The 72,089-nt window shown below is 36.6% G+C and overlaps 1 protein-coding gene and 1 long non-coding RNA gene across 2 annotated transcripts; both read left to right on the top strand.

The window, feature by feature from the left end:
• The first annotated feature begins 27,944 nt into the window (after positions 1–27,944).
• Positions 27,945–56,741, top strand: LOC114652023 (TNFAIP3-interacting protein 1-like). Its single transcript, XM_051928557.1, has 9 exons — positions 27,945–28,077; positions 28,157–28,251; positions 38,314–38,394; positions 38,633–38,698; positions 39,006–39,137; positions 46,142–46,270; positions 51,757–51,828; positions 55,980–56,084; positions 56,460–56,741. Exons 2-9 carry the CDS (start codon positions 28,207–28,209, stop codon positions 56,739–56,741), a joined length of 912 nt encoding a protein of 303 aa, XP_051784517.1. The 5' UTR covers positions 27,945–28,077; positions 28,157–28,206.
• Positions 56,742–57,965: 1,224 nt separating this feature from the next.
• LOC127527804 (uncharacterized) lies at positions 57,966–70,931 on the top strand. Its single transcript, XR_007934944.1, has 3 exons — positions 57,966–58,134; positions 68,719–68,800; positions 70,760–70,931. It is a non-coding gene; the product is annotated as an uncharacterized LOC127527804 (long non-coding RNA).
• The last annotated feature ends 1,158 nt before the right edge of the window (positions 70,932–72,089 follow it).

Below are 72,089 nucleotides of genomic sequence, written 5' to 3'. Positions count from 1 at the left end.
TCATACAATAATCAATTCTCTTCTCTATAAACACAATAATCACTCTTCCTCTCCCAGACACTTTGCCACCCTACCTCCCAGCTCAGCTCAGTGTCTGGGCTTTCCCAGAGTCCTTTTATACCCCCTGACCTGGAGGTATTCCTGCCCAACAGTCCACAAGTCCTTATTACTTCCGGGTCAGGGTAAAAGTCCTTTTCTTCAACCTGGAAGTACGTCATTTCTCCTGTTCATGTGACGTACTTCTAGGTTATAGGGCACGTAAGAGTCCAACAGCCTCTCTACTGCGACTCCAGCAGGGTTGTGCATAGAAACTACAAAGTCCATGAGGCCCTGCTGGAATTCGGGGTACATCCATGCTGTCGGGGGAGCTCCTCCTGGCGGCCTGGGGGTGAGGGCCGGAAAGTTTCCATCCATTACAATATATATAAATATATATATACAGTAATCCCTCGCTATATCGCGCTTCGCCTTTCGCGGCTTCACTCCATCGCGGATTTTATATGTAAGCATATTTAAATATATATCGCGGATTTTTCGCTGCTTCGCGGGTTTCTGCGGACAATAGGTCTTTTAATTTCTGGTACATGCTTCCTCAGTTGGTTTGCCCAGTTGATTTCATACAAGGGACGCTATTGGCAGATGGCTGAAAAGCTATCCAGCTAACTTCTCTCTCTCTCTCTCTCTCTCTCTCTCTCTCTTGCGCTGACGTAGGGGGGTGTGAGCAGGGGGGCTGTGTGCAGCTGCTTCCTGAAGGACAGGCTGCACGGAGCTTCGCATACTTAAAAGCTCAAAGGGCACGTATTGATTTTTTTTATCTGTCTCTCGCTATCTCTCTCTCTCTCTCTCTCTCTCTCTTCCTGCTCCTGACAGAGGGGGTGTGAGCTGCCGCCTTCAACAGCTTTGTACCGGCGGTGCTTCACATACTTAAAAGCCGTATTGATTTTTTTTTTGACTGCTTGCTTTGCACTCCTTTGAAAAGGAAGATATGTTTGCATTCTTTTAATTGTGAGACAGAACTGTCATCTCTGTCTTGTCATGGAGCACAGTTTAAACTTTTGAAAAAGAGACAAATGTTTGTTTGCAGTGTTTGAATAACGTTACTGTCTCTCTACAACCTCCTGTGTTTCTGCGCAAATCTGTGACCCAAGCATGACATTCTAAAAATAACCATATAAACATATGGTTTCTACTTCGCGGATTTTCCTACTTCGCGGGTGGCTCTGGAACGCAACCCCCGCGATGGAGGAGGGATTACTGTATATATATATATATATATATATATATATATATATATATATATATATATATATTAGGGGGGCAAGCCCCCTGACGCCTTTGGCACCCAACCCTCAGTTATGGCCAGAATATTAGTAAAATCTGTAAATGTACAAAAGAAAAATGATTATTTATTGGAGTCAAAATCACGAAATTCTATAAATTTGTAAAAGAAAAATGTATTATTATTTAACAGGGTAAAAATCATGAAATGAGAATAAAATATTTACTCTCTTACCGATTGGAGTATTCTTGTTAAACAGAGGTCCACTATGTTTGATGAGTATTTGTAAGAGACTAAATAAATGATCCATTCATTTTAACTGACATTCTTATAAACCACGACTTTCTTGATATTTTAGTTTGTAATTGAAAAATGTAATAAGAATCTGAAAATCTAACAACATCACATTAAAGTTCGATAAATCCTGAAAAGAATGATACCAAACATATATATGTAGGTTTAAAAATAAGCCCGATTTAAAGCGTGACAAAAAACGTGACTTAAAAAATCACATAAAATCATTGCACAAAATATATATACACACACACACACACATTATATATCAAGTTCCCTCATGGAATGATAGAATGGTCCTTCTAAACCCTAGGCAGGGATAACTTCCAAATTTAGAGCCAGTCTTTGGAAACCCTGGAACCCTTCTAATTGACCTCCTTCTAGCAGCCGCAAGTGTCCCTGCAGTTCTGAGCCTCAGTTCTTAAATAAAAGGCTAGGTAAATCCTGAGTAACCTTTGCTTGTCTTTTGTTTCTGGAACACTGTGCCCAATGAACAGCCATAGCACCCCCATAATGATGGTGTCCCAGTACTGCATGCATTTTTATAAAATCAACTCTTGTCTTATTCTGCACATTATTACCATCACTCCTGGTTCCACCCAGGTTCCCCAGGCATCCCAAACATGTGTACATAAGATTGATTGATGTTTCTAAATTCTTGTGTAAATGATGCAGGTGTGGGTATAAATGTGCTATGAAACTGACTGGCACTCCAATGAGAGTTGATTACTATCATAAGGCCTGATAAGGAAGAAATGCTAGTGATTTAAGAAAATGGATTCATCAATTACTTTAATCTTTTTGTATAAGTGGGTTTCAGATCCAAGTGTGAAAATAAAATATCCTGAAAAGGAGCTGCTCTCGGCATTCTGATGTAAATGACTTTGATATGACAGGTGAAGAATAAAAATATGAAATAAATTGCCAAACTAATAATTGATGTAATTTTTCAAACAAAATGTAAACACATTTCGTATCAAGTCTGAATTCACTGAATATAGAAAGAGGAAATCAAGAGTGTTTTATTTATTAGGAGCTAACTAGCAAATAGAAATTAGCCTTTGATTAAGAGACTGAATATCAGCCCAGGCCTGAGGGCCTTTGTAGGGGTTGACTTATTTCTTCAGTCCTGTTGTTGACTTATTTCTTCAGTCCTGTTATGTTCAGTAGGATTTTAGCTCTTCATTCTCACCAGCTTTTCTCTAGTGTGATTTTTGCTTTTAGCATACCAATGTGGGATACAGTAATTTCATGTGTATGCTAATTTGTACATTTTTTTCAAGTACTGAAAATATTCTGTACGTCTTGCTGTTTGTAAAAAATGCCACATTTGTCCCACTGTGAATTCTGGGATACTGGAAATAAATCAATCAATAACCAAAATACTTATATATACATAGGAAGGAATATGCGGGTAAGCAATTCTGTTCCATAAAGGTAAGCTCTTTATTTGCACAGAAACTAGAATTTCACATTCTGATCTCCTTTATTTTCTTCTCTCAGTCAATCAAAATACCAAAGAATCACTCAATAAATCCATTTTTATTTTACATTGTACCCCTTGGAGAGCGCAGCATAGTCAGGAAGTTTCCAAAGAATACATGAATAATAGTCAAATACAGTAATCCCTCCTCCATCGTGGGGGTTGCGTTCCAGAGCCACCCGCGAAATAAGAAAATCCGCGAAATAGAAACCATATGTTTATATGGTTATTTTTATATTGTCATGCTTGGGTCACAGATTTGCGCAGAAACACAGGTGGTTGTAGAGAGACAGGAACGTTATTCAAACACTGCAAACAAACATTTGTCTCTTTTTCAAAAGTTTAAACTGTACTCCATGACAAGACAGAGATGACAGTTCTGTCTCACAATTAAAAGAATGCAAACATATCTCTTAAAAGGAGTGCGCGTCAGGAGCACTGAATGTCAGAAAATGAGAGAAAACCAAACAAATCAATAGGGCTGTTTGGCTATTAAGTATGCGAAGCACCGCCGGTACAAAGCTGTTGAAGGCGGCAGCTCACACCCCCTCCGTCAGGAGCAGGGAGAGAGAGATAGAGAGAGAGAGACATAGGAAAACAAACAGTGAAAAATCAATACGTGCCCTTTGAGCTTTTAAGTATGCCTTTTAAGTATGCGAAGCACCGTGCAGCTGCACACAGAAGGTAGCAACGTGAAGATAATCTTTCAGCATTTTTAGACGCTCTGTAGCGTCTAGGTGTGCGAACAGCCCCCCTGCTCAATCCCCCTGCGTCAGGATCAGAGAAAGTCAGCGCGAGAGAGAGAGAGAGAGAGAGAGAGAGAGAGAGAGAGAGAGAAACAAAAGTAAGTTGGGTAGCTTCTCAGACATCTGCCAATAGCGTCCCTTGTATGAAATGAACTGGGCAAACCAACTGAGGAAGCATGTACCAGAAATTAAAAGACCCATTGTCCGCAGAAACCCGCGAAGCAGCGAAAAATCCGCGATATATATTTAAATATGCTTACATATAAAATCCGCGATGGAGTGAAGCCGCGAAAGGTGAAGCGCGATATAGCGAGGGATCAGTGTAATCAAAACAATAAAGTGTAATAGCAGATAATTTAAAATTCATGATAAAAACATTAGGACATCAACCCTAGCAAGAATCTGTAAAATAATCTTCTTCTTCATCTTTTCCAACTTCTATGTGTGTTTGATGTGCTTGATCTACCTGCTCTGTACAGCTCAGACCTCCTCCCAAGTCAAGCTCTTTTCTTCAGATCTTCATTTATTTTCCCCATCCATCTCTGTTTTGGCCACCCTCACTTTCTCTTTCCCTGTACTTCTGTTCCCATCACTTTTTTGCACACTTATGCATTGCCTCTCCTCATCACATGTCTATACCACTTCAACCTACAGTACTTTCCTGGACTTTCTTAGGTATCTCTCCCATTTTTGTTGTACTTCTGATTGTCTCATTTCTTATTCTGTCCTTTTGTGTAACTCCACATATCCATCTCAACATTCTCATTTCTGTTACATTTAACTTATTTTCCTGTGTTCCATTTACTGCCCATGTCTAAGCTCCAAACATCATTGCTGGTCTTACAACTGTCTTAAAAACCTTACCTTTAACCTCTGTCTTGATTCTTCAAACACACAACACTCCTGATACCTTCTTCCAATTGTTCCATCCACACTATACCTTTTGGGTTATCTCTGCATCTAATTTTCCATCTTGGACTACCGCTGATCCTAGATAGTTAAATTTATCCCCTCTTTTCAATAGCTGTCCCTGCAGGATAACTTTTGAATCCCAATCATCATTAAACCTCATATATTCTGTCATCTTCCTATTTATCTTCAGTCCTCTATCTTCCAAAGCCCTTCTCCATTCTTCCAGCTTCCTCTCAACTTCCCCTTTTCTGATGCTACACAACACAATGTCATCAACAAAAAGCATGTACCAGTGATGTTTGGTCTTTTATCCCAAGACCCAATACACCCATAACCAGATCAAAGATGTAAGGACTTAAAGAAGATCCCTGCTGCAGACCTACTGTAACTGTAATCTTGTCTCTTACCTCAACACTACTTTTAACCCAGGACTTCACACCCTCATACTTATCTTACCTAGTCTCACATTCAACCAGTTTCGAGTTTAGATACATTACAGGATGATCAACTCTGTCAATGCATTAGCTCAGCATGGAAGCAAGCCAGTGTCAAACAAACACATCAGTCTAAATGAAAAAAGGCAAAGAAGTCAGTTGAGATTAAAACAGGTGTTGATGTAAGAGATTGCTTTAGGTTACTAAATGTCATCTCAGCCTAGGCATTCCATGCTTATGTTAACAACTTTGTGTCAAATTAGTCAAAGGCACAGTCCTCTAAGAGAACTGGGACACAAACTAGTGGTAATGCCCCACCAACCCCAATAAAGCTTAACTCTGCTGTTTTATAAGGGCCAATTCATTATGACAACAACTTTGGATTGTTGAAGCATGACTACCCCTCCACCCACTATGTAGCTTAAATATTTGGCTTCCTTCATTCCAGATTGATACACAGCCCTACTTCAAATAGCGTGCGGAAAAAAGCTGTCACATGCAGTATGTGTTCCTTCCAATAAATGACAGATAATACAGTTGTGTAGTTATTTTTAGTATAATATACTGTAAATACTGATTTAATATTTGATCACAGCATGATCATTAGTTTTAGGGTTCACTCACCTCAGGCAACAGGAGAAGTCAGTTGGTCTACCAAAGCTGTGGGAATCTCACATGTGCCTTTCTTGGTATTTGTCTAACTTGTATTGGGGATCCATTTTGCCATCAGAAGTGTCTCTCGGATGTGTAAAAAATAGAAAATTTACCAGTTGAAGTGACCTCTTCAAGGATAAATTTGAAATAATATACTAATCTGTAATTGAATCCACACAGAGTGTTTTTCTGTTTTAAGATAGATGAACTCACAAAATAGCCAATGCTGTCCAATGAAAGGTTTTGAAATTTTAGAACTTTATACCTTACACCGTATTTGAGATTTGAACAGCAGATATTCTTCAAGAATAAGGGGACCAAATTTAACCAAAACTAGTCAACTATCTGCTGAGTTCTTTCATGAGGACAGACAGATGGACAAACAGACAGAGAGGCAGGCATGCCGAACGCAGTAGGTGCTTTTCACATTACACATAATCGCACCTAAAAATTAAAACTGAAGCACTAATATTTATTTTTAAATCATGACAGCTGTATGGTGTTTTTATCTCTGCTCATTCCAATCCAGGATCACTGGAGTCAATGCTTGTCTCAACAGCATTAGAGGAAACACAGGAACCCAAACTGGACAGGGTGCCCATCCATCGCAGATCACATCCATGCACGTGTACTGACACACTCCCTTACACTTGGGCCGATTAAGAGCCACCAGTTCACCTAACATGTATGACATTTTGAAGTCTATCTGAAGAAAAATACACTCAAAAAAACTATGTTTTTGAAGTGGTCAGATAACATTTCATCCCTAACACTTACAAGAGATGCTGTAGCAAGTATCAGAGACTAAGTTACTCTAACTTGGTTATCTTTACAGAAATGTAGACCAAGCTTCACTTAGAAATGAATCACACACTTCTGGTTTACAGCAGTACTTCTGGTCTTGCTCATATGTATAATTCACTGAGATCCACTCACATTTATCAATCATAAAGATCATCAATGGCTCCCTGAATAAAATTAATTTTAGTTATTGTAAGTTTCAGCAATTTAAACCTTGTATTACCCTATACTGTACCTATGGATTTCTGTTGCTCCCAAAGATTTGAAAAGGCATCTTTAATGTATTCTTCTTGGCTGGTTATTAGTCATCTTGTTTTTTTTTCCTTTCTTTATGATATCTTTGTTTCCCAAAAGATTTAGTTTACTTCACCATAGTCCATATATCACATTTATCTTTAATGAGAAAAACAAGCTTGTTAGAAAACATTGCTGTCAAATTTCTATTTGTCTTTTGTGTGGAAATCCCCTGAATTATGTTCCATTGTTTTCTATCTTTTCAGACACTGAGCTACTCAGAGTTTTTACCACAAGGATCATCAGTGTCTTCCTCAAAAAATGAATCTCTGGTTATGGGAAGCTACAACAATAAAATATAATATTCCTATAAATTCATGATGTATTGAATAAATTAGGAGTGGCTGGGGGTTTTGGTGGTTAGTTTTTCTCTTGGCTCATTTTGTATCTCATTATTATTTGGCTGCTTATTAACGAAAAAGGAGCAGTTGAAGAGTCTGAGTCTTAAATAGAAAGTCAATTAAAATTTAGGCAAAAGAAGTTAATTAGCAACAAAAAGTGGTCACTAATTATGAAAATGGTTAGAATGAAAACCTGCAGCCACAGTAGCTCTCTAAGACTGGAGTTGGAGACCACTGGTGTAGAGACTGTGAAGAAAATGTCATTTTCATTTAATGTAATTGTTTATAAAGCACTTTTCAAGTGATATGCACAAAGTGCTTTACAATGACAAAACAAAAAGAATAGTAAAAGTAGAAAAAAAAACATTACAATGTTTCATATAAAATGGGATCATCAAAAAAATAGATCAAATTAGCAAGCCATCATAGCTAAAAACAAATAAATAGATAAAAGGCATAATACAAAAACAAAAAACAACTTAACAAGAAAGAAATACCTTTCTAAAATAATATGTAAATGTAATTACAGAATTAGATGCTCTGCTATCAAGGGGGGGACAGTTCTAGAGTTTGGGGGCCATAACAAAGAAGGCTTTATCCCCTTAGCACTAGTCAGATGATCTAAGAGATCTACATGTATGATAAAAATGCATCATGTCTTTAACATACATTGGATCCAGATCATTCAGAGCTTTACAGGTTACAAGTAAGATCTTAAACTGGATCCTGTTTCTAACTGGCAGGCAATGTAATGAGGCTATAATAGGGGCAATAAGAGCAGAGAACTTAGAGGAATCTTGCAGCAGTATTTGACACCAGTTGCATCCTAGACAGAATGGTTTTGCTAAGAGTTGACAAAAAGGAGTTACAATATCCAGCCGCTAACTAATAAAACATGAAGTATTTTCTCAGTTTTCCAAAAGCCCAGTATGGGTCTGACTTTAGCAATAATCCTTAAATGATAGAAACAAGACTGAACAAGTTTTTTGACACGAAACTTAAAGTTTTAACCCAGAGTAAAAAAAAAAAAACACCTAAGTTTCTGGCCACTAAAGTTGAAGGCTAGGTTTCCCATGGAAGCTTTAACCAGGTTAGCATTTTGTCAATCACCCCTAATTAGCACTTCTGCTTTATCTAAGTTCAGTTGAAAGAAGTTAAAAGATATCCAGTTCTTAATGTCGGAAATACAATCATGAAGCAAGTCAAAATTACTTGAATTTCTGTGATCCGAAGCTAAGTAAAGCTGTATATCTTCGGCATAGCATTGGAACTGAATGTCATGCTTTCTAATAATAAAGCCTAAGGGGAGCATAATAAGGGACCCAGGGTGGAACCTTGTGGTACACCATAATTTAAGGTGGAAGTAGAAGATACTGTGTTGTCTGCTGACTATAAATTTTGTATTTGACAAATAAGAAGAAAACCATTTTAACGTTGTTCTAGATAAACCAAACCAATGATTCAGTCTATATAGCAGTATAGAGTGATCAATGGTGTCAAAGGCTGCAAAGAGAGGTAAAACTGAGGTCTTTCTCGAGTCCTTATTGCTAATAAGGTCATTAGTGACCCTAAAGAGTGCACCCCCAGTGTTGCAGTTTTCACTGAATCCTGACTGAAATTTTTCACCAATATTGTGTGTATTTATGACCGTTTAAAGTTGACTGGCTACGACCTTTTCAAGCACTTTAGACATTAAAGGGAGCTTTGAGATAGGCCTATAATTATTTAATTTACACCAGTTTAGATCAGACTTTTTAAGTGGTGGATGGACTATTGCATTTTTAAAATTATCTGGTACATAGCCACTTAATAGGGAACTCTTAATAAAAGCCAAAATGGTGGGCCCAACAGAATTTCACTGTGCTCACCTATGCAAATTGAGAAAAATGCACGGTCAGTGTTTCAGCCTCAGAGTTTTAGGATCATGAGTTCATTGCTAGCCTGTGACACTTTCTACAAAGATTTTTCAGGATTTCCGTGTCTTTATGGAATTTATATATATATATAAAACCCGAAGCTTAAAAGTGCAACGATTTTATGCAATGATTTTATGTCACCTTTTTATGTCACGTTTATTTTCACGCTATAAATTGGGCTTATTTTAAAACCTACATACAGTATATATGTTTAGTATCATTCTTTTCAGAATTTATTGAACTTTAATGTGATGTTGTTAGATTTTCAGATTCTTATTCTGTTTTTAAATTATAAACAAAATATCAGCAACTCACGTCCCGCGAGACGAGACTTTGTGCCAAGACATTTAACCACACCCAGGGCAGGAAATAAAAGACAAAGATTAGATGACAAAAACAGCCTTTACATTCACAGTATGTTCTTTTGCTTATAGTTTCTAGCTAAACATCTGTTTATCTATTGGCATGGCAAAGTGGAGCCAAGAGACTGAAGGATATCCCAAAGATATAAAGTGAAAAGTAAGAATAAATCTTGGATGAGACGTCTCATCAGACATTCACTTGCCTTCATTTGGCCAAACTTGGATTCTTATGAGCCTGGCTTGCACATCTTTGGTGTGTGGGATGAAATCAGAGTAACCATGGAAATGGGAAGAAAACCTATTAACTTCACATGGGTACTGGGCTGGGAATCAAACCCATGTTCCAGGATCTTTGCAGCAGCAGAGCTAACCACTTCACCCTTAATGGTCATTCTTATACTACAGTATGTCCTGTATGAAATACACAAGCTGAGTAGTTAACATATAATTTCAATGCATAAAATTGTATTTCACAAGTAAATATTAAAATTTTAAATGGTATTGGAAAAAAATGAAGTTAATATTGTAACAGCCAAAATGTATATTTTATTAAAAATCAGTAGTACTTTAGAATAGTGGTTTTAAGTGTTTGCTGTACTTCATCTAGTGTTTGCTATAATTATAAATTATATATATATAAAACATAGGCAAAGCCTTTCTTAAGGGCTTCCTACAAGCAGTGAGTGACTAATAGATGCATGGTCGCCCTATTATGTAGCTGTCATTGCTACTTTGTAAGTCAAATTAACACCAAGCAAAGCATTTTTCAGGATCTTGTTACACATCAGTAACCGGGTAATCATGGCATGTAGGTGACCTCTGTTCTAAAGTAATACTGAAATATTAATATCCCTAACTGACTGTAATAGTATTTTAATTGAAGTAAAAGAAAAACAAAATTCATTCTATATCATGTATCAGTCTTCTTTCTTTACCTGCAGACTGTAAGTCTTTAAAATACAGTAGAACTGTTCAGCTGCTACATGTCTATCACTATAAATATGTAAGTATCACAAGCAGCATAAAATGTCTCTGAATACCTCAAAGTTTAACAGGTTCATTGTGCACTTTAACATTTTATAAAAGTATACCGTACTTATATGAATCATTTACAGTAAATTTCTACATTTACTGGTAATAATATAAGATTTGATGCTGCTTTTCCAGTTTTGAAGGTTGTGGCTAAAATGCTTCCTCCTTTGCGTGGGTGTAGATATGACTTTTCCGTGACAAGTAAAGGAATCCTCGAAGAAGCACGTGGAGGATATTTGTTTTTCTTTTTTTTTTTATTCTTGCAGAGAAATACGGGGGCATATTTACTGATAAGTTTGTAAGAAATTGTTTAATAGGAAATAAATATCTTGAATTAGGGGTTTCCCTTTGGGTGGGCTAGACTTTACTTAAATGTATAATCTGTCTTATAAAAGGTATATTTCTCTTTTTACACTTTGTGTAACCCACTAACACGATTCAAGGCATTTGTTTGAGTTGTGAAGAATGAAACAGTAGCTTCCTTACATCATCAAGTGGTAAGTTATATTCAATACAAATGCTGCATAGTCACTCATAATGAAAGAAATAGTTTAAGTTATATTTACAGTGTATATATTTGCATAGCTTAATGTATAGACATGGCTGTTAAAGTAACCTTTCCACCAACTGTTTTATCAAGATATGCTGAATTTTCAAAAAGAAAAGCTAACATTAGTTTAACCACATTGTTATGCCTGAAGTTCTAAAACAAAAATGAAGGAAGTGAATACATCCTGTATTGCGTCCGTCCATTTTTAAGCCTAATAATTTTATAAATCTCCTTGTACTTGCAAAGAGCTGGATCTTACCTGGCCACATCCTGATTCTTCCTTTCCCATTTGGCAGTTTGCCAGCAGTGTTAAACACTACACTACTGTGCAGCCTATTATAATAAAGTTACTTAAAAATAATGTGTAATAACGTAGTAAAAATAAATCAAACATTAACTTTGAATTAACTAAATAGAATAATGCCAAGCAATATACTTGTATGCTTCATTTATTGACTTTTTTATTAGGTTCTTACAGTTTAATATTTTAAACTACATTAATTACTTTATAGTTAATGCCATCTATTAATATAATTTAAAAGTAAGCTAACACCTTATAGCTTATTTATGTCTCTGTGTGATCTGCTATGTCTATATCTGTGTGGAGATCGTCCACAAACAAATACATTGCTTATCATTAATCTGATGCACTTTAAAGTAATTTTTACTTAATATTATTCATTTGCATTTAAGATACTGTAAATGTGTTGAATGTTATAGCTTTTTTAATCAGATATTATTGCAGTATTAGTTAAAGAATTGTTGTAAATTTATTTTGTAGTTTAATGCAGTACAGGACTGTATGATTTTTTTGTTTTTTAGTAAAGCTCTTTAAGAGAAATGTTTTAACACAGCTGCCCACTTTTACAAAAATATGTTTTTCTTTAAAAAAAAACAAATTAATGCACACATTTCCGATTATTCATTTATAATTAAAATTGTTTTATATGTATTGGTTTTATACACACTATCGGTTTGTTAAAAAGGTTAATTCCTATAGCCAGGATATTTTGAATAGTTCTAAATTATCATTTACATTAAGGTAGCTTAGAAGTGGATTAGAAGTGATGACAATCTCAGATTATTGGGAGTTCGAGCAAACCAAAGTCAGTGTTTGCCTGTGATTGTGCAATATTAAACTGGAGAACGTTAATTCCACAATGAGGAAAGTATTGCATATAACTTAGTGAAGGCTTAAAAGATTAAACGTTTTCCTTTCATTTTTCATCAATTGGTTTACTGTCACTTTTCTTCCTTTGAGCAAATTTCTGAAATTATTAAATGCCCCTAAAAATAACAAGAATAATTTAAAAAATAAGAACTCTATTTATTGTTAGAGTAGTTCATTTAAAAATGTTGCACCAGTATAATTTATTCTATTATGCAAATAGTCTTACTGTACCTTGTTTCAACACTCAATGTGTTTCCTCCTTGCCCTCAGTGTTAGCTGACACAGCCTACAGTGTGCAGTGACAATGGGTAATAAAAAGAGCTACAGTATTTTAACCAATGAACGAATGTGCAGTAATGAAAAAATAACATGATGTAATAATAGAAGGTAGGTGTTTCTTCTGCCACAAGTTGGAGATGCCATATATGTACAGTATATATATATATATATATATATATATATATATATATATATATATATATATATATATATATATATGCATTATACAACACTGATACATATTCCAAAAAGGTGCCTGCACTATAACTAGTTAAAATACTCTTCTGAAAATGCTTTCAAGATTACTGATTTTTATGTTAATTTTTTAACTAAAAATAACTTTCCTTTTTGTACATTTAGTTAAATGGATTTTGTTTCTAATAATTTTACTGATTTTGCATGTAATTTATTCACTTCAGTGATAACAATTAGACATTGACATATCAAGATATGATAATTTTAAAATATCTGTCCAGTATATAATAATTAGATATGCGTACTTTGTATACAACTTATAGCCTCAAAAACACATAGAATTTGGAAATAAAGTTGTAAACATGGCTTCTATACTTACAGTATGGAACCTCTAAAAGTAAAATTGAATAGTTTAAGAAAGAGAGTAGCATGGTAGCACAGTGGTTAGTGCTACACTGTCACAACTTACAGGTCTGGTTTTGATTTCTGTCTCTGTGGAGTTTTATTCTTTCTCTGCCTGTATTTCCTCTAAGATCACAGAGATGTTAGTATTAAATTTATTTCCATTCATCTGCAAAAATGCATGTAAGTTGTCACCCTGTGTCTGATGCTGCAGGGACAGGCCAACTATTGGATTCAGTGTTTTAAGAAAATAGATGGACTGACCATTGCAGGAGGATCTTTCTGTCCAGCATGTCTCTCTGTTAAATGTAGAGCATGATAAACTTTTTATGGCTTAACAGTGATTCCATTTCTGAGCTTTTTCTTCAACACAACAAATTATTATCATGTTAATAATCTCAAAATGTTTTACTTGACTTTGATTTTAACGTTGCAAACTTCTACATGTAATATCTGCATGTTTTTACATTTTCACAATAAATTAATGGTAGCAAATGCAATGGGCTAAAGCAGTGGGTCTCAAGCTAGGTCCTGTGTTGCAGGTTTTTATTCCAAACTGTTTCCCAATCATTGAGCTACTTTACCTGTAACTTACATTATTATTTAATTAGCAGCAGTGCTGAGAAACTGACATTTTTAAAAACATGTAGAAATGCTTGAATTTCTGACATAGATTCAGATGCTTCGTCTCTAATGTCACTTTTCTCTTCATTCGCTTTTTTCTATGAGGCTTGTTCTCTTAATCATACAATAATAATGACAGCTAATGATGAGAACCTGGGAAATAATACTAGCTTTACACTACCACTCTGATGTGACCTGATTCTGACTTGAACACAGAGCTGGTGTTAGCACCCAAAAGCCACATGGCATCTGATTTCTTGAGATCAGATACTGTCTGCTTTCATATTTGGTACTGAATTCCAATTTAAATCCAATTACCAATATCTGATCTGAGTTCAAACACTCTGACAGGATTTTCTCAAGGATGCGGCTTTGGGATTTTTAGGCATGTTACCTGGAGACAGAGTCATGGGAAGAGACTATTACACAGGTATCCATATGTTATTTGTTCTTTTCAAAAGCCCCCCAGCCTCAGGAGGTCATTAAGGCAGCTAACAATACTATCCCACCACAGCTAGCTCCTGTTGTGTATCTAGATTATTCTCTAAATAGAGGAAATCATGGTAGTAGGGATTGCTTCAACCTCTGTTGTGGCCACACTCTATCAGCTATGGGTTCTGGCTATGGGCAGTCAAAGCTGGCCAAACTGAGCAGTAGCTTGATGAGAAGAGCAGTTAGTTAGGAGGTGGTTGATGTTTTTAAAGGTCTTGTCATTGGCTTCTTGAGTGTACATAAGCCCATTATCTTGGTTGACCACTGGTGCAAAGTTCTGTCCATCAATGTTGCTCATCCTTGAGTTGTGGTCCTTTGTTCAGAATATGGGTCTCTAGCTCCTGCCTTCGGGAGACTTCCCTCCTGATGTTACAAGGTCTGGCATCAATAATTTTATCAGTTAAGGTGCAAAGCTGAGTTCTGGCAAGGGGTCTTGTCAGGTAAACTGAGACTTATTAGCTGGCAATAAGATTGTCTGGCAGCAGCTCACTAAGCCAGGATTTGGCAAAATGATGCCAGTCTGTCTTACAAATTTACAGCTGTAGCAAACTGAGAGCCAAGGCTTGGACAAACATATAGACTTACTGACTGATTTTCTTTTCATATCCTCCTTTGCAAGAGGCAGAAATTAGGTTTCTCCACTGAAGTGATGAATATATCTATATCATGATAAGTAGCCTGCCTCTCTAATAGGAACTTTTAGTAAAATAGCTACAGTACTTACCCATATTGAGGAGATGCCCCCTAGTCATCTCTTCTTTGACGTTTATTGGGCATGTCCCACGAGGAGGTGATCATGGGGATTAAGCTAACAAGTACTCTTGAAATTGTTAGAAAACCTCCTATAGGAGCTAAAATATGTTGCCAGGAAAAAGCAAGCCTGGTCTTCTCTCTTCAGCTTGTCTCCACAAAGTAGAATACAGGAGTGATAGTTTAGAGAGTTGAGGTTGGAAGCATGCACTGATACAGCACGTTGTTGCACCAACCACACAATGTTTAAAGAGTAGAAAGGCATACACATTCAGATTCACTTATGTACTCACTCACACTCTCACTCACACAGGGAAATATTATAACTGGAAGTTTAAAATGTGGGAACACGGTTTTAATTAAGGTGGATAATGAACTGGGATTGAGGCCAATATCAATAGTCTGACAGTGGTGCTGTGGTATTGAATCCAACCCTCTCAGAAAAAAATAAATAATATGTTAGCTGTCATTAAATATCTAATCAATATACATTTTACTTCAATTAAGGAAATCTATTGACTTTATGTTTTTGTTTACTGTAGACAAGACTGGAGGAATATCTTCACTCTCCCTTTTTCACTTTTCACTAATCAAAATAGCAGCTTCTTAGTTTATGTTAGATGAAGTAGAAGTAGTAGTACAGTATAGTGAAATTCTTTAATGCATTCTTATTGCACCACAGCTACCAAGAGAAATAGAAAAGGAAGGCACTGCTAAACAGACTTTAAGAATAATTACTTCATTGCACAGCTTTTGTCTTCTAACTTTAATAGCTCTTTAAAGCATACTCTACATGCTGCCATTTGCTTCTTTAGTAAGTCCCTTTGAATAGCCTAAACAATGATTCATATTACCAAGATCACATTCCACTGCGGTGATGTAAAAATGTGTTTCATCTGAAGAAATGAGAGCAAAGCCGTGAAAGTGCTGTACCACTTACTGAGTTTCCTTGACGCCAGTACTAAATGAAGGGTGGGGAGAGACCCCGGGTACACCATGTAGCACAGTCAGCACTTGACTTTAAGATCCACAGCATTTAACAAGTTAATCATTTTTGACCGGGTTAATGCTTGATTTGTTTAGAGAAGTGAGAATGAAATCATCTGGTGATACCTGGCAAAGATAAGACAAAACTGAAAGCAGAAATGAAAACTAGCTCTACTGTCACAGTCACTGTCCATAAAGAATGAAAGAATGATCTCAACCTCATTTGAATATAACTTTCCTCCACATTGGCAGTTTGTTAAATGTGATGATACGGTAAATACCACACAAATTAACAAACTTCAAAAGTGAAACAAAAAGTTCACTAGGGAATATAAAAAAGAAGGTTTTCACAATAAATATATCAAAGATAAAGCAGTAGGCAAGATCATTGGAGCATGGAAAATACAATCATTTAAATATGTATATATACAGTATATCTTACAAACAATGTACAAGAGTGTAGGTCTGTTTTAACTAAAAAGTGGGTGTTTCTTGGAAGCATGCATAATACATGGGGCCTTTAGAGTTGACTCGACAATCCATGATTAATAAAACGAATACTGCAAATTTAAAAGCTGACATTTAAGAATCTTTTGCTCTTAGGTGAGGTTCCTATATGCTAAAAAATGCTGCATTTGTTTGTTTTGATTGAGTAATGAAGCTGTTTCCACTACCTGTGTGATACATTTCTCAAAAACGTGAAAGCATTTTATCTTACAAAGGTGTCCACTGAGTCATATACATTTCACTGATGACATTTATTGTTTTAAAAAAGTAGGCCAAGTTACATGGGCTTTTTTTAAGAACTAAGATAGGATTAAAACATGAAGCAAATAATCATATTTTTCATTTTAAAATTCAAAGGTTAGTGGTTAAATCTTGAATGTATTACAAATCATAAAAAAATTGATGCAAAGTAGCTTGACACAAAGAGGTTTGAGAGAGTGTGGGTGTCTATGTCTTATGACAGACTATCATTCTGGCCAGTGCTTTTTCATGCTTCAGTTCTGCAGAAAAAAGTTTAACTTCCATAGTACTGACTCGGACTCTGTGGATTCATATAGATGGATGAAGGGTATGTAATTAATTATAGTGTCTGCTCAAAGGCAACTCAATGGCATGTCAACTGACTAAATTTGAGTTGGATTAGATAATGAACTGTTAACCTTTTTATACATCATCCTTACATTTTCACCTGTCATGGGTTAGTTCTTACCTTGAGTCCAATGTCACCAGGATACGCTACTCTGCACAAGATAAGCTACTGAAAAACCCAAACTGACAAGTTTAATTTACAATAATATTGGGTTCTCCAGTTTGTTGATGGATAAAATCTCTCTAATTGTTGTTTTAGTCCTCTACCTGGCATTGGTTTAGGCCAGTGATGTCTGCATGGCTTTCCAAGTGGGAATCGGTCAGTGAACTTGTACCTATATAATTATCTACTACTGACACTGTCTTTACTACTACTACTACAACTACTACTAGGATGGGAATCTCAGATTGACTTCATGGATGGCTGCATTAGCTGTAGTTTCTTGCTATTAATCTGTAAATATAAAATCCAACGTTTATCTGTATGTCTGTCCACTTTTCACAAGATAACTACTTAGTGGATTTAGATTGGGTTGCTTCTATAATTTGCTTGAACATTCCAGTTGATTTTGCAACTTCTCCCATTGCGCTAAGTATAGTTCGCTTGCAGTACCGATTTATTTGCACGCATCCGAGAGAGACGACGCAGACCGAGGAGAGGGTGGTGGGGCCCTCCTCACTCAAGCACCAGCCTCGGGGCATGTACCTTACCTCTGTTTAGCTAACGATCAAGAGATCTACTTAACGGATTTAAATCACGTTTTTTTCTATAATTTGCATGAACCTTGTGCTAAGAATCATAGTTCGCTTGCAGGAGCAATATATTCGTGCTAATCTGAGACAGAGGCTGTGGGCCAATGGGAGGGGGAAGCGTAACATCAGGAGTAGGGAACCGGGCAGGGCCCTCCTCACTCATGCTTAGCTAGCGATACCTGTTTGTTTTTTAATTTTTAAAGTCTGTCCTTTTTCACTATTACACAGGCGGAGCCTTGGGGGACGGCTAGTAATTCCCTAATTAGGAGTCATTTTTTTTGCTGTTATTAAAACCTGTTATTTAATTCTATGGCTTATTAGTGCTCTCATTCTACCGCACCAAACATTTCTATATTTTCATTTTCTTCTTCTAAAAAAATCTTGCCAATATTTTATGGATCAATACTGATCAGTACTGTGGTGGGTTGGCACCCTGCCCGGGATTGGTTCCTGCCTTGTGCCCTGTGTTGGCTGGGATTGGCTCCTGCAGACCCCTGTGACCCTGTGTTCAGATTCAGCGGGTTGGATAATGGATGGATACTGATCAGTATTTTTTGACTTCCAGGTCAAAAAATAGCAGGAAATGAAACCTTCAGCCATTATACTCTTCCATGATTCAAGTCTGAGACCGATTGGTATAGACATACACTGATCAGCCATAACTTTAAAACCACTGAGAGGCTAGAGGGCTAGTCTGTTTGGTCACATATAACAGAAGAGCTACTGTAGAACAAATTGATGAAAACTTAATGCTGCCCGCGACACAAAGGTGTAAGAACACAAGGTGCATTGTAGCTTGCTGTGTATGGGGCTGTGTAGGCACAGACTGTTCAGAGTGCCCATGCTGACCCCTGTCTACTGCCAAAAAACACCTACAATGGGTTTGTGAGTGTTAGAACTGGACCATAGAACAATGAAAAAGGTAGCCTGGTCTGATAAATCAAATTTTGTTTTAGATCATTTGGATGGCTGGGTCCAGGTGTATTGTTTACTTTGGGAAGAGATGGGAAGTAGGCAAGCTTGAAGAGGCAGTGTGATGCTCTGGGTAATGTTCTGCTGGAAAACCTTGGGCCCTGGCATTCATGTGGATATGAGTTGGAAAAACAAGTCCAATCCGTGGAGGCCCCACCTTACAACTTACAGAACTTGAAGGATCAACTGCTAACCAGATACCACAGGACACCTTCGGAGGTCTTGTGGAGTCTATGCCTTGATGTCTCAGAGCCGTTCTGCTGTCAAGAGGGTCCCTACACTATATTAGGTAGGTTTTTTGTGGCTGATTTGTGTATGGGATAGGTTATAGGATACTGAAAGGCTTAGTTTCCTTCAGTCTTTCTTTATCCTATCCTATCTCATAACTTTCTCATCAGGTTCTTGCAGGATTGTATAATGTCGGAAAACTCATTATTTCTTTCAGGCATTTTCCATCAGTTATTGCTGTATTTAATTCTTGTATTCTTTCCATACTGACAGATCCTATATCTTATTTAAATTCACTTTGCTTGCTTTTAATCCTTATGCCTTTCCTGTACCTTTTACAGACTCAGACTTATTTCTGTGTAACAAATCTTATATTTTGTAATCTATCAAGATTAAAACTAATGATGTTAGCAGTTTTTAGTTTTTGTATAAGTCAAGTTGAATCAAATGGCTTTATTGTTATACCAATCATTCAAAATATTGCAGCATACAGTGGCACAAAATAACATTCCCCAGGACACCGGTGCAACAAAATTGCAAGACAAGCAACAAACTATACTATACTATAGTATAAGTAAATCTGTTGGTATGTGGTGACCAGACAGGACTGCTATTTCCAGGCTCCATATCCAAAGCACCCAGGCATCCTGAATGGATTCTCATGTGAGGACCACTGCCACCTGGCATATGGGGATATAACGGCTCCCTATCCCCAGGACACAAAGTTATTTTCTCATCCTTCTTCCTGGCCGGGGTGCCTGTTCTTCTCTTATAATATGAAACATTTAAACGTGTGATGTGCAGCTTTTAGAGCATATCAATAAATTAGGCTCTCTGTTGTTGTTTATGGAATGCTTCAGTCTCATTGATCTAGTATGATTGGAGTAAATGCTTGATCATTGTCTTTTGAAATTTCTCATTTTTCAGTGCCTTTTTGAATTATTCTCTACATACTCTACTTTTTAACCCACATCCTTAGTTAGTTGATTATTATCTGTCACCAGAATCAGCATGGGCATGGATATTTTTAGGTCTTGCAAAGGACTGGTACCCCATCAAGACTGCTTTCTGCCTTATACCAGCTACTGCTTTGGTGGGCTCTGGCTCTTGTAGACTGAAATTATATTAAGTAAATTTAAGAATGTTATGTGGCTTTATTAGCATTATGTGAAAAGATGTTAAATGTTTTAGACCTTGATTTTTCTTGGTCAATCAAGCTAGTCTATTGCAGGGTGCACTCACACTGAATGAATTAGAATATTTTTGGATTGTGGAGAGAAATGCTCACGTAATTATGACTTGGAGCCTGTACTCAGTTTTCAGCCATGTCAGTTTTAATAAAATGTTTTTGCTTTTTTGGGGGGGGTTTTCTGCAGGGATCTTCAGTTTCCATCCACCTTCCAAAAATATACACTTGATGCTAAGTGATTACTATAAATCAGATTAGTGAGTGAGTATGGGGGTGTGTTTGAGTGGGCCCTGTGAAGAACTGCATGGTCCAAAGGTGGTTTCTGTCTTGTGCCCAGTACTTCTCGTAACTGGTTCTGGTGCCTAAAGTTCAAAAAATGGAAAAACAATTGATTAGGCTGTGGTGTTTGAAAGCAGATACATCATTAAAAAAACAGTTTTTCATACTAAAGGATTTAAGGCACTAAAATTTCCTACTTAAACTTCTGTAGAACTTAAAAATAAGTAACTGCATCTAAAAAGCAATCGCACATAAAAAAGTGGAAAGGAGGCAGAAATCTCTACTTCGTTCTGCTGCCCTGGATCTTCTTTCTAAACTAATTTAAAGTGAATCACAACTTGATACATTAGTATTATAGAAATGTACGATGATTTGGCAAACCTTTATTATTTGAATGGCTCACCATTGTCTTTATTTTTCTGTCTGCTGCTGGTTTGTGTCATAGCCATGCAGACAGTTATTGGATACTCATAATTTGTGGATTATATTTTTTTAAACTTGGCTATGATATCTTTTCTTGTGACTCACCACATAGCACTGCTGATTTATATCTTCATTGACCTAGGTTCTGTTCCTGTCTTGTCAATGTCTGTGTGGATATTCCATTTTTCTCCCAAATCCCAGAGACTTTGTGATTCTGAAAATGCCCAATCTGTGAATGTTTATTTCAATGGGAGTGACACCCCATCTAGAGCTGGTGTCTGTGCGGATGCCTGTTATTCTGCAATGGCTGAAGTGGGTTCATAATTTAGAAGGATGGGTCCTTTTATTTTAAGCTGAAGCTCTCAGAGTCTTGTGTTGCCTTCTTTAAACATGAGAATATAAATAAACAGAAATATGCAATTTATACTAATCTTGATATATCCATTTATACTATTTTATTACATTATAGAATGATTTAAAATATTTTTGAAAATATATATATCATGTATTTACCCTATCACTGAAGATGGATTTTTTTTCCTTTCCTTAGTATGTCTAGTAAATGAATTGTCACGGAGAAATTGATTTACCATCTTTTAAGGGCAAAAATCATTATCTGTTTAAAAATATACATACAGTATATAGATAGATAGATAGATAGATAGATAGATAGATAGATAGATAGATAGATAGATAGATAGATAGATAGATAGATAGATAGATTTTAGGTTCATGATATACAGTACCTCTTGAACCAACATGGACAGCAAAATAGCTATTGTCTACTGTAATGAGAAAGCCAGACAATGTAAGTGTTTTGGGGCACCTTGCAGCCAACCCTGTTTAATTTAAAAATGATTTTAAAGAAAATGTGTGCAAAACACAACATGAGCCATCTTTGTAGTTCAGGTCAACTGCCCAAGATGGTGGCTCTTTCACTTATGAGGCATTTTTGGGGTAAGAGGTCAGCCTAAGTGGATGGACCCTGGAAGTGAAGCCACAGTTGGATATCTTCTGAAGATATTCCATTTTTGTAGTCTTGCAGTTGTATTGTAAGCATTGCACTTCTAGCTGTGTCCTCATTGGTTGTTGACTTTCATGCACTCAGGAGCCCACCCTTGCAACTTCAGACAAAATCAACCATTTTTGGTCATTGGGAATGTCATACCTCAGGTTGTGGCTCACCATAAAGACTGAGTAAATGAAGGCAATTACTGAAAATCACTGGATTAGTTGCATAGTGTGAAAGAGGCTTCAGTTGCTATTCTATAAATATCATTTGCAACGTTTTAATAAAGCAGATCAAAACAGTAACATTTGTTTTTGCTCACCTTTGAGAAGTAGAACAAAAAAAAACAAGATTACCTGACGCAAATATAATTTGTCCCATAATTGTCTTTGAAGTAAATCGAAGCTACAGTTCTGTACCCGATGAAATTAAACTTCTTATCTTGTCTTAAGACAATGTCAGGACTTCTTTCTACATCTTAAGCTTCTTCAACACCCGAGTAAGAAAATCACTCATTAGAATGTACTGCAGTTCCAAACACCAATGTTTTCATTTAAATAAAATCAAGTCAGAATCTTCAAATAATTATTTTTACATTATAAAGCTGACATTTAAGAGTCAGTTGAGGTCTGATAACAGCATCGTGCATAATTTTTTAAAACTGATAATGTTTCAGAATGATAATGAATTTGCCTAACTTGAAATATCAAGTTCATTTTTAGTTGCTATATACTGTAAATAAGGTAAAAATGTTAGAAAAGGGTAAAACGTCTAATGGAGTAAACAATACTTAATTCTAATTTGTCTGTCATTCTTGTGCCATCAAATATAAACTGAAATATGTGTGCAGGGATCTAGCATCTATCTATGAGGCGCTATTTGTAGAAACTTACTTAATTGAAAATTAAATTTGTGCTCCACTACAACAAAGCAGAAAAGAAAAATAGTAAAATACAGGGAAAAATCCAGTAGTTGGAATAGATATTTCTTACTATAAATGTTTTTTTTTTTTTTTTTTTTACTAAAGATATGGGAGGTGCGTATTTTAGTTCTGGCATCTTCTGGGCATACGATTTCAACATAGGATGCAGGATTTGTGAGGTGTTACCCATTGTGTTGCAAATTTTAACATCAGTTATTAATGAAGCTCAGAGTAAATGAGAAGTGATCATTTATACACAACATGTAGGTACAATGCATATGTTGCCAGTTCAGTTTGAACTTTCAGTTACCAATGGGATATAATGCAAGTCATCTAACTTGCTTCTGATCCAAAATATATAAATAAATGCAGTGTACCTTAATCGTAGGTCATATTGGTAAAGGTGGTCTGCCATATAAATAATATTGCTTTAAATAAACACCCTTCCATTTTTGATGTCCACATCATCCAGTTTAGAAAGGTGGGAAGGCTATGCCTATCCAGGTAGATCTGAATCCTGAACAAAATTCCAGTCGATTACACTCATGCACATACCTTTGTTCATTTAACTGGGATATTTTAAAGTTGCCACTACTATTAGGCAATAGAACTGAAAGAAAGAAAGAAAGAAAGAAAGAAAGAAAGAAAGAAAGAAAGAAAGAAAGAAAGAAAGAAAGAAAGAAAGAAACAAACAAACAAACAAACAAACAAACAAACAAACAAACAAAAAAAAAAAGAATAGCAGTGATGATGATGGTGATGATGATCATGGTAGCATAGTATTGCAGCTTATATTTGGTCTCGGCTTTGCAGCACATGCAGCCAGGACAGGCCCCGGCATCTGTGATCCTGAACTGAATCAAAGATGTAAGGTGATAAATGAATGGATAGACAGATGGATGGGCATAAGTTCATTTGCAGTCTATTCCTATATGTCAGCTTCGGTTTTACCAATCCTACATAAACTAAAAAGCACCACAACTTTAAACCAAGTCATTATTTTTACAATAAAACATTATTTTATAATAATGATGAGTGTTACAATACAGTTTCAGGAATCTATTTTTCATCAGTAGTTTTAAATGAATTTGCTTTCTTTTTAGTGTAGATCTAACAGCATGCAGCATAACACTGATAGTCAGCACTTTGTTAAAAATAAGAGTGGCTGCCAAGAGGAAGCAGAATCGACTTTAAAGGTGTGGAATTTTATAGAAAAAATATTCAATACATGCTGAAAGGTACTGTTAAGTACTGTGACTCATTCTTTTTTAGGCAACATAAATGAGCTATCGCCCATGTGTACATATACACTTTATTGGCTTTGAAATTGTGACAAAGGACCCAGAAGACGTTAGGAAGTAAATATAGTAATTTAAACAAATCTGTTACATAAGTAGTCTTTCTTTTTATGTAACATCCCTGATGTAGTGAGTGTGCCTAGTCCAAAGCTACGTCCAGTACATACTGTAGGTTGTAAATACTGTGTTGCATGCAGAGCATAATTAGCAAAGATGTGTCCACTCCTGGTGAGTAGCATATACAGTATTGTAGCCACAGAAATTTATACAGAAAAACATTCAAAGATTTTTTTGAAGAAGGAAAAAATCATATTTGATAAAAGCCCATTATATTTTATTTAACTTTTAATGTTTCCCCTTAAAATGTCATCACCAAGCCATTCCAATAATAGTGAGAAGGCCATGCTTCATTTGCCTTTTAAGGCCCTTGACCTTAAGAAGATTTCTGAAAATAAATTTTATAAATAATAAATTTTATAAACCATTTCAAGGCACCTTATTTATTATATAATAGGGTTAGTGGTTTTTTTCTTCTTCTTCTACTATGTTTTTTTACTTTATTTTTACGTTAAATCTGTAAAAGAACTTGCAGCTTTCTAATTCTCCATTTAATTAAAGTGATTTGTGGCATAAGAATAAATATGCCAGTTTGTCTTGTTCTCATTCTATTTCAGATCAAATTGGTTATTTTGTTTTCTATGTTGCAAATGCCAGGTCGTTTTTCTTTCAGATGTTTCCATAAACCTATTTGTGTTGTTTGTGGGGCAGAGTGTATAATTTATGGGGAAATGTGATTGGTAGATCTTTTTGACCATAAAACACAACAATGCAGGCTTGGGTGGTCTTTGCAGGGATTTTAGAATAAAGTAATGCTTTTCTCATATTACTGGGCAGATTATTTTTAATTAGTTTTGCTTTAAAACTAAGGAATTGTAATATAACTTAAACAGCCAAAGTTGTATTGGCATCTATGATGTGAAGAAGGTATGTGTTGAAAGTAATTAATATTTTTTTCCCATTTCTACCCATTAAACGAGCAATGCAAAATGTTTTTTCTTGTTGTAATACAAATTGAAATAGGTTATGAAACTTCAGCATGCAACAAAATAGTGTTATTAGTTTATCATAATTGTATTATATAGAAAGAACAAAATCCAATTTCACACTTTAATAATGTCTAATATTTAAGCCTCTTGCCCATGTAGTGAAAGAGGCACTTCTCCAGATGGGCAGAGCAGCACTCATTTTTGCTAGACTCCCATCATTTCATGCGAAATCTGAATTGTATTTGATCTAGTTTTTTAGTAAATAAAGAAACCAAGACAGGGTGCCATACGTTTAGCATTTTTTTTCTCAAAATAGTATAGTATTTTCACTCTCTTTTTAGCACATGATTCCCATCCCTCTGCATGCAAATGAATCTATCGAGTAGAAATGAATGGCAAGCATTGAGAGGGAATTCCTATGCCATGTTAAATGAAAGTGCTTGACACACAACTGCTAGTGTGGGTTTTAATCTGTCTGGATTTTTTTTGATGTCTAAAACTGTGGTAACTTGACAGATGTTGCTAAGAGAGATTTAAATGGTTTCAGAGTTAGAAATACCTTTTTATTAAACCCCATGCTTTATGTGGAATACCTCATGAAAATATTTAGGAACTGGAAAAACTGCTCTTAGAATAACTACCTCAATGAATCGTTACACTTATCAAGCAAAAGTGTTTCTGTAAACTTAAATACTTTTACTTTTAAATACTCCATTACTTTTTTTTTTCTCTAACAATAAATTATTAGTTGGCTCTCATCTAACTCTAAACTCCAAAACTATCCATTAGAAGCAGCCATAAATAGCTGCATCATTATTGGGACATATGTGTGACCATGGTTATATAATATATACAAAGACCTTTGTGCCAGTTTCACAATCTTACTTGTTCAGACTTCCTTTGAACGTAACTAGAAGGTCTCCCTTTTGGTAGGTTATTATGGTGTATGTTGTCTCCCACTGAGGGTTTCTTCTTAGCTGCTTTAATTTTGAGCCAATGACTTATTAGGAGTGCTTGACCCTTGTCCAGGGTGATAGGCCTGAATAAAGATACACGCTATGTAATATGCATTTTTTCATTTACTACTAATTCTTTTTTGTGTATACAGCTATTTACTAATAAAATATGTAATAAACGAAACCCTAGCTGCTTCTTCTCTTGACACATTTATGAACACAGTAACACTGAAACTTTTTTAATCACTATACATGCTCACACATGCAGAACAGAGGATTTTTCAATAATTTTGTTGACCTCATGGTTTCATTACAACACATATACTGTATTACAGAGTAGTAAACCTTATATTGCTGTGTCTTATTCAAATCAGATACCCCATCCCCCTTCTTTCTAGAAAACAGAGATAGATTAAGATTAAATATGAAGTAATCATTCAATGGCACTGAAATATCCAAAAGGCCAGCAATGCTTCAGAATACTCATTTAGTTGAAGACTACATTGAAAAATGTCAACCGTATTAAATTGATAAATTACAGACTTTCCTTGTAATTCTGCCAGGCTCACTTGTCCTTTAGTTTGCAGGTTATGGTCTCCCATTTACCTTTGCAATATACCTTAGGCCTATCTTCAATTGAGTTCTTTCTCCCTTAACATCCAGATCTAAATTGACCTGCTCTTCTGGATATTCTTCTTTTGTACTTGTTCCAGGTCAAATGACCAAAAGGTATGTGTTGTCCTTTGTTTCTGATCAAATGGAATGGAGTTATTTCCTGCTGTCTTCCTGTTACCTCCATGGCCATGCCTGTTCCCATCAGCGATTTTCCTGGTCCAACATATGGAAACAATCCACTTTGGACATCTGGAGTTCTTTGCTTCCTGGTTTTCTCTGGGCTCTTAGACAGGACATCCCGGGAAAACAGCAAATTGTGACATTGGGTAAAAATTAGAATTAGCAGATTATTTCATTTCAGCCAGTATGGAAGGAAGCACGTGATCACAGAAGAGGAATATTAGTGTGATGCCATTGTGAGAGTTGTGTTCTGAAATATATAAACAAATGTTAGGCACCTTAACCATATGTAGGTCATTTTGGTAAAGGTGTTTGCCAAATAAATAATACTGCCTTAAATAAACACCCATACATTTTCAAAGTCCATATCATCCAGTTTAGGTGTGGTGGGCAGGCAATACCTGTCCAGACAGACCTACACGTAAGTCCTGAAACCGTGTCCTTTAAGACATCATGAGCTGCACAAGGTAGATATAGCCTGGTATTACTAATGTAAATGCAGGACGTTACTAATATAAATCTGTCCTGTATCAGAGGCAGGCAAGTGGGAGAAGCACTCCACTAGATAGCCAAAATTATAAGTTCACATAAGGAGGATATAATAGACAGAAGGGGTTATATTTATTTTATCTATCTGTGTAGTGATGCTGTTATTTTTCAAACAAGTAACAATTTTTGCCCTTTTTATAAGAGGTAAAGATTTTTTTTTGTGTGTGTGTGTGTGTGTGTGTGTGTGAGTTTAAAGGTTTTTTTTTTCCTTTTCTTTTGTTTCAGTCACAACCATGATTAAACTCTGTACCCTCGTTTTATAAATAGATTGTCTTTGACTGTAACACCATGCCAAAAATGACATTTCCTTTACCCCTTGGGGATTCTTTAGTTAAGTAGCTACTTATTATATATTCATTATCTGTCTTGCCATTCAGATTTTTCTTTAACAAACTTCCTTGTTGTCTGCTTCTTCCAGTAATAAAATTAATTACAATTTCCAGGTTGTTTCACATTGTTGAAATACAGTAGTTAGTCATGATAATGGAAGTGGAGCTTGTTATGACATTTTGGGCTGCCCCAATGCTGTGAAGCAATCATATAAAGATGTGAAGCATATGAAAATGTATGTTGGCTAAATGAAGAGTCAGTCAGACGGGTTGTGGAATAGTAAAGTACAAGAATATCTTTTTGTGTTTCTGAAGGATTTCCTAACAGCAAAGGACTCAAAGCAGTTTTCATTCAGCTAAACAGAATGACTGAACATCAGCCGGTGGGTTTGCTTTCTGAAGCCAGAGAGGTAAGAGTATTTTAAGTTTCATTTATTGATCATGAATTTAAAAATATATATATACATTTTGAATAATATAAGAAAATTTTTTATTTAGTTCCTAATAATGAGCTAATTAAAATTGTTCAGTTTTTTGACAACTGCCATTTTATATGTTTTTACATGAATTGGCAAACCCATGGATTGTTTTGTTCTTTCTTATAGTTTTAATTACCAATACAAGAAATGTTGAGAATATGAAGCACTTCATACCACTCTTAGCAGCATTTCTAGAATAACACAAGTTAAAAATAACTCAGGTTCTTTCCATGCTTATTAACTTTCATACCAAATGCAGCATTTAAAGAAATAAAGTTTAATCTAAATTAAATATCTTCTATGCATGTCATGACTGTTAAACTATAAGGCTTTTTGCTATTTTTTAATAATAATTTATGCAGAAGTGAAACAGTGAAGTGGCCTGATTTACAGCAGTGATATTTGTTAATTTTCCCTTGGCTGTCCCCAAGCTAAGCACTACTAACAATGAAAATGAAATATTAATACACATACAGTTTGTCCGTTAGTCTTTTAAATAAAAGTCAGTCCTTCTCACATATCAATTCCAGACATACTGGTCTCATTGACTTGACACATTGTATAAACAATCCGATTGGCTCAAAAACAATTGTAATATAATAAATTTAGGATTTGACTACTGCTGTCCATCATCCAAATTTCTTTAAAGCAGAAAAAACAAATGACTATAATGCTGGTTTTCATGGAGCTTCCCCACAACTTCCAGGATCAGTTCCTTATATCTGGCACTAAGATGTATGAACACTGTTGACTCAGCATATGACAGGTCATACTGATAAGTCATACTGAATGACCAAGTGCCACTAAACATCTCGCTTGGTGAACACAGTACTGAAGTAGATTTAACAATGTGGTAATATCACACTAAACCTAGGTGCTGTTACTACATTTTAGAAGTCTAAAATATGAATGGAAATACAGTATGTTTGTATTTAATTTTGCATTGCTTCCTGGGGCTTATATGCCATATCATGGAAAGGCAAATGATGGATTGTACTGTTTGTGCACAGATAATTATTTATACTACAGTACTAAATATCTTATGATTGTAAAATGGCAGTGTAAAAATATAATTTGAGTGTTTGTTTAGGAGTGTGGCCAACAGTATGATGAGCTAAACTCTCTCATCCAGAACTGATTTGTATCCTGTGTTTGATGCTGCTGTTACTATCTCTGAGTCTGCATGATCATGAACTGATAGTATGCAGGAGTGAAAACTGATTGAGTGAATGATATGCTGATTATCACAATTCATGGAAGTGCTGTGCCAGTAAAGGTAACTTCAGATCAGAATAGAATGCCGTTGTAGTACAGAATATTGAAATAATGCATTTTAATGTAAAGGTAAAATGAAAGAAAAGATTAAATATAATGGACTCAGAAGTAAAGGAAAAAGAAAGCAAAACAAACCAAATAACTGTTGAACTGTCTACTATGTGGTTGTCGCCTTCATTACTTATCACCAAAAACTTCATAAAGTACTTAAATGACATCTTTTTGTGTATCTTCCTATCATATCCAGTATCTCTTCTTGGTTGAACTAATACCCTAAGACCTGTGAGGTCATTAAAAGGGCCAGACATTTTTCAAGCTACCTGCTTTCCCTTTAGGACAGCTGGGTCTGCCCTAACATTAGTAGAATGCTGCTACCTACTGGCCCATATGAGCTACAGCGGCTTCATGCCAGCTCAGTAGGGCCTTTTCGTAGGATTTATTTTTGCGTCTCTGTCACTGGTCCCTGTCTGGTCCTTACTTCTTGGCGATTCCATTATAGTTGGGCACCAACTTCCTGCTGCTTTAGAATAATGTGTTCATTAAACTTCCTGTAAAAGTGAAATGAATCCTTTTATTTTTAGTTTTTCAAAGTCAAGCTAGAATAGTAAAAACTGCATGCTGTTCTGAACTTATTGTGTATGGTTTGTATTTAAGATGGACTCCCACCACATTAAGAGGCTCCAGGCAGGAGTTTATTTAAGAAATATTGTGCAGTTTAGTCCACTTAAATCTTTTCAAATGTTAGTGAAGAAATCCTTTGGGGATTTTGTGAATTTTTCTCCTGCCTAACAATATGGGCCATATAGACCATACACTGCAGAGGGCAGCAGGCCAGACAATACCTTGTAAGGAGACAATTAGTGGGTATGGCAGCACATCATGGTTCCTAATATTGTTAAGCATCTGCTTTAGTCAGGGATGTAGGTCTAATACGTGGATCGGACCCTTAGCCTCGTTATATAATTCATATTAAGGTCATCACTAATGGTAGAAGGCAGTAAAATTGAATCTCAGTCAGTCAGCCAGTCATTTTCCAACCCTCTATATCTTAACACAGGGTCACGGGGGTCTGCTGGAGCCAATCCCAGCCAACACAGGGCACAAGGCAGGAACCTCAGCTGCATTAAAAAGATACAAACTGCAAAGGATCAGAGCAATTTAAAGTGGCCCCAAAATACACTTTTTTTTTTTACTTGTTCAGAGACTTTTTTAGAAACAAAACATAATAACTACATAATAAAACAATAAGAACATAACATAATAACAAGACACAACCCAATGAAAGGAAAAATAACATACAAAGTACAATAGCAAGTTCATTAAACCTTTAACCTTACCCAGTGTTGAGAGCTATATGACTACAGAGCCCCAAAATGACCCTTTTATTATATATACAGTATACGTACACAGCAGGAAATAAGATAATGAATTCCTGTTGCATAAATTTAAACTTAGAATGCCCATAAGATGAAAGAAAATCAATGGGGGAGAAGGAGAGGAGCTGTGGGTGATGTGGGGAAGCAGGTGAGAAAGCAGATATGAATTTTATCTCTAAAGAGTCAAGCACAACACAAAAGTGTTATTGAATTGCATTATTTAACCATCTCTGTTAGCATTTTTATCTGTTTAGTAAAATCATTACTATATATATCATATTTGTTCTCATTGGTATGATAAACATAATCTTCAACGTATATGCTTATGTTGTATGCCATAAGCGTAACAGAAGCTTCAGGGGTTTTTCCAGATCCAGTCTTATGCAAAATGAAAGAAGTGGGCTCAGTTAATCTTAAAACATCTTTTAACGTGCAAAACCTAAAATAATTTTTCATCCACCAACCACACATTGTTAACAATACACTTGTAGACAAGTATCTTTAATACTTATTATCAGACCCTAAAATCCATGCATTCCTTTGTTGAATGCATTTATTCTAATACAAAGTCATGGAAACAGGGGTCAGTCCTCACAGGGCCCACTGACGCAGTTGCACATCCACACCAAGACATTTTAGGAGTGCTAATTAACATAAGATGCTCACCTACAGGATGTGGAAGGAAACTGATGTACTGTACCTGCCAATGAACTTGACATAGACACAAGGAGAATATGCAGATTCAAGAAAGACAAGTACCTGTCTGGGATATGAATTTAGAATATTCATGCCACTATGTTATTACATTGTATGAATTGTAACACTCAGATAACAATTATGTTTTTGTCTCTGCCTACATACTGCAGTGTAGCTATTTCCTTTCATCTGCCTCATATGCTTCACATACTGAATCATAATTGTATACAATATCCTCAGTAGTTTGGGCAGAATAGTGGCACAATGATTAACATTATAACCTCATCATTTTATGAAAAGGGATTTAATTCATCACCCTACCCCTGTCTAGACCAGGGGTGTCAAACTTCAGGCCTGGAGGGCCGCAGTGGCTACAGGTTTTCATTTTAACCCTTTTCCTAATCAGTGAGTAGTTTTCTCTGCTAATTAACTCCTTTTCCCTTCATTTCAATAGCCCTGTTTTTAAGGATTCAGTCCTCTGAATTGATTTGTTTCTTCATTAAATGGCAGCCAAACAGAAATGAGACATGAAACGAGCCAACAGATGACCCGCTAAACTGGGATTTCAAACTCCAACCAATTTCACTCCACCCAGTCTCTTAATGAGAAGCTGATTCTTGTGGTTAATTAAGCCTGTTATTTAAATCAATGGCCTGTTGCTGCTCTCATTCTGCCACAGCAGATATTTCTAAATCTGTTGATTTTTCTGTTTTTTCTGTCATATGGTGGCTTGTTTGATGTCTCATTATTGTTTGGCTACTAATTAAGGAAAAAGATACAATTATGGGGCCTGAGTCAAGTTAATTAAAACTAAAGCAAAAGAAGTTAATCAGCTGTAAAAACGGCTCACTAATGAAGAAGATGGTTAGAATGAAAACATGCAGCCACTGCGGCCCTCGAGGACCGGAGTTCGACACCTGTGGTCTAGACGGAGCTTATATTCTTCTATTGTTCATATGAGTTTCGATACGATTTAAATATATACTATAGAAGCTAGAGTTTGTGGACACCTGACCATCACATCTATATGGGATGTTTGACATCCAGAACCATTAGTGTTAATGTATAAAAGCCTGCACTCTTCTAGTAAGGCTTAAGGAATGTGTGCCCATTCAGCTAAAAGAGCATTTGTGGAAATCAGGTACTGATGTTGGACAAGAAGACTTGCTGCATATTCAGTGTCCCTGTTCATCCTAATGATGATCAGTAGGGTTGAGGTCAGGGTCCTTTGCTAACTAATCAAGTTCCTCCAAAACAAATTTGTCATACCATGTCTTTAAGTATCTGGCTTTGTGCATAGAGTAACAGTCTTGGTAGAACAGAAAAGGGCCTTTCACAAATTGTTGCGACAAAGGAAGAAGTGCAATATTGTCTAAAATGTTTTTGTATGCTATAGCATTAACAGTACCCTTAAATGGGACCACAGGGCCTAGTGCAACCCCTGAAAAACAGCCCCAGACAATTATCCCTCCTCCACCAATCTTTATATTAAGCACTAAGCAGTCCAGAAGGAAGAGTTCTCCTTTCATCTACCAAACACAGATTTGCTCATCAGACTGCCTGATATTGAAGTGTGATTCATTACTCCAGAGAATACATTGCCACTGTTCTATAGTCCGATGTTGGCATGCTTTACACCACTCCAGCCAAAAATGTACATTGCCCACAGTAATCTTAAGTTTGTGTGCAGCTGCTCGGCCTTAGAAACCTATTTCATGAAGCTTCCAATACACAGTTCTTGTGCTGATGTTGCTTCTAGAGGTAGCTTGGAACTGTTGTGAGTGATCCAGCAATGGATAGACAATTTTTGTGCTCTATGTGCTTCATCTCTTGGTGGCTGCAGTCAGTCAGTGCGTCTAAGTAAACCATTTCATGGCTGAGCTGTTGTTGTTTCTAGATGCTTCTAAATCACAATAATAGTGTTTAAAGTTGACCACGGCAGATCTAGCAGAACAGCAAATTCACTTACTGACTTGTACCAAAGGAGGCATCCTATGGCTGTGCCAAGTTTGGCAGTGGAGATAGCATGGTTATGGTATCATTTTACACACTTATTAACAATGGGTGCAGCTGAAACACTTGAACTCAATAATTTGGAGGAGTACCCATATACGTTTGGCCATATACTGCTCATCCATTAGGTATTGTGACAGATAGAGGTCTCCGTGACCCCTTGAACCCTCAGACTAGACGTCAGACACCACGTAAAAGTCCAAATAGTGGTTTATTAATAATAATAATTGTGCACAAAGCACCCTCCTCTCCACAATACTCAGTAATAATCAATAACCAATACACAATCCTCCACTCCCAGACGCGTTGCCCTCCTTCCACCCAGCTCAGCTCCCCGTCTGGGATTTCCCATAGTCCTTTCATATTCCCTGACCCGGAAGTGTTTCCCATCCTACAGTCCATGTGATTTCTTATCACTTCCGGGTCAGATAAAAAGTCCTTTTCTTCAACCCGGAACTTGCCTACGATGAACGTCCGGGTTATAGGGCACAAACAACTCTCTGGGCCTCCCTGCAGCGTCATCTTTTGGCCCCTGTGATATCCAGCAGGGCTGTAAAGGAAAACTCCATCGTCCATGATTCCCTGCTGGTATTTGGGGCACTTCCATGCAGCAGGGACAGCTCCATCTGGCGGCCTGGGGGTGTTGGCCAGGATGACAGGCTGGCCATATCCCACAGTATGTACAGTACATTAACAGGCACAACATAAATGAGTGTGCAAAGGAACAAGCTTCTGCCCAAGTAATGGATAAAGCAGGTTCAAAAAATGAATGGCTGGGATTGTTGAAACAATTTCCACTTTTTTACAGAACCAATTAATGGGCCTGCACTTAGATAGTATATAGGATTAGTAAGTGCATTATGTAGGAAATGTTCTGTAACAAAGTTATTTGCTAGCTGAATATATGTAAACTATTCTGTAATCCCTTCTTTGTCCTGCTGTGTTTCTTTCTTTTTAAACCTGTCGTGGTGATATCGCTACAATATAGTGCACATGCAATTAATGTTGGGCTTAGAAGATGATGGACAAGCAGAATGAAATGAATGAATTTCCCCTTGAGACAAAAAAGTATCTATCTATCTATCTATCTATCTATCTATCTATCTATCTATCTATCTATCTATCTATCTATCTATCTATCTATCTATCTATCTATCTATCTATCTATCTATCTATCTATCTATCTATCTATCTATCTATCTATCTATCTATCTATCAAGTCTCACTAGGCTAACCATATTCAGAGCATGGAGGATTGTGGGCTGACAGTAAGGCTTGGTGGCAGAAGAAGTAGATTGTAAATTCACACACCGACTTGTAGAAAAAGGGAACCATTTTAACTGTAATTTGAAAGTCTTTTTGAATAGTGGCTTCATTTATAAAAATATTATATTTTTATATTGTATGTAATTATGTTTAAGGCACCTGATCAATAAAATGTAACTGCTAGAAAAGATATTTAATTCACAGCCATGGTGGTGCTGTGGTTGGCTGAGACGTCTCACATCTCCAGAGTCATGGGTTTGAATTCTGGTCTAAGTTCTGCCTGTGTGGAGTTTGCATGTTCTCTCCATGTCAGCATGAGTTTATCTTCAGGTACTTATATTTTAAAATGATGACTCATATTGACTCAGGTTTGTGCACATATTGGACTGGTTGACTCCTGCCTTGAATCCTGTGTTGTTTGGAATAGCTTTGACTTGAAGTGACCCTGAACTGTATAAGGGGAATAAAAAAAGAATATATATTATATTATAAAATTATATATTTTATAACATACATTTAACAGAATTCTTAATGTATTGTAGCATTTCTGAAAATCCATGCAGTAACACTGAAAACGTTGTTCAAGTATATGCTTAAAATATATGTAATATAATATTTACAATTTGAATATGACTCAGAGTTTCAAACCATAACTCACATGATACAGCAAATATTTAGGTGGGGAGTAGGATCCATATTTTATTACTCAAAAATTCCTGAGCTGAGAGGCTTCCACTTCTTCACATGCTGTTGTGCAATCCTTGGCAAACACACCGAACACTTAAGTAAAATCCAAATGCGACACCCTCCTGAACTTTGTCTAAGGTGAAACTCATTTGCTAAGATGTCACACCTAGAGGAGAATTGGGATTTGTGACTTCACTACTAAAGAATTAACTACGCTAGCCCTTTAAAACTTAGTCCTCAAGAAGGTGTAACTGTGTGGCTTTGAAAACTGATTTAAACTATTTCCTCATACTGCAGTTGTCATATGATTACATAGCTCAGTGCACAGAAAAGACCACCAGGTCAAAGCTATTAATCAGGGCATAAAGTCAAACAAGCACAAAAGTAGAATGTTACAATATGCTTCATAGGCCAAAAACAAAAAGCTTTGCGGCAACAGAAATTGAAACTTACTGCAACCTCTCTGAAAAGTTAATGGGAACCACCGGTGACCAAAAAGTGTGCACATGGCACCATCTGCTGGCTTCTTTAAATATTGTTTGATTTAGCTGTGAAGTACTTCAAGGAAGCAGATTGCTTCTACCAAATTGATTAATAAAGAAAAAAGGTACACTAAAATATTTACAGTGTAGATGTCTTTAAATATATAACAGTTCTATTCTTGTAGAGGATGTATAAAAATCAGGTAAAAGACTATACAGAGTTTACGTAATTAATCTTTGCAATGTGTAAGTAAAAATCAAACAATGATTTTTCTTTTTATTCAATTTGTGATTATGATGATTGTGGTTGTTGTTTCTGTTGTTATTGTTATTATTACTAATAGTAGTAGTGGTGCCATCGTATGCTGCTCTCTCAAGTCCGTAGCCCAGTTGCTTTCTGTGTGGCATTTGCAAGTTTTCCCGATGTATGCATGGGTTTTCCCCTCTTCAAGTTACACCTACATTGATAATCCTTCAGTCTGTTTCTCATGCTGTGGGTTGTGCTGATATACATATTACTGTGCAAAATAATGTCACTATGGCAATGAATGCTTTCTAAATATATTTTAATAGTTGTGATTTCAGTATACCAACTCTCAGATGTGATGAGTTCAGTCCTGACTCACAATGCTTCCTGTGTCGACAGCAAAGGGTGTTGCAGCATCCCAAACCTTAGACACCACTACACGAGCACAAGTCATAGGGTTAAATAAGTGATTTATTTAATACTGCACAATGATCTTCACAAAAGCTGTTTAACTCTTCTTTTCTTTTCCTCCACACCTCCAGGCGAGTGTTATTCTACAACTTAAACTCCAGATTGCCTGGATGTGGCAGGGCGGTTCCTTTTATCTTAGTTGGAAATCCCAAAGACCATGGAGGATAGCCTGAGACAGCACCTTCTGGTGGCACCCAGGGACCCCCACAGGACTGCTGTATAGCATTACAACCCCCAGCATATCCTGACCTTGTACCTGTCCCCAGGGATGCTGCCCTCTAGTTGTTCAGGGGAGTATGTAGTAATTCCACTCCCCATCCTTCCTCAAAGCTGGCCACCCAGCTGGGTAATGTTCCTCCATTGATTCCTTCTGAGATGCCAGCATACTCATTCCTTACAGGGCATCTTATGCCCCAATCTCTGTGTAGACAGGGGACCTCCTGCCTCTTTTCAGGACCATTGCTGGCCAGGCATGGGAACAGACTCCAATCCGACAGGGATGCCTGTCACTGTGTGCCAGTCCTTGGACCTATAAAATATGAATTTTTAAATGTTAATTAATAATAAACCAAACCTCAGAACCACAGGATCCTGGGTTAAAATCTGAGCCTGTTCAATGTACATTTCACAAGTTATTTTTACAGTAAGTATGCATTGTCTTTAATTTAGGTTCTCTAATTTCATTCCCATATAAAAAAAATAGTAAAACATGAAGATGCAGACGAATGCAGGCGAATAGGTGCCACTAAAATGAGCCAATGTGTATGTGTGAGTACCTGTGCCCTGTGCTGGACTTGTGTCTACTATTGTCCAGAAGCTGATGGCTTCTTTGGGCAGAAGGCATTGCATGACCGTGAGATTGCATTAAGTGAATTCAGAAAGTGGATAGACCGGATTATTGTTTATTTATTTTTTCCTGAAGAAGAGGAAACTTAATGAGAACAATTACAACTAGAAAGAGAAATGTATTATTGTCATTACTGTATCAATATATATGTATTATTAATTATTTAATTAATTGATTAAATCTGTAAATGTTAAATATTCATAAAATGTTTTATATTGATATTCACTAAGAAGTTGGTAATATTTATTCAATTGACACAATATTCTTAAAATTATTCAATGTATCTCAGAATTAACTCAGAGTAAAAAACACTCATTATATAAAGGGAAGAAATTGCCAAAAATAGGCATTTATTGAGAGGAAAAGGTGGAAACATAAGGTTTTGTGACATATCTGAACATTTCTGTCTCTAGCCTTGTTATTTTACAGCAAGGAAAAAAACTTGACTTATCTGCCTTACCAACATTTAAATTTAAATTTAATTTCTGATACAGAATATTGCTCCAACTTTCTGCTTTATGTGGTCTTTCTGTCTAAATCAGCCAAATTAATAAAATAAAAGCAACCTTTTCCTAGAGACCTGAATGACAGTTAGTTCATTTCTTTTCTGTGACTATATGTTTTCTTCTGTAGGGCTTGAAGAGCGATATAACAGTGTCTTCCCTGGAGGCTCTGAAACAGCAGATCAAGACCTTGGAAACCCAAAGAGAAGAGGTTAATTAAGAAATATTCACTGACATTTGTGGGAAGTTAAGGTTGTGGGCCTTAAAATCAGAAGAAGACTATTTATTTTTTAAGCGCCTGATTAAATATGAGAGCTTTGAACTTGACAACCAGGAAAACAATAGGAAGCATTTCATTCTAAGAGGAAATAAGCCAGCATTGGTCATCACTACTCTCTGTGGAAACTTAACGTGTCTTTTTCAATTCTGTTTGCTTTGTGTTTAATTAGGTACTTCGAGTGAATAAACAGTGGGATAAACACGTCAAAATGATGAAGCAAAGTTTTGAACAAAAGGTAAGACGAGTACCGGAGCTCAAATTTTCAATTAATAATAGAGTCGCTCAAAACAAAATAGTAAATGAAGTCATTGCTGACTTCAGAGCTGTACTGATCTGTTTGGATGTGTAAGACTTGAACTCTGGAATCTTCACTTAACAATAAGCCTGTTTGGTTGGGTGCCTGTTGTTTTTGAGCAAGATTCTCAAATCAAGCCTCACCTCAAATCAGCCTGAAACGCTTGTTGGACAGTTGTTCGTTTTGCCTAATGACAAAATGTAGGAGGCACAAATCAAATCATTTTGGATACTCTTTTACCTTCCAGGTTATGGAAATGCAGAAGAGTTTAACAGCTTTGCAGAAGGATAACAGCCTCCTAAAGGAAGGAATGGAGCAGAAGCAGCGGGAGTTTGACAAGAAACTCATACTGGCAAAGCAAAGGATTGAAAAACAAATGGTATTTATTTAATAACTAGCAAAATACCCGCGCTTCGCAGCGGAGAAGTAGTGTGTTAAAGAGGTTATGAAAAAGTAAAGGAAACATTTTAAAAATAACGTAACATGATTGTCAATGTAATTGTGTTGTCATTGTTATGAATGTTGCTGTCATATATATATATATATATACATACACATATATATGTGTATATGTGTATGTGTGTATATATATATATATACTGTATTTTGCTAGTATATATATATATATACACACATACACATATATTATATATATATATATATATATATATATATATATATATATATATATATATATATATATATACATACATATACACACATACATGCAGTTTCAATAACATAGAAATCAATATAAACAACATTAACATCATTATCATATGAGAATATGAAGTAATATATAAGAAGCACATTTCATATAAATATAAATTATTAAACAGTAAAATCTTCTTCTGTAATTTGCTACCGTGGCTATTCGTTTGTCTGTCCAGGATTTTAAATCACCTGTACCTCGCAAACCGTTTCACCTATTGACTTGAAATCTGGTACACATATAGTACGTCACGTCTACTATCCGCTTTATGGGTGATGATTGTATTACTCTTTTTATCTTTATTTTATTTTATTGTAGAATCAACTCCTACCTGCGCACACCAGGGCGGCCGTGGGCGGATGCGTATGGTGTATTCACTCCATGTTATCGTGCATTGCACTGTCACTGGTATTTTGATAAAAGAATTTGAACAACATATAAGAAGCGTATAAATTATTAAACAGTAAAACATTAACATTTAAGAAGTAAAGTTACATTAAGTACTACTGCAGTGCCTTTGGGTATACCTCATTTTTTGTTTGCCCATTACATGCTTAAATGTACACATTTTTTGGTGTACCTACCCGAGAACACGCGACATATAACCGAGCATGGGAGAAGCATGGATTTTAAACACGCGTTGAGTTCATTTGCTGGTCTCCCTCGTGGAATAACTGGTAATGTTTGACTAAAATCTACAGCGAGTAAAACGACATTACCTCCTATTTTTTTTTTTTTACGATCTCTGAGATCTTGCTTTTTTCGGTTCAAGGCTTCATAAGCTCTTTTATGTTCTATGGTGTACTTATCCCAAACCATCATCTTTGAATGTTGCAAGACTTTCGCCTTGTATGTAGATCGGGGTAATTACATTCATTGCATTCCTAGTCTGAATCACAATCTGATTGTATGGGTGGTTACCTGGCACTGTAGGGTTGCCACCCGTCCTTTAAAATACGGAATCGTCCCGTATTTGAGAATGAAATTGCGCATCCCGTTTTGAATCAATACGGGACGGGATTTGTCCCGTATTTTTTTTATCATTTTTTTTAAAGCAGCGTCTCATGCAAATCATCCCACACGCATTTTATGAAGATGCCTCCTTTCCTACTTTTGATTGGGTAATACTTGATGTCATCGTTAGTTTGATTGGTCTTTTTAACTGTCCAGTGAGGAGGGCGGGTCTTTTAAGTAGAGTCTGCAAAGTGTTGGCACTGGGATGTGGCACCCGCTGCAGTATGCGTCCCTTATTTTTTTGTATTAAAAGTGGTAACCCTACCTGGCAGGTAACACTTATGTTTGGTCATGAAGTCGTCTAAAATCCGCCACGTGCCCTCTTTTAATTGCGAGAAGCAGATATATATAGCCAAATTCTTGCGCTTCGTTGCGGCGAAGTACTGCTTTTAATTTTTTAAGAAGAAAAGAAAACCTTTTTAAACGGATCGAAAATATACCAATAACAATTTGTTAAGGATCTGTTTTTTTGTGAACCTCGCTTTTCACAGCTGTCGCGCTACGGCGTGTGTTTCGTTTATTTGACAGTATGTAGATCGTGGTAATTACATTCATGGCATTCGTTTTCTGAATCACAATCTGACTGTATGGGTGGTTACCTGCCAGGTTACGCTTGTGGTTGGTCAGGAAGTCGCCTTACATCTGCCACGTGCCCTCTTTCTGTTCCCAGAAGCTGATCATAGAATGGTTTTAATAGTTTACTTTCAAATAATGCAAAGAGTATGCGACACGTGTTTCTCCCTAATTCTGGGCTCATCAGGCATACACACTCACTGCATCCCCTCTCAGGAATCGAATCTCTATCGTCAGCGCCAGAGTTGAAGCCCCTAACGTTGCGGTCAGCAAGTCGGCTAACATCCCCCATGTGCCGTCTTTCAGTTGCGAGAAGCAGATCATAGAATGGTTGAAACTGTTGCCCCTAACGTTGCACTACGGCGTGTAGTTCGTTTATACCTCATGTCTTCTCATTAAACTTTTATCTCGCGAATATGTTATTGCAATCCGCAGCAGGAGCGTTTCTATAAGCTTAATTTAAACTTTCGTTTTACACCGTGCTTTGTTTCCCTTATGAACATGCTTGTATGCTTCACTCGCTCGCTTCTTATTGTTTCGCTCCCTTCTCAATTGTTTAATGAATTTTTTGTTCTTAGCTGTTTGCGGCTCTTCCTTCATTTCTCCCTAATGCGTTCTTTTATCTCGCGAATATGTTATTGCAATCCGCAACTGGAGCGTTTCAATAAACTTAATTTAAACTTACGTTTTACACTGTGCTTTGTTTCCCTTATGAAGATGCTTGTATGCTTCACTCGCTCGCTTCTTATTGTTTCGCTCCCTTCTCAATTGTTTAATTAATTTTTTGTTCTTCGCTGTTTGCGGCTCTTCCTTCATTTCTCCCTACTGCGTTCACAGTCTTTTCACGTGATTACGTGGGAGGCGTGATGACGTGACACTCAACTCCGCCTCCCACGGCCATCGAGCTGCCGTCCATTACAGTAAATTGTCAAAAAAGAGGTTCCAGTTATGACCATTACACGTTGAATTTCGAAATGAAACCTGCCTAACTTTTGTAAGTAAGCTGTAAGGAATCAGCCTGCCAAATTTTAGCCTTCCACCTACACGGGAAGTTGGACAATTAGTGATGAGTGAGTGAGTGAGTCAGTCAGTCAGTCAGTCAGTCAGTGAGTCAGTGAGGGCTTTGCCTTTTATTAATTAGTATAGATGGATGTTCCTTTTGCCCATGTTGTAACACTTTGAACTTTTCTACCTTAAACTGCATTTTCCAGATGTTCACCCAGTTCTGAAGGTTGTCCAGGTTTTCTTGAATTCCATTTGCTGCCTCCTCAGGGTCTGCCATCCCTCCAATTTTAGTGTCAATTGTGAATTTCACAGATTTACTAACTATAATAAAATCAATGTAATTAAAATAAATCAGAAAAGTAAAGGTCCAAGCACAGACCCCTGAGGGGCTCCAATGATTACATTGCTCAACGTGGAGCATTCTCCTGTTATCTGTACCCTTTGCACCTGCCAGTAAAACAATCAGTTTTGTAGGTTACCTCTGATGCCTTCAGCTTCTAGCAAAGTGCACTGCAGGGCACGCTCACAGCTTAGAGATTTCAACTCACCTCAAGTGTGGATAGAATATTGAGTATCTTTAGAAAACTCATGTGAAAAAAGAGAAGGTGAAAATGCCATACAGGATAGACCTAGATCAGCATTAAACACTGTGCATTTGTGTTGCCAAATGATCTGTGTGAAATTGAAAAAGTTATTCTTTGTGAAATTCACATCATTGACACAGGAAGAAGTGTGTTTAGTTTTATATATTACCTGATCACCACCATTTTCATCTCATCCATTCACAAGCCTCACTAGAAAACCCCATCTTTGCCCCCCAATATTTTTATTTTATTGATGACCAACCATTTGTGTATGCACAGGGCCATCACATGCTATTTTCTGTGTATGACTGACCCCCCATCCCCCCATTAACACTTCCCAGAAACAGAAATGAGTTAACAGGGACACCAAACTGTATGTTGTATTAAACAAAAAAATAAAAAGCACTTTTCCTCCTTTGATGTTCATTTTTCTGAGAAATGTATAGGTACGAAAATGGGTGTATGTTGTTGCCTAACACTAAGGGAGAAATATTTCTGACTTTCCATCCCAAAAAACCTTAAAAAATATCAAATAAAACTATTTTTATTGGCTTTTGAATTCCATGATTGCAAAATCATATATGAAAATATTTTTAGCATTAATTACATGAAATTGAATACAAAACAAAATTTGGCAGTTACACTCATAACAAGTGCTCCCCAAAAACATTTCCCACAGTGCATTTCTGTCATACACAAATACGCAAAAGATACATGATAGCAGCACTACTGATACCACACAGAGATACCTTCTATGTAAATGAAGATTATATTTAACTAAATCTTATTATTCTACTTTCATTCTGATACTACTGGAGCTTTTTCTTGTACCAGATTCTACTTGCAGGTGTAGCAGTATGTTACTCTTAACTCATCTCATGCTATCCTAGTTATCAGATTACTTGATTCTTCCCTGCACGGCTCTCTTCTTTCACTTTTACTTGAGTCATATAAATAATATAAGGAAGAAAAGGGAAAATTCAAAGTTGTGTTGAGAGATTCTCTCTGTGTGGCTAAAACAACTCCTTAATATTGAAAGTCTTCCCCAGGCCTTTCCTCATGTCCCACATATTTGAACATTACTCTGGCAGTGAGGTCACATTAATGTAAACACTCAGTGAATAGAGCATAATCCAGCAGGATCATCTCCAAAGACATCCAGTCTATGAGAATTCATCCTTTTAAAATTTGCAAAGACTATTAGAACACTGAAAAAAACAAAAGTAGAGCCAACTTTGGCTTTTCAGAACCTTACAGCTGACCATCCCCCACAGGCCCTGTTACTGCATTTGGCTTCTTCTGAGGGAGTCACTGATGTCAAGACCAACCATACAATTTGGAGAAGTGAAAAATAGCTGCACACCCCCAAACATCCCCGTTATTTATTAAGTAACAATGACAGTTCTGGCCTCTAAATCTTCTGCAAATCAAGTTCAACAAAGGCATTTAAAAGGCACTCAGAAGAGTGAAAGACAACCAGAGGACTAACCAAAAATGGCAAATTGCTTCCAAAGTTAATTAGTAACATACCATCTGCATTCCGCAAAATTCATTTGTCACTCTCTTTAATTACACTCCTCGTTTGGATGAGCCTAATTGACTTTGAACATTATTAAAATTCATAGTTAATGATCTCATGCCATTGTTCATGTATATCCGGATGAAAAAAATAGTAATATCTGTAGATTAATTCCCATGAAGGCACACAAGCTGCAGCATTTATAAAGTACAGTAAATGGTTTAACAACAAACCCCTTTTTCTTATTATTTTCCCCTCTGTATTGTGTCAGTTTCATTATTATTAGATGACCCCAGATAAGACACAGAACAGCCTTAGGGTATTGAGGAAAGCTTTTAGCTTTTTGAAGAAGCCCTCATGAATATAAAAGAAGAAAATACCCTAAATTGGCCATAGTAGTCCCTACGTTACAAATCCATAATGTGCCTTAAATAAGTAAACTTCCACATAATGCAGTCAAACAAACTTAATTTTATACAGCATCACTGTGTACTAGTGGCACAGTGGTCAATGTTATTGCCTCCTTGGTGTGATTCCTGGTGCAGACACAGCTTGTTCATATTCTCCATGGGTTTGTGTGAGTTTACTTCTTGGTAGTCCAGTTTTTCTTTCAAAGACCTGTACGTTAGATTAATTGGACACTCTGATTTGGCCCAAGGTGAATGAGTATACCATTTGGTGGTCTGGTGTCCTAATCAGGGTTTGTTGCTGCCTTACAATTAATGTTGCTGTGATAGACACTAGCCCCCTTGTGACCTTGAACTGGGTAAGTCAGTTAGAAAATGGTTGGATGGATTGAGGTTTGTATAGTGAGCATTCTCTTCTGGAGCTTTACAGGTACTAATCCAAAGTAGAATTATTTACATTTATTTTTTGAAGCAGAGGCAAGCAGGTTATGTGATTTAATCAGATATTATGGCAGCCTTGTGTTATAAAGTCCAATTCCTTAACCAGCTGGTAGTAAAACAACCTCACAGTCAATACTATGTTAAGTGTTACAACATTCAATTACTGAACTGCAAGAAATGCTTACTGTATGTGTACATGGCAATATGAAAGAAACGTATTTGAAAATATGACTGCTAAGTCTTGATAAGAAAGAACCATAGCTCTCTAGGGGGGTTGCATCTCTGTAGACCTTCACATTACAACGGACTTTGTTTTCTTCTCTTTGGCCAACTGACCATTCATTTTTGGAAGATGCCATGTATTTCTTATTTGCTAATTTTACATTTGATTTAATTGTTTTATGGATTAAAGTTTTTCATTTTTTACACAGGGCAATTGTATAAAATATGTCTTTTAGAAACTTGTTCTTATATAATTAATGCAAATATTTTCCCTGCAATAGGCTAGTGCAGCACTGCCACTGTTTTAAATGATACTTAATCAAGTAAAATTGCATGTAATGCAATCAAACAAACCTAATTTTAAATAAATAGTATAATAGTAATAATAATAATAGCATAAATAGTAAAAACAGTTGAGTTTAAACTTGATGTGTGTTAAATGGGCTGTCATTCCACAATATGATGTTGATGAATAAGAGAAAAGAGGCATATATAAGAGAGGGGAGGCCATTCGATTCAAACAGGCTCACCTGATATTGAACAGTATACTAAAAGGCACATATACAGTGAAATAGTATCACAAATTTGTATGTATTGTTACATTTTCAAATCTTTCAAACTGTTAGCATATACGTTTGGGAATCTCTGTTAATCTAAAGAACTTGTACAGCTCGGAACTATGGAAATAAGTTAAAACAAGATTGAAACTGTATGAAAATGGACAACTAATTAACTATAAGAAGCACTTACTGCATGTTGGTGTAGAAGAGTTGTAGAGGAACTACCCTGAAGGAAAACACAAGTACCAATAAAAGATCGCACTTGGGTGAGGTTTAAGGCCTATGATATTTTTAATGCTCAAAATGGGCAGATGTTGCATGATGTTGGTTGCTGTTTTCTTTGTAGGAAGAAAATGAAAACATGTGTGCAGCATTAAAAGAAGTTACAAGACAGAATCAGTGCCTACATGAACAAAATGCCCACATAACAAGGAAGAAGGAACAGCAAGAATGTGAAATAAGACGACTTAATAATGTAGGTAAATGTGCTTACCACTTGTGATTATCCTTTGAATTTCACAGGTAATTGTGCCACCAGTATAATGCCTTTACTGTACACAGTTCTCATTTTCCTTCTTTATTAAGCTTTTGTTCAGAGTTCTACTCATAAAAGGATTCAAGTGTATATGATTTGTCATTTTTTCAAACTAATATAGCATTTGCAAATCAAAATTAAGAAAAATAGTTTATGAATATTTAAAGTTGATTGCTTTTACAGAAATGTGCTTTCACTTGGGCATTATGCAGACTTTCTGTACAGTATCTATCACTCCCTGTGATGCTTTCTAAGCGGATATTCCTATGCATCCATCAAGTCAATCTGTTGTTTTTGTCTTTGTTTAACATCACATCTTATTTTGGTAACAGCAGTGACAAGAAAATAATAAAAATGCAAACTTAAAACAGCTGACATATGCAGAATTAAGTGGCATAACTTCAGAATTTACAACATCACTCTGACCATATTGTTGTGAACCTTCTTGATTTCATTATCCCATAACAAAATATTGTACATTTAATTCACTAATACATATGCCCTGTCAGATATGAGCGAAAAACAAAGTCCAAAGAAAAGTTGGGGTGCTAACATGTCCACCCCATTTAATAACAAAACAACAAAAAATGGCTCTTGGCTGTGAAATAAATGGTCCCAGCACAGAAAATTATGTAAACAAGTAAAGTAAACATAACCTCTGATGGCTATCTGCTATGTTGGTGAGCTCCGTCCTGCAGTAGACTCAGGTCAAGACTGAGATGTTTCCTTCCAGGAATTGCTGCCTTTATATAATTCAGACAGAAAGGGATGGGACATTTCAGAGTGATGAGGGCGGGGTCATCTGCCCTCAAGTGGCATCTTCTCCGAGTTGTGGAGGGAAGAGGCAAGACTGTTAATAACAGTATCACAAGTAGAAAAGAACTGAAAATCTCATACTGACCTTTAAGTATTTTGACATTCTTGATATCCTTCTGCTGTGAAACATTCTGACCTGTCATTGTTTACACGTCTTAAACAACTATTATCATTCACTGTGAAGGACATCCAAGTGAATATTTCATTTCACTTCTCTTGCAGTAGTTAAACACTTTGCTCCATTAAAAAGCAATAATTTAATAATCATTAAATCATTAATTAAATCAGTAATCATACTTAATGACTCAGGCGCCGTCAAGAGTGGCAGCCTTTTCAGCAGTTCCGTGTACGACTTTTTTTTTTTTTTCTACCTTTTATTTTTCTCTTTTTTTATTATTTTTTATTGATCACTCCTATCACTTTCTTTTATGTGGATTTGTGAATTTCCCCTTAGGATTAATAAAGTATCTATCTATCTATCTATCTATCTATCTATCTATCTATCTATCTATCTATCTATCTATCTATCTATCTATCTATCTATCTATCTATCTATCTATCTATCTATCTATCTATCTATCTATCTACCTACCTACCTACCATATATTTGATTACATGCATGCCAATGGTCCAATGACTTAATGATGTCAAGAGTTCAAATTATTTATGGTATTGTTCTAGAATGATTTCATTCCAGGTGTTGACCCCTTATTTAAAGTTTAAGATTGCTTAAAAAATCATAGACTCTATCCAGTTCTGATCGCAATGTGGTCTAAATATCAATCCCCAGAATGCTAAATAAACCATCTTTAACATATGAATCTGGACATTTAAACATACTGTAACTTGTTTGCATACCTGGGATTTTAACATATGTATCTCTGACTCCAGTTGTTCTCCAGTTGATCTATCTAATTTCATTTAATTTATTTGGAATCAACAATGTGCTCAAGTTCACTAACCATAATCTGACAGCTGGGCATTAGCATTTTAAATCTTAACTGAACATTCTATACTGCATATTATTGCCAAAGTCGCAATGTTCATCTCATTAACCACAATAGACAAAGCTCTTTTTGTGGTAGTGCAGTAACAACCTTTAATCTATCAAATTGCCCTCAATTAAAGAAAAATAAGAAAAGAAAGTAAACCACTGCATCAGCCTATTTTTTTGTTTATACTGAGGTTAAAAACTCATTATTGTCCTAATTTCTAAGTGACTCACATTACTTCTGTTAAGATATGTTGACTTATCTTCTTCATACGTTATAAAAAAAAAATTAAGACTAGTTTAGTTCTTGATAAATTTTAGACAAAAACCTAAATGAATGTGGACTTTAGGTTCCTACTCCATTTTGCTTCTACATGCTTATGTAAAAGTACATTTTAGACTGTTACTGCAAAGAAAACAAAATATCAAATTAGGCAAAATAGGACACCTACGTTAGGCTGTCATTAACAAACCTTACACCAAGTATTGATGATTTATGTCATTTAATGGCAGCATGTTTACATTTATTATGCTTAAATCATGAAGCAGATTGTATTATTAATCTTATTGCATAAATATGCATATACAGTATTACTGTATTTACCTTTTTTCAGCATTGTCATAGGGATTCCACAGGTCAGATTTGTTTTGTATAGGGCTTCACAGTTTCAAAAAGTTGAAGAAGCACTGCTCTAGTGAATACCATCCAAAGGTGTTTTAGAAGTACACAGCTGTAATACAGTTGTGTCCTTTACAGTGTCAGCCCTTGCAGGCTATGTGACTCACACAGTGTCACACAAGGTGGTGACTGATCCTGTGACCTTGTGGTTTTAAGCTAAGTGCCTTAGCCAAAAAGGACCCACCCCCTGCTTTAATGTGTTTCTGTTAGTCTTTGTGGACTACTTGTAATAAATAAAAGAATAAAATAAAGATTTAATATACTGTATCACACAGCCAACTACTGTACTCTGTACAATTTTGGGGTATTTCATATTTAGTAAAGAAGGAACATAAGTGACTTATAAACTTCAATACATACCCTACATATATTTTTACAAACACTTGTTTTCTCCTGCACCAGGGTACAGAATTTGGTAAACCACTAATGTTTCCTGCGGAAGTACTCTGCTGTTGAAACAGATTTTTAAAGCTTCAGAAATACTTTGCTTGGGTAAAATGACAGATGTTTAAAAGGAATAAAAAGCAGGCAGTGTTGCTGTTTGCCTTTCATTGTCTAATAAAAATCTAAATTAAGGATTTTGCTTTAATCTTTAAAAAGGCATAATTAAAAAAAATGAAGCAAAACTTGGTGTGAAGAAAAGGGCAGCTGAGCTAAAAGGGAAGTGGTTAAGGTTTGTGTTCTTTATGTGAACACAACATAATTCTAAATGTTTTTTTTAAATGTCTACAAAACTGGGCCAACACGATCAGCAAGTGCATTAAAATTCAGATGATGGCCTTATATGAGATTACACAAAGCTGTCATAAGCACAGTTTTTGGGGGTGGAATGACTCTATCTCTCTTCTAGTAATCATGCTTTAAATAGAGGTGTAAATTGCCAGGAACTAAAAGCAGTTTAATCTAATTAGCTCTCTCAGTGTGTGTGCGGCACTATAAAGAGAGAACTATGGAGAGGTAACAGGAGACAGAAAACAAGAGAGAACGCTCATAGTGATGAAGACAAACCCCACTGGGTGACAGAGAGGACAGGGGCTTCTAGGGGGGGATGGGCTGGACTATAAATCCTGTTGTGAGAGCTGATGAGGACACCTAGAAAAACACTGGGAAATGAAATAACACACTGAGAAAAGGCATGGGTTTCTCCAAAGGTTGAGAGCTCCTGCAGTGTGTTTTCTTAGTTTTGTTCTTTGTTGTTGTGTGGTTTATATGGGGGGAACATCCCAGTCACAACATCAATATGGCTTTGAACAGCTGCACTGTAACCAGATCATTCCAAGTTAATAGTGAATAATTTCTGCAGACCCTTTTAAGAGCTGAAGCTTCTAACATATAATTGTCATTGACTTCCATCCACTGTTATACTGTACAGTGTGCTCACCATCTAAAAACGGTCAGCCTGAATATGCGATTTAGCTATATGGATGTTTTGAGGAAAAATAAATATACAGCTCCCTACAGAATAAAAACAGCATTTGTTTCTTTACTTCAGACACAACATGATTTATGTTAAAAGTGCAATCTATTATACTGCTATCCCCACAGATAGTGAGAAAGGAAAATTTACATGAGTGCCTATAAAATACAGTAAATATGTTTTGAAATAAGATTCACTGCCTCTCTACAGTACAAGCATGTCATCAAAGTGATACATGAGAATTATAAAAATGTAATCCAAGGTCAGAGGAACTGCGATGACAAACTGATTTATTTGACACTAGGAAAATGTTAAATCTAAACCTGCTGTGGCATTTCTTTGTGAAGTTTATGCTGAGGAGAGCCAATGATATAGGGTTAGAGCTATCTATCTATCTATCTATCTATCTATCTATCTATCTATCTATCTATCTATCTATCTATCTATCTATCTATCTATCTATCTATCTGTCTGTCTGTCTGTCTGTCTGTCTGTCTGTCTGTCTGTCTGTCTGTCTGTCTGTCTGTCTGTCTGTCTGTCTATCTATCTATCTATCTATCTATCTATCTATCTATCTATCTATCTATCTATCTGCCTGCCTGCCTGCCTGCCTGCCTGTCTGTCTGTCGTCATTCCATATCTATTAATTTCAATGGAGTGCATGGATGGACTGGCATTCCAGCCTGGATGGTTGCTAGTACCATCTTTAGATGGGAAGGTGGTGGAGGACTGCTGTCCATGGCAATATGTTCTTCCAACATGGTGGGTGGTAGCAGTCCTCCAGAACTGCTGGATCCCTGCAGGACTGAACGTGAAATGTTCAATTGGGCAGCCCTGTTAGGGAACTCTGGAGCCATTGGAGTGATCTCTTGGGGTGCAGCTTCCATGTACTTATTTGTTCAACATTAATGTGCAGTTAGGTTGGAGTCAGGAGTGTAGCTGAACAAAGCTCACCTGGAGAGAAGTGAAGGAGTCTGTTTAACACATTGTATGAAAATAAAAGTTTCTTTTGGACCTGAGACTTGTGATTGGATTCGTTGCAATATGGGTTTGGGTATCTGTCTAGATATATATCTGGCTATCTGGTAATCTTGAAAAACAAGGCATAATATGGTAGGGAATACACTAACCACTGATGCTTTGTTAATGTTTAAAGCTCTTACTCATAGCAGATTGAAAAAAAGAATTTATTTATAATGAAAGAATTTTAAAAATATGGGGAAATATTGCTATTTTATGTTCATATGAAGATGAACAATTATATTTCAAATGGTAAAACCTTTGTGGAAAAAAACTGTAATTCTTTCCATGTTAGATAATGCAGCTAAAGTGTCATATAACATATAAAGCTTTTAAATTAAAAATATCTATCTATCTATCTATCTATCTATCTATCTATCTATCTATCTATCTATCTATCTATCTATCTATCTATCTATCTATCTATCTATCTATCTATCTATCTATCTATCTATCTATCTATCTATCTATCTATCTATCTATCTCTGTTTTATATTCTTCAGGTTCTGGAAGGAGCAATGCAAACTTCAGATAAAGAGGAGATGAGGACACAAATTGAAGTTCTCAGACACCAGGTAAAGTGATAATAAAATATGGAAAAAATAAAGTAATCTTCAGCATTAACAGTATCTCCTTTCAGTTCATGGCAACTAAAGATGAGTTCCTCCACAATGACAATTTTGTTCAAAGGGTGGGGTAGAAGAACTGTGGTTAGTTAGCACTGCTGCATCAGAACTCTAAGGTTTGAATTAACATTTAGACCTAAAAACTGTCTGTGTGGAGTTTGTGTGGGTTTTAATGGTTTTCCATTTATAATCCAAAAACATGTGTTAGATTAATTGTCAACTCTAAATCATATGTTTGGTTGATTTGAATGAATATATTACCGATTCTATCAACTGAGAAAGTGATGTGGTAAAAGAGCTAAGGAGAACATCAGATAAGAGTGGCAATGTGCTGTATGTTAATTGGATAAGCAAGTCAAAATTGTTTTGTATTCTGTAAATGTAGTGATTTTACTACCACTACTGATATTGCTACTACTACTTTTCAACTTATAAAACATATATAAAGTGTTCATGTCTTGCATTTTTTCTAATCAGTCTTTTCAATAAGTTGCAATGTTGGTTATGTTAAAACACAGTCTTTCAACCTCCTCTGAAGATAACCATAGCTCCCTCAAAGCACATCACCAAGTAAGGTTCACTGCATGAGAATATTTTACATGAGCCATAAGCTTATATGCTCTGCTTCTTCACCATAAATACTGTATATATCTGAAATTTTCCAAGCAAGTTCAGATTAATTTATTAAAATAACAAGATATAGGTTGTTTGGAAATGAAGACCAAAGCTAAACACTAGCACAGGAATGATATCTAATAAGCACTGTAAGGGAAGATGGAAAAGAAGGTTTCATGTCCTCAGTCCAAAACTAAACCTACAGACAGGTTTAGTGGCTGGTAGTGGCACACAATACACTGGGACACAGTTTTCTTACACCAAATATGTCTTAAATACTGGCACGAGACTGGCATCCAGTGGGTACTGTGATAGAAATCTGAAGAAAATTTTGAATTAACAGTCAAAGCCTTCTGATCAAGGCTTCATTTGAGGATATGAAGCTGTTTTTTTACTGGCATCAAGTCTTGTCAGGTAGTATGCTTAAAAATTAAACTTGAAGTATTTGGTAAAATCCCAGTTAAGATTAAATACTGGTGCATGAATGACATCCGACAAATATCATAAGGGAAATTAAGAAAGAACTTTGTTTAGGTCTCTCTACTTCGTTTCTATCATCAGTTTGAAGCTGGTGGGATCCCTTGTCACAGAGGGATCATACCATCATGAACCAAAGTGGGTGTCAAACTCAATCTAAAACTAAATACCACAAAGAGAACTGTTTCCAATAAGTACAATAAGGGAAACCTGAGGAGAATTTTGAAGACAGAGTTCAGGCCTTCTGATTGAGGCTCTGCTGTTGGTCTTCACAGTCAGGTTGCAAGGGTATAAACTTAAAGTAAATGGCAAACCCCAACCAAGCCTGAATATCAGTGATTGATAGGTAACAAGTATAATAAGGGAAAGCTGAAAAATACTCTGACATGTACTGTACATGAAGTCTTGAAATGATATCTCACATAGGCAACTTTAGAAACATTCCAAACTAGTTAATTATCACTGGATCTGCTGCATTCTCTTAGTACCTAGTATGCCTTATTTGCACTCTACTCCCAAATGGCAAGGGTTCTGTTGTTTATAGTACTGAGCAACATCTTTGAAGTAAATTCACAAGTCAAGGCTGGTAAAATAATTAATAATAAGCCCTCTCAAACTATTACAACGAGAAGTTTGATTCACTGAGCAAAATAGACTTAAACATGTGTATGGGACTGAAGTCTATCAACCATGGTAATAAATTTGTGTATTAGCTCAAAACCATTCAGGACAAATTTGAAAAAAAATATTTTAACCAAACTAGAATATGGGGTACTAATCTAGTTTTCTCCCACATCCCAAAGGTGTACATGTTAGGCTGATTAGCGACTCTAAATTGGCCTGGTGTTAGGGCTACTATAAGTGTGTCCTTTTATTAAGTGGTATCCAATCAAAGCTTAGTTCTTGCCTGTAATCCAACAGTCTCTGACTCTCTAGAATTCTTAATGGGACTGAACAAATTCCAGAAATGGATGGATGGATACTGAAACAATTCTGTTTGAATAAAGTACATTTCATACGTTTTCTTCTCTGTATTACTCCACATTTCTAAATTACTGACACAAGTCATGCCTGAATGTAATTCTCTAACTTCTTGTTGTTCTTCACTCTCCTTACACATTTATCAATTCATCAATTTTTAACCTACTTATTCCAGTTTATGTTTGCAAATTTATCCTGGAACTTTACACAAACCAGCTATGGATAGCACACTAGTCCAAGCAAGGCCATACACGTACATACACCTCCAAACACCTGGGCAAATTTGAAGTAACCATTTGATCTTTAATGTGTGTCTGTGGGATGTATGAAGAGGCTGGAGTAGAGACCTGCAAGAACACATGAAGAACATTCAAATTCTGCACAAAATGTGACCATTCTTCTGAGTAGGAAACCTTGGAATTGTTAATCAGCATCACTAGTTACTTCACCACTTATAATATAATATAATATAATATAATATAATATAATATAATATAATATAATATAATATAATATAATATAATATAATATAATATAATATAATATAATGCAGATCAGAGAAATTAAAAATCCAAATCTACAGAGTAGAAATGCTCACTTTAAGAAACATGCATTAAACTCACCACCCTTAGGGATGCTGATTTTGATTCAGACTTTCTTTTAATTAGAGAATAAATCCATACATTATCCAACCAGCTTCAACCAAATTCCCTTTTTAATTGAAATCCTTACTTTATTAGACTCTTATTGTGCGACACCCTGGTTCTAGTGCCTTAGTAGTGTGAGAAAAATGAGTTGTGTTCTTCAGATCCCCGGTGCATGTTTAGTCTGTCCTTATTCTTTTGCAAAAATGTGTCAGTAAAATCATAAAAAAATTCCCAATTTTAAATTAACTCTTGAAAATGAATATATGAAATAATATTTCCATATATACACAGGTCAATTTAGCACTGGCAATTTTGCTCTGAATATAATGTCAAAAATAAAAAGCTCTGAGGTATAATTTGTGATCCTACAAGTCACAAATTCAATTCATTTTGCTTTCCAATTTCAAAGCTGTTTAACCTTTTGGAGGTCACAGGGAAGATACAACCTCTCCCAACAAGATTAGATAAATTTCCAACTGTCATCCGGAATGGCATGTGAGTGCTTTTCAGGGATCATGGTGATTTGTTCATTGTCTCCCAGAGAACTGGGGGACTGAACCTGGATCTTCGTTATATACTCTGCCATCATAGTGCTGTATATTGATTCTAGAACTACTGGCCTATGGCAGTAATTGAAATGTATTTCTTTTGCTGTGATTAATATTTAATATTACGTCACCAGTGAGAAGCTTCATTCAGTGTTTACATTCTGGTTTGTGCAAAGCAAAAATTGTGTTGCATCTGTACACCCAATACGAGGTCTGTCTGGTAAGTACCCAGCCATGTAATATGAAAAATAGATACAATAATTGAAGAAGATATGAGAAACATTGTACACAGGACAATGACGCCTCAGGCCCTTTCAAAATAGGCACCTTGAGACCTCACACAGTTCTCCATGCGCCTCTTCCGCTGTTCAAAACACTGCAAAATCTTTTTTTGGAATCAGCTGCTTCTTCGTAATTCCCTGAATCTCATCGACAGTCTGGAATTTCTTCCCCTTAAAATGTGATTTTACTTTTCGGAAAAGCCAGAAGTCGCAGGATGCCAAATCTGGGCTGTAGGGGGGCTGAGTCACCTTGGTGATTTGATGTTTAACCACTCATTGCATCTTCCCCAGAAGCCTTCTGAATGATGCGATAGTTTCCATGGATGAATGTTCAAGCAAATTTGATGCAGAATTGTTGCGCTAACACCCCCCTGACTAGTCCAGTGACATCGTCATTGTTCATGCATGAGCATTCTAGTCCACTCTCCTTGGCTGCCGCAAACTGTTCTCATTACATTAACAGTGGCTGGACTTTTTCTGGACAGACATCATATATCATTAAAATCTTAACATGCATCAAAAGAAGTTTTTTCAATGTGCTTAATCCAAAGGTTCAGATTTATGAAGAAGATTTCAAGAAGGAAAGAAACGACAGAGAAATCCTGAATGATAAAAAGGAACAACTGGAGTCAGAGATACATATGTTAAAATCACAGGTATGCAAACAAGTTACAGTATGTTTAAATATACAGATTCATATGTTAAAGATGCTTTATTTAGCATTTTGGGGACTGATATTTAGACCACATTACGATTAGAACTGGATAGAGTCTATGATTTTATATATATATATATATATAAATGCATTTGCTGCAAAAGCTGCTACCTAAAGAAAAGATAATGAATGAAATGCATATATAAAATGAAGTGACATAAAAGCTCTTGAATACTAGTTTAGAAAACCTATGCACACTTTTAATTTCTCTTTTAACTTAATTTTATGTGTATATTGTAACAAAATTAAACATGCTAAAATATGAGACACCAAACCACATAAAAAAGAATTTATATTAATTTGTGATAAATTGTAGAGGATTACCAGTATTCCTTCACCTATTTTTGCCCACTTAATCATTTCAAAAATCATGGGGATCCAATGGCTACCTTGTGAAGAAGCAGTGCTAAATGAAATGCAGGTCCATCTCAGGATCAATACAGGCATGCGCATTCAAGTTCTTCTATTAGTTCCCACTGAAAATAAACTGTTTCTGAGGGCCATTGTAATCCAGACGTTGCAGGTTCTCAGCTGGCCACCAGCAGTCAACACAATGCAAAACGTGCATCCTTGGATAGATCGTGATGCGATTCCATGACAAAGCAAGGTGTTTTGTTAGGTGTACCATACTATTAAAAAAAGGAGAATAATACTGTTATAAATGCAAAGGAGTACTTGGTTTTCTATCGAAAGATCTCACAGTATCAGAGTTTGAAGTAGGCCAGTACACATTGATATTTTTTCGATTTTTTTGCTGAAGCATACCAACAGTAAATTGCACATACCAGCAATTCTCGCGGTGACGTTCATGATCAAAGTTCCAAGGGAAAACCTGCCCACCATGCTCCTTGATTAAATGTATGTACTGTATGTCATACTGATCAAAACTACAATTTGGACTAATGTACTAAATATCATCATGACATGAAACTCCGAGGGGGAACCCTGCCACTCCATCAGGAAACTGGAAAAATGTGCAACACATCAGGAGAAGAACCAAGAAGCCAACAAAAACAGAAAGTATTTGCACTTATTTGTACACAATGCTTAGTTTACAGGCCCACACACATCTTTGTACAGCAGCTTAACAGAACACATTATGCCACAGACTGTTTTAAAATAATAGCAGCCTCATATATTACATTACAATAGTGGCTACTTATAGTTGATCTTTAATTAACTTATTGTACTGCTTTGTAAAAATAACTTAACAAAGTCTTTTTTAAAATAGCACTAAGTGGCTAATGGATGCAATTTAGCAAGCTCTACATTAAAGTGATAGAAAAACATATTTTTAAACTAGGGAATTTGAATGTCACACAGAGTACATGTGCCGTGGCTGCCTTTGAACTTAATAAAAAGCAATATTGTTCTGTAAAAGGGTTATGTCATTTAAAACATGGATATGCAAGGTAAAGCATACAGTGATGTAGCGATTAGAGTCCTGGCTTTGAATTCTGGGCCCAGTCATTATCTGGGTGAGTTTACTCAAAGTCATTTCATTTTCCCCAGGGATTCCAAAGATGTGCTTCTTAGGTTAATTAGAGGCTCAAAATCTGCACCATTTCAGGGAGTGTGGGTCTGTGTGTAAGCGTGGCTTGTGATACACTAGTGCCCAGTCCGGGACAGATCCCTGCTTTTTGCCTGTGATGCCTTCACCTTGAACTGGATAACTGTATTAGAAAATGGACAAATGAATACTTAACTGTGTTTCAATAATATGCTAAGGATGAACAAATGTTTATTATTTATTTAATTGATTGATTTTCTTATTTATTAATTTTAGCATATTTTCACTGTTTCATTTGTTATTCACACAGGATAATGGCTTTCATTTTCCAGAGGTCAATGCATCTTCACCTCTCCAGCATTGCTGCTGTCATTGTCCAACATTTTTAAGCAGCACTAAAACATGCACAGTGTCATCTAACCTCACAGATTTTAGAGGTTCAAACAAACATCAAGGCTGTCACAAAGTAAATAAACACTTGGTGAGTGCTACAATGATCTTATGTTTCCATCTTGAGTTGAACATAATGAGAGCAGCAAATACTAATTTGCCTGTACATTTATTTTATTTTTTTCACATATTGTGTTGCTATTATATTATTGTCACTGTTTTAATGAGATGTCAAAGTAAGAATTTCTTTGTATATTCTACACATGACGATAAACTAGAATTAGACTTGAAATTTCATTTTCTTTCTTCATGCATATCATATCCCTGTTGCCTATTATTAGTTTGTTAAAGGCAGGGCTGGTATTATTAACTATTAAAGCAAACTGGGCATTCACCTATGGTGCAGATCATAATTGGGGGAAACCCAGCTGCACATGCTAGCTACTAAACAGTCAGTTGGTGCACTAAGAAGTTTGGCCTAGGGAGCAAAATAACCTAGCACTGTCATTAGTTAAAGGGTATGCTGTATATGCATCTTTATGCTTTTCAAGGTAACAAAAAAAAATAATGTTTTGATTCCTTGAAATATATTACTCAAGTTACTATGACCCTCCACAAAAATAGAAATTAGGATGACAGATCTTATAAAAATCTTTTAAAATCTCTTAAAATATCTTTTCCACCCATTGTCAAACATCCCACATTAGCTACAGGAGGGGATAACAGAGACTGCTAAATATATTCTAAAAGAAATTGTATATTTCTTATTATACCTGAAAACAGCCTCGCCATTTATGCTCAGTTTGTCTTCAGGCCTCTCCCTTTTTTTTATTTTGGACAATACTGCTGCTTGGTCAGTAAACATAAAAGAGCAAGGGAAATAAAAAGTGGGAATCTGACTAGAGTTATTTGTTTTTGCATTGTGCTTCCTTTTCCTTGTTAATTCTACTCTTTTCTTGACTATGCTACATTTATTTACAATCATGGTCTTCGCTGATGAAGGCATTTGCCATATTGATGAGGGGTTTGATAACCAGATCAAACTTTGTGGTTACACTTGCTCTTCCTGCTTTAAACCTGTTTATTAAACATGAAAGCAATTCAAAAAGTAAAGGCAATTTGAATATTACTTGGTAACTACAATGAATGAGAAGCTGACACAATACAACACGTTCATGGGAGCTTTGGGGTAACTCAGACATGCACAGCACAGTGCTCTGCTGTTGGTCTAATTGAAGCCAAGCCAATCAAATGACCACGAACACTCCGCTGCAGCATAGCACCATTGTTGAACAACGCACTACTGTGAGATTTCTTTGGGCAGGGTGAGTGAAATCTGTTGAATTTCACCCAAGGATGTTGGCTTGTGCCAATCAGTGAGCTGTTTGGGTACCCATCCTGCTCTAAACCTTTGTACCCATTCATAAACTTTTTGTTGAATCATGCTGTTTTCACTTCTTTACTGAGTCAGCATCCTTCCATGAATTATGTCAGGTTTCATTCCTTCTTTCCAAAGAAATCTCATTATTGCACATGTTCATTTAACCTTGGCTTCAGTTAGACTAATGGCAGACAGCTGCACTGTGCATGTTCGACCTGGCCATAACCCGTGAACGTATTGTCAGCTTCTATTTATTGTGGTTAACACTTAATTTTCAAATTGCCTTTACTTATTGATTTACCCTTGTATTTTGCCTAATGGCAGTAGCAGCAGTAGTAATAGTAGTAGCAGTAGTATCAGTATAAAGACATGTAAAGAGTACAGTAATACTTTTAATTGCATGTCTGACAAACATGTCGCCACTCTCCGAACCATAGTAAACAAGAATCTGTATTAATTAGACTATAAAATAGTGTGCACAACAGATATCACAAATTATATAGATTAGAATAGTTCTGCTTTCATGAACACCGAGGAGCTGCCCATAGAACTTCAAAATGAGGTTTTTAGGAGGATAAAAGCTGGAGAAGGTTTTAAAAATTCTGTCAAAATTTTGAACCTTTCTTGCCACATGTATAGTTAATAAACCTGTTATTAGTCTGCTTAAGCTCCTTTATTTTCATTTCTGAAGCAGTTACTTTTTATTTTATCCATCCATCCATCCATTTATCTAACCCGCTATATCCTAACTACAGGGTCTTGGGGGTCTGCTGGAGCCAATCCCAGCCAACACAGGGCACAAGGCAGGAAACAAAACCCAGGCAGGGGCCAGCCCACCGCAGCTTTCTATTTTATATTGCTAAAATTAAGTCATATACAGCATGCAGTCAGTCAGTCATTTTCCAACCCGCTATATCCTAACTCAGGGTCACGGGGGTCTGCTGGAGCCAATCCCAGCCAGCACAGGGCACAAGGCAAGAACAAACCCCGGGCAGGGTGCCAGCCCACCACAGTACAGCATGCATATAAACCAAATATGTTTCACATAGGCTACTAGTTATTTTTTTTTAGCCCTACAACAATAACCAGCACCACAACAAAATTAATTTTAGCAATCCAGCAGGCAAAAGCAAAAATTATTTTTCCTTTGTTCACCCAGCTGGATTATGAAATATCCCTTCTTTTGTCCATCATGCTTCTATTGCTTTCCCCTTGTTTCCAATCAGATGATAAGAGATAGGCTTAATAAATCAGTGTCACTACTTCCAGAAGGTGCTTTTGGGAGAGACAAAGGAGCTGTCAAATCACACTATTTTTTTCATATCATCCCGGCATGAAATATAAACATTACAGTGATGCAACCCCTCATATTAAATAGGTATAATGTGAAACTTTATGTAACAAAAAGAATGTCTTTAATTTCCTGTTCTCTGACTTTAAAATGTTAATTGGCACATCTCTTCCTTTGGCAGATTAAGAAAAAAAGTTTTATGATAATACCTGTATATAAACGGCAGCTGGCTGTGAGTTGCTCAACAATTTCACTGTAACAGAAACTACTTTTTAGTTTCTCAAGACTTTATTGTAAATGTTTATTGCTATATAACTCCAGACTGAAAAAAATAAAAGCCATAGATTGCAAATAGTTTACAGAAGGCCAGATGCATGGGTTGGGGCCAAGTCCGTGTCTGAGGCTGAGGTTGCTGCTATGATTAAAATAAGGGGTGGATGAGATGCAAACAGAAATGCTGAAATACACTGAGTATTTTGGGAATGGAAGAATGCAGTTTCACATGGAAGTTGAGGAAAGTGACAAACTAGAGTGGTAGTCTTCATTTTTGAAAAGGGGGACATAAAGGGTTTGCTCCACTTACTGAAGGATCACACTCCTTAGTCTTCTTGAGAATGCTTGTGCCTGGTAACTGGAACATAAACTCTGTTGGATAGGTTCACCTCAGATCTAGGAAAAACAATTTGGATTTCATACTGACCGTGGTATGGTACAGCAACTCTTTACTCTTGCACAGATATTTGAAGGGTCATGGGAATTTGCAGTTTCTGTCTATATGTGCTTTGTGGATTTGGTAAAGGTTTATGACCATGTACGCCATAGTATCTTGCTGAAGATGCTTCATTAGTATAGGTTTCTGAACCTACTAAAGTGTGCAATTTGGTTCCTGTATTTGTGGGGCAAGAGACGTGCTTGCACAGTTTGCGTTAAGTTCCAATTTATTCGTTGTGGACAGTGGAATCAGCCAAGGGTTCATCTTGTTTTCTCTACTGTTTGTGATTTTCATGGACAGGATATCAAGGGTGACACCAAGGTTTGGAGAGTATCTAGTTTGGAACCTAAACACTGAATCTCTGCTGCTTGCAGACAGACTCTTGAATTCATCACATTATGAATTGTGGCACACACTGGAGTAGTTTGCAGTTGACTGTGATTTGGCTGATAATAGAATCAGTTCCAATAAATCTGCTGTCATGGCCCTCTACAAGAAAAAAAGTGACTTGTGCTATTTGGCCAAGCAGCTGCCAGAAGTCGAGTTCAAGAACCTTGGGGTCTTGTTCATGATTGATGGACAAGGCAATTGTGAGATTGACCAATGAATCAGTCTATCATTGGCAGTCATATTGGACCATTATGATGAAGTGGGAATTAAGTCCTTAGATAAAGCTTTCCCTTTACCATTAAGTCTGCATTCCTATCCTCATCTCACAAACTCTTGGCAGTGACTAAAAGAATAAGATTATGAGTGCAAGAGGCCAAACTGAGGTTCTTGCATGAGGTTGCTGGGCCTACTGTAGATTTTAGGGTGAAGAGTTTAGCAACATGGGAGAACTGTGCTCCACTGGATTATAAGGAACCAACTGAGGTGGTTTTGACATGTTAATGCTGTCTTGGTGTCTCCCAAGGGAGGTTTACAAGGCATTGCACACAGGTAAAAGACCCAGGACAAACTGTAGAGATCACATGTTTCACCTTGCCTGAGAGGATCTGGGAATTTCCCATAAGGTGTTGGAAGAAGTTTCTGAGGACAGGGTTGTTTGGTCTGGCCATTTAAGCATGTTTCTACCATGAGCTGCACAAGGGGAGAGCAAATAATAAATGTTTATCATGTTGATAATTAACTAGAGTTCCAAAGAAAAATATCATGTGATCAAAAAGAGGAGTATGAAAGCAATGCCTGCTACTGTGCCAGCCCAAAAGCATTACATACATGATTTCCTCAACCTCCAGATCTCAAAAGTGATTTCCAACTATTTCAACATTGATTAAGTAAAATCTATTGAACTTCACATGCCAGTTCCATACCATACAATAGTTGAATGATGCAATGTCTAGAAGTCATATTAATAAGTCAGGACCTACAAAGAATGCAGTTTGTTGTGTTTTTGTGAAACGTGACTAACAACTAGCATCCCACATGCTAATGTGGAGCTACCCAGGTTTAGCACGGTTAGAGCGGACAGAGACGCAAATACCTGCCGGAAACGGAAAGGAGGAGGACTCACTCTCTATGTGAATACAAGATGGTGCAACCCTGGACATGTAAACGTCAAAATCTCCACTTGCTGCAGGGACATCGAACTGTTGGCCGTAAGTCTGTGTCCCTATTACTTGCCCAGAGAGTTTGGACATGTCATTGTTTTTATTGTTTACATCCCTTCTCCGGTGGACGTGGAGATAGCGGGTGACATCATCCATTCTGCTGTTGCTAAACTACAAACACAGCACCCCGAGGCGCTTGTGCTAATCTCTGGAGATTTTAAACATGCAAAGCTGGACAAAACATTACCTGCCTTCTCCCAGTATGTGGATTGTAACACCCAGGGAAATAGGACTATTGACCTACTGTATGCAAACTTTAAAGATGCATACAGCACCACCCCGCTGCCTGCACTTGGGAAGGCAGATCAAAACCTGGTTCTGCTTCAGCCTCACTACAAACCAACAGTGAGGGAGCTACCTACAACCACACGCTCATTCAGGAAATGGTCCCCTGAGGCAGAGCAGGCTCTGAGAGACTGCTTTGGAACTACGGACTGGGATATCCTGCAGGGGTTACATAGTGAGAACATTGTGGAGGTTGTTGACTGCACTACTGACTACATCAACCTCTGTATGGACATTGTAGTTCCAGTAAGAACTATGCTAACAACAAGCCATGGATTACAAGTGACATCAAGGGCCTTTTGAACCAGAAGAAAAGGGCTTTTAAAGGCGGTGATGAGCATGAGTTCAAGCGCGTGCAGAAGGAACTCCGAGTCCAGCTCAGGGCGGCGAAGAAGCAGTACAGGAGAAAACTGGAGCAAAAGTTGCAGAATAACAGCATGAAGGAGGTGTGGGATGGGATGAAGATCATCACTGGCTGCAGCTCGAAGCGGGGTGCCACCATCGAAAGAGACATGGAGAGAGCAAACCAGATGAACAGCTTCTTTAACAGGTTAGACCACCTTAACCCACTCTCACCTCAGAATACTGCACCTTCCACCCATCCTTCTGCCGATACCAGCATAGGAGAGAGTTTCCCCCCAACCACAATTATAACAGCCCAGGTAAGCAGAGAGCTGAGAAGACTGAGAAGATGGAGTATCACCACGACTGCTGAAGGCCTGTGCGTTGGAGCTGGGGAGTCCTCTACAGCATATCTTCAAACTGAGCCTGGAACAGGGGAGAGTCCCGAGGCTTTGGAAAACATCTTGCATCACCCCAGTCCCAAAGGTATCACGTCCTGGTGGGCTGAATGACTTCAGGCCTGTCGCCCTGACGTCACATGTGATGAAGACCATGGAGCAGCTGCTGCTTCACCATCTGAGGCCACAGGTCCACCACGCCCTCGACACTCTGCAGTTCGCATACCAGGAAAAGGTGGGAGCGGAGGATGCTATCATCTACATGCTACACCGATCCCTCTCCCACTTGGACAGAGGCAGTGGTTCAGTAAGGATTATGTTTCTGGACTTCTCTAGCGCCTTCAACACCATCCAACCTCTGCACCTCAGGGACAAGCTGACAGAGATGGGAGTAGATTTATACCTGGTAGCATGGGTCGTGGACTATCTTACAGACAGACCCCAGTATGTGTGTCTCGGGAACTGCAGGTCTGACATTCTGGTCAGCAGCACAGGAGCGCCGCAGGGGACTGTACTTTCTCCGGTCCTGTTCAGCCTATATACATCGGACTTTCAATACAACTCGGAGTCCTGCCACGTGCAAAAGTTCGCTGACGACACTGCTATCGTGGGCTGCATTAGGAGTGGGCAGGAGGAGGAGTATACTGTAGGAACCTAATCAAGGACTTTGTTAAATGGTGCGACTCAAACCACCTACAACTGAACACCAGCAAAACCAAGGAGCTGGTGGTGGATTTTAGGAGGACCAGGCCCCTCATGGACCCTATGATCATCAGAGATGACTGTGTGCAGAGGGTACAGACATATAAATACCCGGGAGTGCGGCTGGATGATAAATTGGACTGGACTGCCAATACTGATGCTATATGCTTGAAAGGACAGAGCCGACTATACCTTCTTAGAAGGCTGGCGTCCTTCAACATCTGTAATAAGATGCTGCAGATGTTCTATCAGATGGTTGTGGCGAGCACCCTCTTCTACGCAGTGGTGTGCTGGGGAGGCAGCATAAAGAAGAGGGACACCTCACGTCTGGACAAACTGGTGATGAACGCAAGCTCTATTGTAGGCACGGAGCTGGACAGTTTGACATCTGTGGCAGAGCGACAGAGCAGGCTCCTGTCAATCATATAGAATCCACTGCATCCACTGAACAGTATCCTCTACAGACAGAGGAGCAGCTTCAACGACAGACTGCTGTCACTGTCCTGCTCCACTGACAGACTGAGGAGATTGTTCTTTCCCCACACTATGTGACTCTTCAGTTCCACCCGGGGGAGTAAACATTAACATTATTCAAAGTTATCTATCTATCTATCTATCTATCTATCTATCTATCTATCTATCTATCTATCTATCTATCTATCTATCTATCTATCTATCTATCTATCTATCTATCTATCTATCTATCTATCTATCTATCTATCTATCTATCTATCTATCTATCTATCTATCTATCTATCTATCTATCTATCTATCTAATAGGGAAAAGACTTTACTACAAAGGCAAACTGATATGCAATACAACTATCAACTGAGTGATACCATATATTCTGAGGAAAATAGTTTAGAAAATAACAGGACATCATAAATAACATTATTTTTTACTTTGTCCTCACATTGCAAATTGAGGTTTCCCATATTTGATAATGTAATATTCTACATTTCCACAATTATATTTCTATCCTTTCATCTATCCATTCATACTTCCATTCATTTACTGAACAAAGCTGACATGGTACAGGGTTGTGATTAATTGCATCCTATGCAGACACATTCAGAGCAGGAGGGAACACTGGATGAAATGGCACGCTACTGTACAGTATGCTAAGATTTTAATAAATTTACTTAGTTATGTCAGGCTAATTTATTATCCCGAAATAACCTAACAGTGTGTCCATAGATGGTGGTCAGAAATCTAAATCTTTAAAGAAAAACAAAGACCCCTCTCTGTGTTATATATCTGTTTTACTTCATCAGATATGAGAATAGTACTACCTAAAGTCATGTGAGTCAGTACACCTAATAAAACGTTTTTTGCCTTTTTTAACATATGTGGAGACATCAAGATTTTATCATCATTTAATTAGTATTTTTAGATAAAGGTGATGTAATTTGACTTTGAAAAATTAACAATTACAGTATGCCATTTTCTTGTGTGGAAAAAGTTAAGTACACCCTTGGTTCTAATAGCTGGAATCGCTACCTTTGGCAGAAACAACCTCAATCAGGTGTTTCATGTAATTGTCTGCTAGTACCTGACATCAACATGCAGAATTATTTCCTCTGTGTGATGTTTCAGGAGTTTCTTACTTGAACAGCTTGTTTGAAAACCTTCCCAACACCACATCTTCATGGGATTCAGATCTACTCTTTGACTTGACCATTCCAGAAACCTCCATTTCTTTTCAGCATTTCCTTGGTGGATTTACTGGTATGTTTGGTGTTATTGTAATGTCATAAAGCTCACTTTCAGGTTGAGCTTCAACCTTCTGACAGATGGTCTCACAATTACCCTCAAGTACTCTCTGGTACAATGAAGAATGCACAGTGGATTCTATTATGGTGAGCTACCCAGGACCTCATGCAGCAAAGCATTTCCATCACCATGCTTTACAGGTGGTATCAGGTTCTGTTGGTTAAATCCTGTCTTTGGATTTCTGCAAACATATCTTTTGGTACTAACTCTACCTTTATCTTGTCTGTACAGAGCAGTTTTTTCAAGAAGTCCTGGTCTTTGCGTAGGTGCTCAAGGGCAAATTTTAGTCTTGCCCTTATCTTCTTTCTGGACAGCAATGTTTTTTTCATAGCACCTCTCCCATCCATCCATTTTCCAACCCGCTGAATCCGAACACAGGGTCACGGGGGTCTGCTGGAGCCAATCCCAGCCAACACAGGGCACAAGGCAGGAAACAATCCTGGGCAGGGTGCCAACCCACCGCAGCACCTCTCCCATTTAGATCTAATTTTTTTCATAATGGCAGACTCATGCACTTTGACATCAACAGTGTCAAGAGCAACCTGTAGGTCCTGTGATGACATTCTGGGATTCATAGAAACGTCTTTTCATACATTCTGCTCTAGGACTAAACTTGCTTGAGTGACCTGGCCTGGACACGTTGTCAGTGGTTTGACATCTTCTCCACTTGTAGATGATCTACCAGCCAGTGGAAGTTTTGATTTCCAATTGCTTGGAGATCTTTTAAAATCCCTTTCCTTCTTTTTGAAGGCCTCAGAGAGACATGGTGATAATACACTTCAGCAAAGAGCAACACAAACTAAACGTGTAATGTTTAAATAAGTCAGTTTCCTCCAAGAACCCCTCTAAAGCTGTTCTAATCATCACCTGATCTGGAGCACCTAATTCTAATTTTAGGTATTTGAGGTAGTAATAAGGTAGAATGGGAACACTGAGGTTAAAGATCTGTGCTGGCAACTGGAAGGTTGCTGGTTCAAATCCTGTTACTTCCAGAAGGGATCCTGCCCTGCGCCCTAGAGCAAGGCTTTTAACCTGAAAATTCCTCTGGGATGCTATACAATGGCTGGCCTTGTGCACTGACCTCCATAAAAAAGGTCATGCAAAGGAAAATTTTCCTTTGAGGATTAATAAAGAATATAAAAAAACAAAACAATAAATGTACTTACTTTTTCCTCATGAGAAATTTGTATTTAAGTTTTTTAAAATCACATGAGTGGACTACAAAATATAAATGTGGCATGATGTTTGTTACAGTATATTATTATTTATTGATACTGTTTAAATAAATATAACATGTCCACATAAGCTAAAAAGAAAAAAAACATTTCACTTTTTTTACATATTTTTACTATAGTTACATATGTTGATTTTTAGTGAATTAATTTGTTCTTACAGTTGAAAATAATATATTTTGCAAAGTACTTAGTACGGATTTAGAAGGTGCTATATGAAACAAAGACTGGCAGAAACTTTGTGTTCTATAATCTCTTTCACATAACTGAACTACTTTTTTAACAATGGCCAATAACTGAGGTTTGCAAATGTCCCAGCATGCCTCTGAATCTCTTTTACCAAACACAAAGACAAAGAACCTGTTGTAGTCATAGGAATGTGATTTAAACAAGTGCTTATGTGAAACAAGTACTTTTCAGCAGTTCTGTTTTCATCTTTCATTTTGACAAGTTTGTTTATTGTCTTCTCTCTTTTCACCTGCTTTTTTGGATACAATTTACCGTATATTTGATAATTATAGCAGAACAGAAGAAAAAGTCACACACTTCCACCAGTGTTCAGATGTTCATTTTAATGCAAATCAGATGCCCACTTCTGCAGATTTTCCAACCTGCAGAGCAGCTGTCATTCCTTGTTTCAAAGACTTGTAAAGGCATTTCCCTTCTTCAAATAAACTCTTATTCTTCTTGTTCTTAAAAATATTTATATATTTAATCATGCATATCCACATATTTATTGTCTTCTTTAATGGCAAATGTATAGTGAATGTTTTCTTGTCTCAATTCATGACATCAATAAATCAATCTGCTTGAAATACCACAATTTTATGAAAATTACAGATAGTATAAAAAAGTGAAAGTTGTTTTTGTGGTTTTGGATATTCTGACTTTAACATAACAGAGTACAGTAAGATTGTTAAAATATCTGAACTATCTTCTCTTATGCAGCCAAATTATCAGTGGCCAACTCCATCCTCTAACCAACTTCCTCCAGATGTCCGACATATCCTGTCTAAGCACAAAACAGGCGGTAAGACAGCAGTTTATTAACTGTTTCAACTGTATTTTTTCCATACAGGCACCACTAAATTGTGGGGAAACAAACATGCATGCAAACAAAACAAAATGATTTATTATGCAGAAGAATATACAAAGCAATAATTGATTTTCCTGTGAAACAACAACAAAACCATTAGGAATAATTATAGCAATCCCAAACGAAAATGAACTGAGGGAATGAGAAAAACATGGTAGCATGAAGGTTGGTACCTCTGCCACACAGCTCTAGTAGGTTCCTATCCCAGCTTGTTCATTATGTGTGTGGAGTCAATCTCTATGGGTTTCACCAAGTACTCCAGTTTCCTCTCACATCACAAATTTGTGTTTGTTAAGTTGATTGGCAACTTTAAACTGGCTTAGTGTGAGGGATTGTGGGTGTCCTCTAGATACTATTGTTGTCCTCTTGCATATTAAGTGACCCTAAAACAACCAAATGACTATGCCCTGCAATACACTGGCGTTCTGTCCAGCAAACTATCTGGCAATAACAAAAACAACAGCAGCATTTATTTATATAGCACATTTTCATACAAAAAAGTATCTCAAAGTGCTTTACATAATGAAGAAAATAAAATAAAAATAAAAGACAAAATAAGAAATTAAAATAACATAACATTAGTTAACATAGAAAAAGAGCCAGGGGGGACAGAAGAAACAAAAAAAAAACTTCAGACGGCTAGAGAAAAAAATTAAATCTGCAGGGGTTCCAGGCCACGAGACCGCCCAGTCCACTCTGGGCATTCTACCTAACATAAATGAAATAGTCCTCTTTGTATTTAGGGTTCTCACGGAAGGACTTGATGATGATGGCCATGCAGACTTCTGGCTTTTAATCCATCACTGTTGGAACATCAAAGTACACCGGAAAAGGAAACAGAAGAGAGAGTAGGGGATAGTACAGAATTTAGAGCCACCATGAATAGTTATTATAATGAATTGGATATACAGGGTATCAGGATTAAATTACAGTGAAGTTATGAGAAGGCCATGTTAAAATAATGTGTTTTCAGCAGTTTTTTAAAGTGCTCCACTGTATTAGCCTGGCGAATTCCTATTGGCACACAGTCCTACTGAGATGGGCTCCAGCTCTCAATGACCATAACATTAGATTTAGCAAATTCACTAATTCTATGGATGGATGGGGTTTGAAAATTAACAATAATAATAATAATAATAATAATAATAATGAAACATTTTAGTTACTGGGTACTGCAAAAACACATCTATTACTTTTGATTTTCTTAGCACTTATAAAACATCAGTAGGTTATTCATCTTTCTGCAGTGTGGTGCATTGTCATGATAGTAAAATTACTTGTTAATATTAAGGATCCACAAGTCTTAAACTAAATATGTAATATCAAAAGAAATGTGTCTCAGTTAAGCCACCTCAGAGCACTCCAAAGTAAAGTTTTGTTAGCAGGCCACATTGGAGAGATGAATAAACACTTTACTGATGCTTTGTAAGTGTTATGAAGACCCAAAGAAGTGTATGTTAAGGTCTTGATACATAATAGTAAATAAGAAACAGATGCATTTTTGTAATACATAAAGTAAAGTGTTGCAATAATAATAATAAGAAGAACAAGAAGAAGTTGTTTTTGTAGAATTTGCTATATCTTAACAAGTACATGACTATATCCTATACTGCAAAACCAGCTTTTTCCATGAATGTGTGGAGCATTCTCTTTATGTATTCCTGGGTTTTGCTCACACAAGGTGTGTATGTTTGGTTAACTGGTAACTGAAGTTGGTCCAGTATGAAGTTGTGTGGGTGAGCAGCCTCGGCAATAAAGTGGTTCCCAACTTTTGCCCAATGTTGCTAGGAAAAGCAAAAATTCACTGTGATCTTTAATTGGTATAAGCAAGTTTGAAAATGTTACATTACAATTGTTCTATGCAAATTAACAGTTTCTTTTTCTATCTTTTAGGTGCTTTTGAAAATGATGCTCAATAGGAAAAAGAAAAATGGAGTCTGCCTGTCATATAATAAACATGAACTAACTGAAGAGTAAACCCACAGTATGCTTGGGTGATTTCACAGAGTGTATGGATCTAAATACATTGTATTTTTTTAATTAAAGTATTAAAAAATCTTTTGAGTGATCTGATTTTCATTGTTTGTGTAAGAAAATCATTTCTTATTTTGAAAAATCTAATTATTCTTTCCTAATAGTAACATTTCAAAAAGTCCCCAAAGAAAGACAAATAAGGATAGATAGATAGATAGATAGATAGATAGATAGATAGATAGATAGATAGATAGATAGATAGATAGATAGATAGATAGATAGATAGATAGATAGATAGACATTTTATTAATATGCTGAAATTATTTTAAGAATTTAAACATTTTCAGTGTGGCTAAGGAGCATAAGACATACACTCTCACACTATACATACCTTCACACAAATGACTATGCCATCTTATTATTCTTTTATTCCTCAGTGCTTAGTATACAATGTGACAAAAGCCCAAATAACACAAATAAATGCTCTCATTGCACTTTTGGCTGCTGTTAAAGAAAAGATGTTTAGGTGGCATTAAAGTGAGTGGCTTTGAAGTTTCATATGGGTCTATTCTTGAAATTGCCCTCTGACCCTTGGGCAATCTTTCTTACACAAATCCTTCCAGAGATAGTCAGCAGCCCCCTTTGATTTACAAATGGTCCACATTTTTCATCTGGTTTATCTTGCCAACACTCACTTTCCACTGATCTGTCCCATTGATAAAGTAGGCCCATCTTCTCACAAAAAAAAAGAAAAGTAATTTCTAAGCTTGTTAAATAGAGTTTCTTCTTAATGATTATATTCATTCTTCTTAGCACTTTTTATTAATTTAAGTATTTATTAATTTGTGTTTTACAGACTAAGATTTAAATGTTCTCATTGTTATTTTCACCAAAATTGTACAAATTTCAATTATACGGGAAAGGTAAACCAAGATGCCTCCTATTTCTTTACCATGCCTACCATATAAAGAGCTTATACAGAAAAACAAGTACACATTTAGCTGTTTGTGGAGTTTGTCAGTAATGCTGTTTCACACAGGCACACAAGGGCGTAGCGTGTACCTTGGCGCTATCAGGAATGGCCACTGGCTTTGACTTTGAAACCCTTTCACTTTTCTAGATAGACCAGTCAGTACTCCTGTTTGTTTCCATTCAATTAGATAACTTAAGTGCCTGTTGACTTAAGGAAGGCATTATGAGCCACAAACTGATAAGAAGATGCACTTTAACTGATAAGCATACACAGCTT

Source organism: Erpetoichthys calabaricus, chromosome 5, assembly GCF_900747795.2.
Source record: "Erpetoichthys calabaricus chromosome 5, fErpCal1.3, whole genome shotgun sequence".
Classification (NCBI taxonomy): Eukaryota; Metazoa; Chordata; class Cladistia; order Polypteriformes; family Polypteridae; genus Erpetoichthys; species Erpetoichthys calabaricus.
Note: the sequence above shows the minus strand (reverse complement) of the source record. Positions and strands in the feature narration are given on the sequence as shown.

Bases quoted from the DNA above. Each gene is read 5' to 3' on its own strand.
- LOC114652023 (XM_051928557.1), top strand. From the start codon at position 28,207: ATGACTGAACATCAGCCGGTGGGTTTGCTTTCTGAAGCCAGAGAG. The intron at 38,699-39,005 runs GTAAGACGAGTA...TTTACCTTCCAG, and splicing joins AGCAAAGTTTTGAACAAAAG to GTTATGGAAATGCAGAAGAG. The intron at 51,829-55,979 runs GTAAAGTGATAA...CTTAATCCAAAG, and splicing joins TTGAAGTTCTCAGACACCAG to GTTCAGATTTATGAAGAAGA.